At 48.6% G+C, this 56209-nt stretch overlaps 1 protein-coding gene across 9 annotated transcripts; it reads right to left on the bottom strand.

Annotated features, from left to right (window-relative positions):
• Nucleotides 1-3115: 3115 nt before the first annotated feature.
• On the bottom strand, nucleotides 3116-53150 carry SMOX (spermine oxidase). 9 transcript variants are annotated; one of them, XR_009534633.1, is made up of 8 exons: nucleotides 52978-53150; nucleotides 23510-23743; nucleotides 19724-19950; nucleotides 11519-11692; nucleotides 10597-11356; nucleotides 9737-9897; nucleotides 5483-5557; nucleotides 3116-3172 (listed from the first exon to the last, which is right to left on the bottom strand). XR_009534633.1 is itself a non-coding variant. In XM_060120300.1 (8 exons), exons 2-8 carry the CDS (start codon nucleotides 23715-23717, stop codon nucleotides 7217-7219), a joined length of 1758 nt encoding a protein of 585 aa, XP_059976283.1. In that variant the 5' UTR covers nucleotides 23718-23743; nucleotides 52978-53150; the 3' UTR covers nucleotides 6967-7216. The 9 variants fall into 9 exon arrangements, 8 of the variants coding, with proteins under 8 accessions (XP_059976283.1, XP_059976276.1, XP_059976280.1 ...); XM_060120300.1 differs by lacking the exons at nucleotides 3116-3172; nucleotides 5483-5557 and adding exons at nucleotides 6967-7354; nucleotides 7799-7888; XM_060120293.1 differs by lacking the exons at nucleotides 3116-3172; nucleotides 5483-5557 and adding an exon at nucleotides 6967-7354.
• Nucleotides 53151-56209: the final 3059 nt, after the last annotated feature.

Raw genomic sequence — 56209 nt, 5'->3', positions numbered from 1 at the left:
ATATTCTGCTCCCAGAGGAAGAGGAAAGCGATTGAATATTTGCTGAATAATCTTTAATCCATTATAGGGAGCTGGGTTAGGACTTCAACACATGAATTTGAGGGGACATAATTCAGCCAATAACAACCTCTTTAGTGGGAGGAGATGCAAGATCACACAGCAAAGCAGGGAGAAATGAAGAACTGAGGTCATTTTTGCCATTAACAACCACAAGTGGCGACACCAATCTAGCTTTTGCCCCGAGCTAGAACAAGCTCTATTAAAAGGAATCAGGGTTCCCTGGAGAAATGGCTGTTTCAATGGCAGAAGCAGGAAATATACAAGATAAGCCTGGAGCATCTTATAGTGCCAGAAAGTAAGGAAGTGCCCAAAAAAGAAAAAAAACCCACACATTGATGGGGGCATGTCAAAGGGACATAGGAGCCAAATGAAAGAGCTCCCAGTGACCAAAGTGGGAACAATTTAACAACAGTATAAAGTAGTATTAGATTATAATCCAAAGTATAAAATAAATATCCATGAGTCCATTCTGATATAAATAAGTGATTGAATAAGTTAATAAATAGAGAGAGGTAAGGAAAGAGAAGGGACAATTTTCATACGTAGAAGAATTCCAAATAAATTATGTAGATACTCTACTCTAAAGGAGGGGAGCATAACTCCTTAAGTGTGGGCTGCAAAGCAACTTCCTTCCAAAGAGGACAGTGCGATGGTGCGGGGTGGGAGGCAGGTGGTGCAGGGGTGTGGTGGAGATAACTTTACAGTACAGAAACCTGACAAAGTCTATCTCAGCAAAGTGATCAAGGTCATATGATGAGATGAAAATGGCACTTTAACTCTGTGGTTTTCCTCCAGAAACCTATAACCCCAGACTAATCATGAGAAAAACATCAGACAAATTCTAATAGAGGTCCATCCTACAATATACCTGACTATACTCCTCAAAACTGTTAAGATCATCAAAGACAAGGAGGGTCTGAGAAGACATCACAACCAAGAGGACCTTAACGAAACATGATGGCTAAATATAATGTGGCATCCTGGATGGAATTCTGGAACAGAAAAAGACATTAGTTTATTCAATTAACCTGTGGACTTTATTTAGTAATAATATACCAATATTGGTTCATTGATTATAACAAATGCACCATATTAATGTAAGATTTTTTTCTGTAGTTGAATTTTTTTTAATATTTTATCTATCTATCTATCTATCTATTTATTTATTTGGCTGTGCCAGGTCCTAGTTGCAGCACATGGAATCTTCATTGCAGCATGCAGGATCTTTTAGTTGTAGCATGCAAGATCTTTTTCAGTTGTGGCATGGGAATCTTTTAGTTGCAGCACGTGAGATCTTTTTTAGTTGCAGCATGTGGGGTCTTTTAGTTGTGGCATGTGGGATCTTTTAGGTGCAGCATGTGGGATCTTTAGTTGCAGCATGCAGGATCTTTTAGTTGCAGCACGTGAGATCTGTTTTAGTTGCGGCATGCGGGATCTTTTAGTTGCAGCATGCAGAATCTTTATTTGCGGTATGTGGGGTCTTCAGTTGTGGCATGCAAACTCTTAGTTGCAGTATGTGGGATCTAGTTCCCTGACCAGGGATCGATCCTGGGACCCCTGCATTGGGAGCGTGGAGTCTTAGCCACTGGACAACCAGGGAAGTCCTGTAAAATGTTAATAATAGGGAAAATGGAGGTGGGGTCTATATACTCACTTTTTCTGCACATCTAAAACTGTTCTTAAAAAGGTCTATTAACACAAAAAAACCGATAGAGTTGAAAGGATAAAGAAATACACAATTATAATTGGACACTTCAACTATTCTCTCAACAATCAATAGAACTAGACAGAAAATCAGCAAGGATATAGAGGAAATCAACAACACTGTCAGCCAGCAGGATCTGATCAACATCTATAGAACACTCCACCCAACAACAGCACACTACACATCCTTTGCAAGCACCACAGATCATATACCAAGATAGACCATATCCTGGGCCATAAAACAAACCTCAACAAACTTAAAAGAATTGAAATCATACAGTCCAGATTCACTTGGGGAATAAAATAAGTTCATACTTCTTATTTATTTACTTAATAAACTTATTTACTGAAGCATAATTAAACCTTTCTAGCACAGAAGCTGGCACACAAAAGTCTGCTGGATGAACAAAACAGTGAATGAACGAATGAATGAATGAATAAAAAAATATCTTGGGAGCCAACAAGGCCCCTTTTTACAAAAGGTTAAGAATGAAAAATAAACGGTGCTCTAGAATAAGTTGCAATCTTACTTTATTAACTTATTCAGTATTAATTAAAGGTACTTTCTATGATTCATTGAATTTTTTTTTTTATTCAGAAAAGCTCACAGAATCCAGGACACAAATGTTCCCTGTGCAGCAAGAGGGATGCATTCCAAAATGGCCAGCAGATGGCGACAAAGGATGTGGTTCAGCCCATGAGGTTGTGCTTCCACAGACCTAGAGGTCCTCCTCACCTCTCCCAGCCATGGAAAGGAGAGCCAGCCCAGTCCTTCCTGTGTCTCCCTCTGCGGCCTGAGGACCCTCACCAACCACTGCTAGGGTGAGGATAGTAAGGATGCAGAGAGAGCAAGTGTAGGAAATGCTAACGTGATGCTTGGCCGAAAGAGAGGCAAGGAAAAGTGGGAGTAAGATGAGGGCTGGTGATGGGAAAGATGTGAGGACACTGAAATGTGGGTGGCAAGCATGGAGTGGAGAGAATGGGGATAGGAAAGGACAAGCAAAGTCCCTGAGTTTGGGGCATGGGATGCACAAGTGATGGGTCACACACTTCCATCGTGCCTGGGAAAGGTGTAAAACAGCAGTCCCCAACATTTTTGGCACCATGGACCGGTTTCGTGGAAGACAATTTTTCCACAGACCGGGGGAGCAGGGGGATGGTTCAGGCGGTAATGCAAACAACAGGGAGCGATGGGGAGCAGCAGACAAAGCTTCGCTCACTCACCTGCCACTCACCTGCTGTGCAGCCCGGTTCCTAACAGGCCACGGACCGGTACCGGTCCTTGGCCCAGGGGTTGGGGACCCCTGGTCTAAAAGGACAGGTGTGAAGGCTAGCAGTTTGTAGATTTGTCGAGGAAGTTGCCTCCAGGTGGCTTCTATTTTGTCCGTGAAGCAGGAGACCATAGAGCCTGTTGACAGTTGGTGGGGGAGGGGAGGTGTCAGAGTAGAAGGGGAGCTGACAAGGGAAAGCCCACGAGGACTGCTGGCCAGCACCAAGGGTGGGTCTGGGGGATGACACCATTCAGCTCAGTTTCTTCATTCACCTGTTCATTCATTCTGCAAATATTCATTGATAACCCACTATACCAGGCACTATTTTGGACAATGTAACCTACATCCTAGGGAAGGGGTGGTGGGGACAGATGGACAAATAAATAAACAAAAAAAAATATGACATCATGGAAAGAGAAGGGCTATGAAGAAACAGGCAAGGGGAGGGACAAAGAGTGCTGGGAGTGCTGTGAAATGGGGTGCTTAGGGAAGTTTTCCTAGAGAAGTGACAGCTGATTAGAGCACTGAATGCACTGAGGGAAAGAGACTTGCACTACCTGGGGACAAGCATTCCAGATAAAGGGGACAGCTACGGCCAACAGAAGGGGGCCATAGAACAGATCACATAGGACATTGGAAATCATCTTTTATGCTCAGTATGATGGGAATCACTGGAAACCAGGGAAGCACATAACTGGATTCATATAGTTTAAAGGATCACACTGGCTGCTGTGTGGAGAACAGGCTAAAAGGGCCAAGCATGAAAGAAGGGACACCAGCTGGTCATTATGAGAAAACACGGCTCTCATGTGAATATACCATTATGTTTGACAGACCATTAATTAGACAGGCAGTTCTCTAGAACTGAACCAGCAGCCCACCTCACTCTGCACCTTGGGATCACCTGTGGGCTCATCCTGACAGCCCCAAGCAAATGCAGAGTGACTCAAACCAAAGGCACTTCACTCCTACCTTTGTTTGTAGGTAGGGCAGACATTCCAAGTGGCTCCCATGAAGGGGGAGCTAATACTGCTCACCTGTTCCAGTGCAGCAACAGTGGAAAGAGACAGTATTTGCCAAGTAACCCAGGCCCCCTGAAGGAACATTTCTAAGGCTTCCACAAAGCCACAACTGAACACCTTGCCCATGGATTCACTAATGCCCACAGCACAAGAAACCATCCAACAAATTCTACGTAGAATCCAGTGCCAGGAAGGAACTTTCCTCTCAAGTGACCTCCCACAGGTGACAGAAATTGTATAGCAGGCATAGGTACAGGTGTTGGCCTGAGCATGCCATATTAGACACCACTAAGAGTCATTTGAGTTTCAATCAATGCCACGGCTGTTTCAGGAACCTAATCACAGCAAGGAACTCATCCTGTGTCCCTGGTACATCTAGTCTCTGGTACATATTTCTGGTGGGCATATGCACTCATTTCTCTTCGGTATATACCCAGGAGTGGAAATGCTGGCAGGCACATGGCCTGCTTTAGTAGAATATGCCACCACAGTCTCCCAGTGTGGCTGTACCCAGTTCCACTCTGTCTGGTAATGGCCTAAGATTTTTTTTTGATGGCACCAGCCTCTTCTTTTTATCACATAATAACTAGAATAAGCCTGCACTGTAGCACCAAACAGACCTTGGATCAAGTCTCAGCATCACCACCTACCTGAGTGATCTTAGGCACATTACTTGTATTACTTAACTCTCTGGAGGTTTTGCTTCCCTGATGGGATGAATCACCCTCCCCAGCCTGAGCTGGCATCCATGTCAAATTAAGAGACTCTACCTCCAGCACTTACGACTACCCTCCTGACTTGCGCACACCTGAAGCTCCCCAACATGCAATCACCAAATAAACATTTCCAGACCTTCACCTTCATAGAGTTCTTCAAAATTCCTACACCTGTGATCCAGAGACTCTACGTATTACTTTCATCCCCCATACTTATGTGATGGGCCACTTCTGTCACCACTTTCCCCAGCACAGTTGGTGGGGAAAATCCAGGACATGGGGAGGGTCCAAGACTGGATTACTGTCTCCAAAGGTGAAGTTAATAGAAGGTGCTTCCTGCAAAGTAACTCTGGCCAGGAAGGAGACAGACACTCTCTGACCAAAGTAAGATGCAAATTTACATTGTCCATTTAAGTATTGTTATGGAAATAGCTCCAAGATACATTATGTTAACTAAAACAAGCAAAATGCAGAACAGGATGAATACTTTGTCACTTTGGCATAAAAAGGAGAGAGAACAGTATACATTTACAGCGACATATCTAAAAATGGATACACAAGATACTAATAACATGGGGCCACTGGAAGTGGCAATGGTATTGGGGACAGGCGTGGGAGGAGGTTGTTCAGTGTATCCTTTCGTGACTTTAGAGCTTTAACTACATTGATAGATCCTCTATTCAAAGAAACATTTTTAATATATACTTACAGTTTTTCAAGTTATGCATCAGGTGAACATGAATCCCTGACACAAACTCCATGAGGGATGTCTGGTGGGTCAACCCTGGCAAAGCAAGGATGCCTATTAGATATGTCCATGTAGGTGTGTGTGTAGGGGTGTATATGCATGTAGGAGGGTGTGCATGTAGGGATGTGCAGGCAGGTGCAGGGAGGCGTGCAGAGGAATATCTATGTGTTAGACATGTCCATCACAGCCTGCGGTGAAGGGGGAAAGGATGTACAGTCATATCAAGGGCACTGCCCTAAACTTCTGAAGAGTGGACCCAACCTAAGTTCATACAGAGTTAGATCAGGGGGTGCACCTGACTTTTCATCACTTCCTCCACCACCCAACCCCTCAATCCTATAGAATTCAAACTCTGTCACTAGAAATCTGGAGTAAGAAAATGACTAAATGGGGCTTCCCTGGTGGCTCAGTGGTTGAGAATCTGCCTGCCAATGCAGGGGACACGGGTTCGAGCCCTGGTCTGGGAAGATCCCACATGCCACAGAGCAACTAGGCCCGTAAGCCACAACTACTGAGCCTGAGCGTCTGGAGCCTGTGCTCCACAACAAGAGAGGCCGCGACAGTGAGAGGCCCGCGCACCGCGATGAAGAGTGGCCCCCGCTCGCCACAACTGGAGAAAGCCCTCGCACAGAAACGAAGACCCAACACAGCCAAAAATAATTAATTAATTAATTAATTAATTTTTTTAAAAAAGAAAATGACTAAATGTTCTTTAAGGTTTTATGCATGTGTGTAAGTGTTGTTGCGTATAGGTGTAAGGGTGTGGGGTAGTGTATCTGTGTGGGAGTGATGTATGTGTGTGTGGGTATATAAGGGGTGTATATGTGAGTATGTGTGTTTTCACTCAGCAAAAAAAATGGCTGGACTATCCACCTTCCCAGAAGTCAACAGCAGCTAAGCCAAGGGCCAGACCCAGGGCCCTGTGGCCAGGTGACACTGATTAATAATTAACACATCTGAGCTTGGCATGGAGCCACAACAGGTGTCCCCTCCCATAAAACTCACCTTCACTCCATGTGGCCATGTTACCCGATCAGGCTCTGAGAAGTCTGGCAAATGGCCAACAGGCAGACCCAGGCCTGTCCTAAAGGAGCTGAGGCTGGGCAGTGAGGGACCCTTACTCCAGAGGGGTCTCACGGGCAGGAAAGGAAACCACCACAAACAGATTGGGGTGAGGGGATACCCCTTCCACTAAAGGCAGGCACCTTCCTTTCTGGGGGTATAGCCAGACCACAACACCCTCCACCATCCTTTCACTCAAAGAGGATATGACAGATAAACACAGACACACATACACACATGTACACACACACACACACATATACACACAAGGCTAAGAAAAACGGAAGAGAGAAGCTGAGGAGCACAGGAAGGGCAAGCCTCTTTTATTATCCCAAAATGCAGAGTATTGAAGGCACTTACAATAACAAGTTTGGAGATGAGGGGAGGCATGGGGAGGTCAGAGGTCAGAGCACAGAGGTAAATCAACAGACCCCACCCTGGTCACCACCCAGCAAGGAGAAAAGGAAAAGCTACAGGGCCAGGTCTGAAGCCATTTAGATGTCTAGCTCTACAAAAGATACAAATCCATTCTCCAGAGGATTAGGAAATGAGGAGTACACAACAGCAAGGGGCAGGGCTGACAGTCACAAGTTAGTGGTTCTTTAAGGAACACGCTCGGCAGCGAGGAGGCCCTCAGGTCCCTTGCTGGAAGAGGTCTCGGTACATCTCAATGAGACGGGCAGCCTCGCGCTGGCCAGAGAGCAGGGCACCATGGGTGGTGGAATAGTACTTGCGGTGGGTGGCCTCACCTGAGAACAGCACCTGCATGGGCTGGGCAGGGGGACAGGGAAGTGAAGGTGGAGGAGCAAGAAAGGCTACCTGTCTGCCCCAGAACCACCCATCCATACTACAAGTCACAGAGGAATAAGCAGGCATCTGAGATGCAGGTACTGCTATTTCCACAGGATGAGGAGTTGCCCATTCCCCTGTCCATCTTCCCCTGCTTCTTCCCCAAACATCCAGGCCTCAGTCCTTTTTGCTCTGAGGCTTTCACGAGTCCTGTCTCTACAATTTCAGAGACTCACTGTGCCTCTTACTAGTGAACTCAGGGAATGATTTAACCTCCCTAAGCTTTGATTTTCTCATCTCCAAAATGGGTTTATACCCTCTACTTCTGAGAGTGGGTGTAAGAATTAAGTGAAATAATGTATCTAAAGGACTCAGAACCTGAAAGAATATAAGCACTCAATAAAGTTAGGCAGTAATTTAACAAACCTTTATGGAGCCTCTATTAGGTTCCAGGGACTGTTCTGGGCACTTGGAAGATAAAAGGTGACCAGGCAGCTGCTTTGAGGAGCTTCCTTGCTGGTGGGGAAGCCAGACACGAAACCCAATTACTAAATGGCGTCATACGTGACGTGATGGGTGTTTGGGCGAGGTGCTGAGAGCCCAGGAAAGAGGCCCACTGTCAGGGAGATCACACAAAGCTTCCCAGAGGACAGGACCTTTGGGCTTCTTCTCGGAAGATGCTGGATAAATAAACAGGCAAAGGACGTTTCAGGAAGAAGGAAAAATGGGGGCAAAAATGCACCAAAACAGGCCTGGTCTAGGAGACAGTGAGAATTTTGGTATAGCCAGGGCTTAACCTTAAGAAAGGAGGCTGTTTAGGTGGGGTCCAAGCACAGAACTAATGGTTGCATTCCAAGCTTGAGTTTGGATTTTATTCTAGTACATCTCAAACTGAATGTGCAAAGGTACCAGCTGGGGACCCTGGTAGGATGCAGTTTTTAATTCATCTGGTCTGGGGGGGAGCTGAAAGTCTGCACATCTAACATGCTCCCACATGATGCCAGTGCTCTCTGTCCATGGATCACCCACCTTGAGTAGTGAGGTTTTAACCCACCGACAAAGAGCCCACAGAGGTGGTTAAGCTGAAAAGGGGGCACATATTATGGCAGAGGGCGAGCTCCCTACTCCCACATCCATTCTCTTTCTCCTCAGTAACAAAAATCCTGTCTTTTAACTGGGTCCATTGCCATTCAGAAAAAAAAAAAAAAAGATGTATCCCAACCTAGTATCCCACTAGCAGCTGGTGGAGTCATGTGACTAAGCTCTAGCCAATCAACTTCAAGTGCACTGTTGCTTAGAAACACTGACTCAGCCCAGGGGTTCCCTTCTTTTACCCATCAGCCTGTCACAGATATGAGAGCAAGAGCAGCAGCCTCCACAGACCTCTTAGACCACGAGGTGGCCTGGAAGATGGAGCCAGGTGCTACTGATACTGGGCCCTGACACCTACCTCCGGATTTCCTTTTATGTTACCTAAGTTCCATCTTGTTTAAACCACAGTTTGTTTTGTTTTGCTTTTTGTTATATGCACTAGTCCTAACTGATGCAGGTGACAAGAAAAGGTGTGCTTTTCAGGAGGATGGCTGTAGCAGAAGTGAAGGCCTTTTCCTCTCTCCCCCTGAGCCCAGCCAGGGCAGGCACAACACATATTGGTTGACTACAATCTTCTTCACCAATTACACCAAAGAATTATTTTAAATATAATTCTGTTGGGGTTTTAACATTTATTGTATGTGTATGCTTGGTGGGGCAAATTCAAAATTTACTTCATGGGAACAGAAATATATAGAAATAATTTCTTTTCAATTTATTATTTTTCTGTGTATATTATTACATAGTTGATGTAATTTGGGGGAGGGTCAGTATTCTCAATTTTATTTTCTAAAACATATTAGGGAAAATAAACAAAACATACTCGGTCAGTGCTGTCCAAAAGAACTTTCCACGATGACAGAAATGCTCTATAGTGACACACCCTAACATGGTAACCATGAGTGACAGGTGGCTCTCAAACTTGAAAGGTGGCTAGTGCAACTGACAAACAAAATGTTGGATTTATTACTTTAAAGCTAATGGCTACCATATTGGACAGCACAGCATTAAATGGCTCAGTTTTTATAACCTCAAGAAAGAGTTTAACACATCTCAATTTGACTCTGTTCTTCCAGATGTTAAGTGCACATTTTCTGTTTTCTCCTTCATTATGGGAGCTGCTCCAGCTATCTTACCTTGGCACTCCTCAGTGAACACTACCCTCCCACTCCTCCCCTGGACCAAACACACATACAAAATGCCCACCACACCCCTCACAGATCCCTTCACTCTGCAACCCCTCCCTCACATACCCAGCACACCCACACTCACCGCTGTCTTGGAGCTCTCCGTGTATGGCAGGGGCTTGGCCAGCTTCTCCACATCTGCCCCACTCGAGCCCACCTGTGTATACGAATAGGATCCCCGGAAGTAGGGGTTGCTGCCCCAGGCTGAGCGCAGAATTCGCCGAGGCTTTGGAATGTTGGGGTTCCCTGTTGGGGAGAAGAGCCAAGGGTTGGGGGGAGAATATGAAATGGCTGCACAGAGAAGACACCCCTGAGAAGACAACTCCCACTCTACCTCTAGGGCTCCAGGAAGGCCAGGCTGCTACAGATAAACATGGAGGATGGAGGAGGTGGGGATGGAGGCTGGGGTTCAAGCTGTGTACCCCTCAATGCCTCGTTGTGACCCCCAGCAAAATACCTCCTCTCTGTGGGCCTTAATTTTCCTATCTGAAAAACATTCCAGATAATAATGTTCCCCCTTCCAAATTCAGGGGTTCTTGTGAGGCTCTTCTGGGATAGTGGAGGAAAGATGTTCTACTAAAAATCAGACAGAAAAAAACACAAATCCATCTCTTAGCAAGACAACATGAGTAGGAAATCAGCAATCTGAGGTTTTGCGGTGAAATCTGAGTTTTTCACCAACAGCCCTTAGAAACAGAGAAGAAATACAGAGCCTGTGGTTTTGAGTGTCTCAAGTTCCAAACAGGGGGAGAGCCTGCAATTTAGGAGGCCAAGGCCAAGACGCAGTGCCCTACCACATCTCTCCCAGTGGGCACACCACCTCAACGTCAAAACCTAGGCACGAGGATGCTAGCACACAGTTCAGGAGACTCAGAGGGTCTAGCAGAGGAGGGCAGATGCAGCGAGGCTCATGGAGCAGGCAGCGGGGCAGAGACAGAGACGCACCTGTGAACTGCCGCAGCATCTCTGTGCAGATCTCGGCCACTGCCTCGTCATCACACTTCTCCATGACAAGGGCCTCCTCCCCACAGATCCAGCCACTCAGCACGTGGCCGTAGCGCTCAGGCGGGTAGAGGACATCGAAGCCACAGATCTTGCGGTACCAGAGCTCAGGTGGGTAAGTGAGCGTGCGGCTCTCCGCCTCGTCCTCCCACACAAACTGTAGGCTGTTGCACTCGGGGCCCCAGAAGGGCTCCTCGAATTCTAGAAAGATCTTGTCGGTGGTGCCGATGCCCAGTCGGTGGATGGCAGCCACCTTCTCAGCAGGCAGGCCTGGCCGGAAGAAGCTGGCATGCTGCGTCTTGAGCACACCCAGTGACACGGTCACGATCACGTGGTCCGCCGGGATCACCTCACAGTCCTCGCACTCCACCACCACCGGCCACTGCTCATCCTCATCCTGCCTCTCCCCCTGGGGCTCCTCTCCACCCTGACTGCCCTCCCCAGTGTCATGATTATGGTTACCCTCACCCCGGGGCTCAATCTCAGGTCCCCGAGGGCGGGACGAGGCCTGGTCCCAGTGAACACAACGGACGGGTTTCCCCAGCTGGATGATGTGGGCCGGGATGCCCTCAGCCAGCAGCTCCACAACCCGCATGAAGCCCGAGGGGATGATGTGGTGGGCACCGGGAATCTCAGTCCACTCCCCAAAGGCGCTCAGGGACACCTCGTCCATGCTGTGCGAGCTACTCTCACAGCTCTCCACCTGTGGGAAGAGCCAGAGGGGAGCCAGGTGACCGCCAAGGCTGGGCAGGGGTAGGAGCAGGACTTTAGGGCAGTGCCGCCCTCCTCGGACCCAGATTCCCCAGGGTCAGTCTTCCTCACTCTGGCATTTGTACTCAACAGAGGTCCGAGATGGCAAAGATACCTTCAGGTACTGCTGGATCATGGCGAGCTTCAGGCGCTTGGTGGCCTCTGGATCATCAGGGTCGTCCCTAATGCGGTTGCGCACCTCCTCTCGGGTGAACACCCCCACGCTGTTCTGACTCTCAGCATTGACTGGTTTACCGTGCCGGAAGAACTCTTGGGTCAAGTTATAGACCTACAAAGAGACCCCAGGAGACTGAAAACACATTAATTCATCCCACCTCCATCTCAGACCTAAGAGCTCCAATTCAGTAGTCACCACCTCCAAGGTGTTCCCGGATGTGCTAAGCCCACGGGGCCTCTCCTTCGGTAAATCAACGTCATGCTCAGTGCTGCACTGAGGCCGAACCAACAAAATCGAGGTTTGGGGCTGAACCTGGGCAGTCAGCTTCCTTGCCTCCACACACAGGAGGTGGGGTGGGTCCCAGAGGCTCTCTTGCTCAGCCCCTGCTTAGAACAAAGTGAAATGTCTGGTGCCTATACAGTCTGTGGGGAAGGAACCGCTCCTTCATGCGCTCTACATGGCTGAGCATACTGCCCACTGAAGAACCCAGGTCTACACACATTTCCCTTTTCCAAGAACCAAATGCACAAATTCTTCCCCTGACATTCCTGCTCAAGTGTATCTGCTTCACCCTATCCCAGGAGGGCAGTCTGGAGCTCTGGCCTGGCCAGTGTTTTGGGGGAGAGGGAGCAGAAGAGGCCCTGAAATCTGATCTTTCGGGAGACCCTCCCAATCATACTCAGGTCCACACAAAGTGCCCCCTTTACTGCAGGACCCAGACGCATTTAAGGAAGATGGCCATGTTGGGGCAGGGCATGTGGAGAGGAAGGAGGCCCCAGTGCACCAAGGAATGGAAGTACATTTCACAGGCATATTTTGGCAAGAACTCCAGACCACACTTCATCAACAAAAAGCAATGAACAGTCCCTTGGAGTGCGGGCCTATTGCCTCCCCTGCCTGCCTGATACATAACTCTCCCCAAACACTGGGCAGGTCTCCCTGAGGAAAGTAAGCCAGTCCTGGGTCAGGCTGGGATCCCCAAAGGGCAAGGTCTGAGCCCCAACACTCACTCAACAAACATTTACTAGGCTATGTGCCCAACACAAGTTGTAATGTTGAGGGAGACGGACATGGAACCAAGCTCCTGTCCTCACTCAAGCTGGAGAGATATCATAACTGGGCTGTTTCTGTATGATGTGTTGTGACAAGAAAGAACCCAGGGGTTGTGAGATCATCTCAGAAAACCTTGGACAGTCAGGAGATAGCCAAGTAGGCAGTGGAAAAGAGAGGGAAATTATTTCAGGCAGAAGGAACAGCATATTCAAAGACAGGGGAGAGGGACCGTGTAAGATGCAAAGTGGCTCTGTCTTGCAGAAGTGGGCAGTGAAGAGAAAGAGAGTTGCAACAGAAGATTTTGGAAAGGCAGGCAGGGGCGATGGCACGAAGAACTAACAGTCATGTCAAGGACCCTGGACTTTATCTAAGACCCTGGCAGACTTCCCTGGTGGCACAGTGGTTAAGAATCCACCTGCCAATGCAGGGGACATGGGTTCAAGCCCTGGTCCAGGAAGATCCCACATGCAGCGGAGCAATTAAGCCCACGAGCCACAACTACTGAACCCACACGCTGCAACTACTGAAGCCCACGCGCCGCAGCTACTGAAGCCCGCGTGCCTGGAGCCCATCCTCTGCAACAAGAGAAGCCACCACAATGAGAAACCCGCGCACCGCAAGAACAATAGCCCCCGCTCACCGCAACTAGAGAAAAGCCCGTGAGCAGCAACAAAGACCCAATGCAGCCAAAAATAAATAAATGTATTAAAAAAAAAAAAAGACCCTGGCATCACTGAAGGGTTGTGAGCATGATCACATGCCCACTCTCCCTCCTAGGACACTGGCAAGTTTGGGCTCCTTGGCCAAACATCTGTGGCTGATGCTGATTAATGGCATGTTTCCCCTCCTAAAGTGAGTCTGAATTTGGTCAACACACATTCATAGGAATATGTCTGCCCTGCAACCCGGCCCTGGGGCTGCTGAGTAGAGGAAGGAAGGTGGCATGGCCCATCCCCCACCACTCCACTCAAGGGAAAAGCCTCCACATAAGATAGAAATGTGAATTAAACATGTCTCTGAATATAAAATATGAAGAAGAAAATGACTTAAATTATTCCTTTTTCTTCTCCCTACAGTCACAAGATGCTGGGCGTTTGGTCTTAACTGGAGTCCTCAGCAAATTCCTCACCCAGTTCCACTGCCAAGGAGTCAGGCTTTCAACTTGCCTCCTCCCCACCCCGGGTTTTTCCCTTCGGTGATAAGCAACACAGTAGCTAGTCAGCTTATGTTAACTAAAGGCCAAAATGCCCAACTGAGGACAAACAAATTTAGTCCATCTATGTGATTCTTTGTGTCAACCACTGACTAGGACAGCCTTAACTGAACATGCATTTGTCATGTTCAGTCTCCTGTCCTGGGTTAAATGACATCTTCCCAATGTGATGCAAGGGAAATGGGACAGGTCTGTAACAGCTAATAATACTCACCCCAATTCTCATTAAGCACTTTTCATTGGGATCTCATTTAACCATCATGACACTATGAAGTAGGTATAACTGTGTCCATTTTACATGTGAGGAAAGTAAGGCTCAGAGAAGCTCAATAACTTGCTCACGATTATACAGCTAATAAATGATAGAACTGTTATTGGGTTGGCCAAAAAGTACCTTCGGGTTTTTTTGTTTGTTTTTTGTTTTTTTATAAATTTATTTATTTTATTTATTTATCTTTAGCTGCATTGGGTCTTCGTTGCGGTGCGTGGGCTTCTCATTGCAGTAGCCTCTCTTGTTGCAGAGCACAGGCTCTAGGCACACGGGATTCAGTAGTTGTGGCTCGCAGGCTCCAGAGCACAGGCTCAGTAGTTGTGGAGCACGGGCCCGGTTGCTCCAAGGCATGTGGGATCTTCCCGGACCAGGGCTCGAACCCCTGTGCCCTGCACTGGCAGGCGGACTCCCAACCACTGCACCACCAGGGAAGTCCCAGTACCTTCGGTTTTTAAGTAAAAATAAAAGACACATTTTTCAATTTCACCAAGAACTTTATTGAGCAACATATTCACCATCTTGTCCCACTACCTTCTGCCATTTTTCAGGCACCTTCATAATTCCATCTTCCCAAAACTTTTTATCTTTTTGAGCAAAGCACTGTTCCAGGTGTCTTTTACAGTCTTCCAGGGAACTGAAATTTTTTCCATTAAGATAATTTTGTAAAGACCGAAATAAATGGAAATCCAAAGGTGCAATGTCTGGTGAATATGGCGGATGAATCAGAACTTCCCAGCCAAGCTGTAACAGTTTTTGCGTGGTCATTGAAGAAACATGGGGTCCTGCGTTATCCTGATGGAAGATTATGCATTTTCTGTTGACTAATTCCAGACACTTTTCCTCGACTGCTGCTTTCTAATTGGGAGCAGTACTTGTTGGAATTAATCATTTGGTTTTCCAGAAGGAGCTCATAATAGAGGGCTCCCTTCCAATCCCACCATATACACAACATCATCTTCTTTGGATGAAGATTGGCCTTTGGTGTAGTTGGTGGTGGTTCATTTCGCTTGCCCCACAATCTCTTCCATTCCACATTATTGTACAGTATCCACTTTTCATCACCCATCACAATTTATTTTAAAAATGGACCATTTTCATTACGTTAAAGTACAGAATCACATGCAGAAATACAGTCAAGAAGGTTTTTTCACTTAACTTCTGTGGAACCCAAACATCAAAGCAATTCACATAACCAAGCTGGTGCAAACGATTTTCACCACTTGATTTGGATATTTTGAGTATGTCAGCTATCTCCCGTATGGTATAATGTTGATGGTTCTCAATTAATGTCTCGATTTGATCCCTGTCAGCTTCAACTGGTCTACCCGACCATGGAGCATTGTCCAGCAAGAAATCTCCAGCACGAAACTTCACAAACCACTTTTGACACGTTTGATCAGTCACAGCACCTTTTCCATACACTGCACATCTTCTTTTGCATTTCAGTTGCATTTTCACCTTTCTTGAAATAATAAAGCATAATATGCCGAAAATGTTGCTATTTTTCTTCCATCTTCAATATTAAAATGGCTACATAAAAATTCACCAATTTTGATAAGTTTTTTTTAAATGCACGCTGATATGACAGCTGTCACAATACAGTCTAACAAAATTGTTCTGAATGAATTTAAAGACAACAAAGTACTACTAGAGCCATCTTACAGAAAAAAACGAATGAACTGTTTAGCCAACCCAATACTTGAATCAAGGTAATCTTGCTACAGAGATTAAGCTCTATATGATAACTACTGAACAAACTCATTTATTTTTTAACAAATATAATACATTCAAATGAGTAGCCCTTCAAAGTCATCACCTTTGGAGGGAGGCTACATATTTATTATGAAACCACCCTCAGGCAAGGCTTCACATTCTTAGAGCACACCTCTTCAGAATGGCCTCCAGCACTGTCTAACAGCTACATAAGGAAATCTCTCTTTTGACTTCATGGTTAACACCTCTTCCTTCTGACCCAAAGCAGCACCACCCAGAGTGTTAACACACCTTTACCCATCCTACTTTCCATGACTCACACTCTTGGCTTTCAAAAATCAAACCCACAGGCAGAAGTTGATGATGATCTACTTTGAGGGACATTTAAAAGAACAAGTAAGTCATGGGCCCTGAAAGTCATTCTCAAGAGGCATCCATGCTTGAAGCACTCACAATAACATGGGAATCAGGATGTGACTGATTCCCAGTAGACCAAGAAGGTCTACTTTGAAGAATACTAATTCTTACCTGCTTAATAATAATATTAGAAGTGAGAACACACAACACTATAGGATTGTACATAACATACTATGTGGGTGCACACACATAAGATAGTGAGTGTGCCTGCCCTCCATTGAGCAGGGATGACCCCAAAGCAAGAGTCATTTCTCCTTTCCCATGCCCAAAAGACATAGAAAATGTACAAAAGGTGGCTGTTGACCAATTTACTGACCTGAAGTGAAGGGTCATTACACTAAAAATGACAAGCTATCAGAAGGCAAGATCTACATGTTACCTTGCTTGTTCTTTGCAGTTCACAGCACCACTGAAAGTTACTAAAAATATTAACATTCTTTTTTAAAACCTGAATAAGACAAGGATGTGTGCCATTGACATTTCTATCCAACATTGTACTGGAGATTGACAGTGCAGTAAGGCAAGAAAAAAAATTAATAGTTTTGTTTTTGTCGTTTTTTTTTTTTTTTTTGCGGTACACAGGCCTCTCACTGTTGTGGCCTCTCCCGTTGCGGAGCACAGGCTCCGGACGCGCAGGCTCAGCGGCCATGGCTCACGGGCCCAGCCGCTCCGCGGCATGTGGGATCCTCCCGGACTGGAGCATGAACCCGTGTCCCCTGCACCGGCAGGCGGACTCTCAACCACTGCGCCACCAGGGAAGCCCAAAAAATTAATAGTTTTCAGTTATGCTGTCCAATACAATAGCCACTAGATCTCTATAGCAATTTAAAATTAAATTAAGCATTTAGTTTCTCAGTATTACTAGCTACATTTCAAGAGCTCAAAGGCCACATGTGGCTAGTGACTGCCATACTGGATAGATGTCTAAAACATCTCCATTATCGTGGAAAGTTCTATTGGACAACGCTGGTCTGAGGATTAGAAAGGAAAAAGCAAAATTCTCATTCTTTTGGTATAGGATTATATACATAAATTCCAAAATACCATTAGAACATAAATTAATGTGGTATATTAATAGATATAGTATTCGAGTTAAAATAATAATTTAGCAAGGTAGCTAAAATAAATAAATAAAAATCAGTTATAAATACCCATGACATTTTGCACATAACTAGAAAAAATAATCTTAAAATTTATATGGAGGGCTTCCCTGGTGGCGCAGTGGTTGAGAGTCCGCCTGCCGATGCAGAGGATACGGGTTCATGCCCCGGTCCAGGAAGATCCCACATGCCATGGAGCACCTAGGCCCGTGAGCCATGGCCTCTGAGCCTGTGCTTCCAGAGCCTGTGCTCCGCAACGGGAGAGGCCACAACAGTGAGAGGCCCGCGTACCACAAAAAAAAAAAAAAAATTTATATGGAACCACAAAAGATCCCAAATTGTCAATGCAATCTGAGAAAAAAGAACAAAGCTGGAGGTATCACACTCCCTGACTTCAGACTATACTATAAAGCTACAGTAATCAAAACAGCATGGTACTGGCACAAAAAGAGACACATAGATCAATGGAACAGAACAGAGAGCCCAGAAATAAATCCACACACAATTAATCTTTGATAAAGGAGGCAGAAATACATGGAAAAAAGACAGTCTCTTCAGGAAGTGGTGTTGGGAAAACTGAACAGCCACATGTGAAAGAGTGAAATTAGAACACTTTCTCACACCATATACAAAAATAAACTCAAAATGGATTAAAGACCTAAATGTAAAAATGGAAACAATGAAACTCCTAGAAGAGCATAAGCAGAACACTCTTTGATGTAACACTGTAGCAATATTTTTTTTCAATCAGTCTCCTAAGGCAAAAGAAACAAAAGCAAAAACAAATTTAATTTAATTTAACCTAAAAGTTTTTGCACAGCAAAGGAAACCATTAACAAAACAAAAAGCCAGCCTACTGAATGGAAGAAAATATTTGCCAATGATATGACCAATAAGGGGTAAATATCCAAAATATATAAACAGCTCATACAACTCAATATCAAATAAACTATCAACTCGATTAAAAAATGGGCAGAAGATCTGAATACACATTTTTCCAACCAAGATATACAGATGGCCAACAGGCACATGAAAAGATGCTCAACGAGCTAATCATCAGAGAAATGCAAATTAAAATGACAATGAGATATCACCTCACACCTGTCAGAACAACTATCATCAAAAAGAACACAAATAATAAATGTTGGTTAGGATGTGGAGAAAAGGGAACCCTTGTGCACTGTTGCTGGGAATGTAAATTGGTGCAGCCACTGTGGAAAACAGTATGGATGTTCCTCAAAAAATTAAAAATATAACTACCATATAACCCAGCAATTCCATTCCTGGGTATATATCCACAGAAAAAGAAAACACTAATTTGAAGAGATACTTATACCCCAAAGTTCACTGCAACATTGTTTACATTGTTATAGCCAAGCTATGGGGGCAGCCTAAGTGCCCATCAACAGACGAATGGATAAAGAAGATGTTAGATAGATAGGGAGACAGAAATAAAATATATAGTTATATAGTTATATATATTATATATATATATATATATATAATATATATATATACACACACATTGGAATTTTACTCAGCCATAAAAAAGAATGAAAATCTGCCATTTGCAACAACATGAATGGACCTAGAGGTTTAGTGAAATAAGTGAGACAGAGAAAGACAAATACTCTATGTTATCACTTATATGTGGAATCTAGAAAATGAAACGAATGAACGGAACAAAACAGAAATAGACTCAGATATAGAGAACAAACTAGTGGTTACCAGTGGAGAGAAGGAAGGGGGGAGGGGCAAGACAGGGGTATGGGATTAAGAGATACAAACTACTATGTATAAAATAAATAAGCAGCATGGATATATTGCACACAGCAGGGAAATATAACCATTATTTTGTAATAACTTTAAATGGAGTATAATGTATAAAAATGTTGAATCACTATGCTGCACACCTGAAACTAATATAATACTGTAAATCAACTACACTTCAATTTAAAAAAATGCAGTTATAATTCTATACACCAGGAACAATTAGAAAATAAAGTATTTTAAAATTACCATTTAAAATAGTATCCAAGAGCAATAACAACAATAATCATACCCACTTACCTAGTAATAAATCTAATAAAAGATGTTTAAGGACTTTCTGGGGAAATATTTAATCATGGGTATCAATAATCTCTTACCTAGTGCTGCTCCACTCATTGTCTTCATTCTACCCTCAAATTGTCCTGATTTTCCAAATGCAGGGCCCAGAGAATGTGCAGACATGACCAGGATCGCAGCCTCCTCACACCCGACACACACACACACACACACACACACACACACACACACACACACACACACACACACAGCCAAGGCGTTCCCTGCCCCACAAACCCTTGTGCCCAACTATCCCCCTAATACCTCACCTCGTTGTATAAATCACTGAATTCCTCAACCACATCCTTGGGGATCCTGCAGCCATGGTTGGTGAGGTAGCAGGCCACGCCATTCTTGGAGTAGAGGCTGATGCGGCCCACACTGCGCTCCCCATCAGTTGTCTCTTCCAGAAGGCCATTGGCTTCTGCTAGATGATAGATGGGATTCCCATGGGAGCCATGGATCCACGTGGCTCCCAGCTCAAAGGTGGCGTGTCCTGATGGTGACAATAGGCTCTTATAGGGGCAAGGAAGAGAGCCAGAACACTGCCTCACCCTCCTTCCTCCAAGAGGATCCTTCCATCTCCAACAACAGGGGGAAGGAAGGGGATTAGGTACCGCTCTAGCAACGAACCAAAATCTTCAGTGAAAATATCTCAGTAGAAACCACATGTGGCACAAAATGGATTCCACTTTATAGCTAACTTCCACCCTGAATAACTCTATGATTTGACACCAAGTCATCTCACTGGAATAATCAGAAGACTCTCCTAAGATAACACCAGACAACAGACCTCTCCTCCCCCTCAGGAGAACTTCTATGGGTACCAATGGGTATAATGGGCCCAGTGAGGGAAGCAAGGGTACTTGAAATACCCAGGGAGGAGGCCCAGCCTTCCAGACCCAAGGTCCCCCTTTGGCCTTATTCCAGTTCCTCAAAATCCAGTGGCCCAAGAGTCTAAGCTACTCTGCCAGATGGAAAATGGTCACCTCCCAACTCAGTCTGGGGCAGAAGAAAGAGGGCAAACATTCCAGTTTGGAAGACTCCTCCCCAAGGCAGTCTAAAACAGACTTCTGGAGAAAACTAAGCTTTCTCATCCTATGGCACAGGTGGCAGAACCCTAAGAGTCTGACTGGGGCAGAGGGAAACGCCTGGGCCCAAGTTGGGACAGGGCTGGTGGCTCACTTTACCACCCCATCCATAGCCAAGGTATCAAATGCTCTGAGGCAAGCTGTCACTGTGTCTGTGCCTATTTCCTCTTCTGGGCCTCAGTTTCCTTTTCTCATGCTGCATGCTGTGATACATTTGTCTCCTCCCTTGCCTAGCTCCCAGGGAAGCTGAAACAATGAAAGGAAAACAGAAAGGAACATTTTTTGGTGTTTTGTTTTGTTTTTGGAGGCCTGATTCAAGACATCATGTGTGGTAACTTTTTTTGCCAGGATGGTCACAATAATCCCTCCTATCCTTACACACATGGCCCTTTGCAACGTGACTTTGCCAGCCTGCCATCAAGAGATGGAGTCTTTCCACACCCCTTGACTCTGGGCTTGGCTTGTGACTTGCTTTAATAGAATGCAATGAAAGCAATGTTTGTGGTTTCAGAGCCTAGGCCTCAAGACACTTTGTGGCTTCCACTCTCACCCTCTTAGACTGTGACCACCATGAAGAGAAACCCAAATTTCTAGAGCCACAGAATATCAGCAAATAAAATGGTGTTGTTTTAAGCCACTACATTTTAGGGTGGTCTGTTAATGCAGCAATAGTTATCTAATACACTATAACAGACAACACTCACCCCTCACCCCAGGAACTGGGCATTTCTCTTTTTTGTGTCTTCTCTTTCCTGGGCTGCTTCTAATTAAACCATCAGTTACTTTAAAAAAAAAAAAAAAGCCCTGTGTGCATCTATGTGCCAAACACAGAGCAAAAGAAAACACAATCAACCTCAAGCCACAGCCAGCAAGACAGAATTTCCTGATGACTCTGGAATCAGAGGAGGAATGTGTGGGTCCCTTTGTCCAGGGAAAGTGGGCAGACCAGAAGGCACGGAAAGCTAGAAACCCAGTGCCCTTCTTCCTCCACGGGGTTCCTGGTTGGTGGGGGGGGGGGGCACTGGGGACATTTATTACTAATTCTCCTTTAGAGCCTCAGGCTCCCCAAGGTGTTTTGCCTGGTTTGAGCTCCCAATAGGAGCAAAAGGGGCCTGTACCCTCCCCAGGGTACACCAGGGAGCTCCAAGTCATAGTCACTGGGCAGTGACGTCCAGGCATGGGGTATCCAGGCATAAGCAGGAACCAGGTGAGCAGCTCAAGGTCAGCAACAAGGTCAGTGCTCCACTCCATCCCCCAAGCTTTACAAGGAGGTGGGGTGGCCCAGAGTATGCCTCAGTCTGAGGATGTTTCCTGCCCTCTCCCACAGGCCTCTCACCTTTGTCATCCTTGTTACATCCTGCATCCAAAGGGTACCAGGCACCATCTCCACATCTACCTCACGGTGTCCTTGGGGTTTCTGGTCATCGCCGCTGCCCTTACCACCGGGATTCACAGCTAGCATCTCACACTGCTGCAGGTCCAACTGCAGCCTGGGCTTTCAGCCCTGGGTGTCTGCACACACAACACACACACATACGCCCTTGCCTGGATTTGCTCTCCCGTATCCTGGCAGGGTCTGCCTTGATCTGATTCTTCACATATATCATGTGTGCAATTCCATGTGTGCAATTACCCCCTTCCTTCTTTTCACTACCTATCCAACTCCCCTCATCACCTGAGGCCCACCCAAGCTCCCTCCCCTCTGAGGAAGGCTTCCTGCCACGTGCATCCCCTCAGCCTCCTGCAGCCCCATCCCTTCCACCTCCCTCCCTTCTACCATCACTTCCCTGCACAGCACGTCTCGGCTGCCAACTACCACTGAAACTGGGCTGTTTGTCCTCCCGTCTTCGGCTTTTATGTCAGACCCTGAATGTCTTATCAAGATTCAAGAACCACAAATGGAGCCATCCCATCCCTAAGGCTCCTAGTCAGCCAATCAGGTGTTGAGCAAAGAGTCTCAGGGCTTCCCAGCTGGCTGTCCCCAGGTTTGCATATGCCTTGGACTGCACTTTCATCCTCACTGCCGACACATACTCCTGTGTGTGCCAGGGGAAGACAGACATAATTTCACATACACCTTCCAGGAAATACTCTAAGGGAAGACTTTTAATGTGATCAAAGTTTTTGAAAGAAGAGAGAAGGTTGCTCCTCAACCTCTGCTTATTCTAAGTCTGTCCACCTACTTCTCTGAGCCAATTGCCCCATTCATCAAAAGTAAGCACACAGAATCTGCTTGGCCTTGCTGCCCATGTAGCAACAGACACAAAATCCTCTGGGGGGTCAGTGTAGCCCACACACTCCAGGCCACCATGAGTGGTCCTTACTGGGCCATTTTCATGGTCAGACCCCCTGGTTGGGAAACCCCCCTGACTTCTACCTGTACTTCAGGCAATTTCCCACCCTCTAGGACCCCTGGCAAAACCTGCCCACCCCTAGGGTATGTCTCTTATCTGGCTGCTTTCTGCAGAGGCCTTATTTCTCTGCAACCTGGAGAGACCCTCTTCCTAGACAATCCTAAGACCTGTCCATCACTCACAAGGAGGCCCAAAGTCTTCTTCCACCTCCACTGCCCTTAGCTCCTATTGTCCCAGTGCTAGCTCTCAGTCATGATAACACTAATTCATACTCAAAAGTTAACAACTAATAGAAACTTGCAGAATTCCCCTTCTTGTGAAATAGAAACCAGGCTACCCACTGCGAAGTTTGGTTCTGGGTGTCCTTTCCCTCCTAAACACTGTGAACTCTAGATCGTGTTCCAAAGGTAGAGGCCAGAGCCCCATCCTGCCCACCTCAGAAGGGTGCTGAGAGGGGCAAAGGAAGGGAAAATGCCCAGGCAGCATGCATGATAGAACACTAACCCCTGGGAAGAAGATAAAATAACGAGATTTCAGGCTAGGTCAGGGCACTGGGAGATAAGAAATGACCTTAGGAGATGACTGGACTGAGGTGAACTGAGGCACTTACCAAGTTTCACGCTCTGTACGCGGCCTCCAATGCGGCTGGAAGCCTCAAGCACAGTGACATCCGTAAAGCCCTGCTCCAGAAGTGCTTTGGCAGCAGCCAGGCCAGCCAAGCCAGCGCCGATCACCACCACACGAGGCTGTCCCCTTCTCCGCAGGCCACGACTGAGAGGGTCATCCGCACTGTCACCACTGGATTCACAACTTTGCATACCGTCCACACTCGCCTCCTAGGAACCTGCAGGGGGCAGGGGGTCACAGCTCACCTGCTCTGCCTTCACTTCCCACCTGCCCCAAGAGATGCTCACAGGCTCTGCCTTCAAGAGGGTGCCCTGAGCCCTCTCAATCCCTTCCGAGGACCCGGGCAAGAAGAGCCAACTCCAAAGGATGTGGGGAAGGAGGGAGGGAGCCACAGGGAAGGAAACAGGGGATGCACCGTGGGTCCCCATCAGCAAAAAGGAGAGCTGACAGCCCACCCCAAACCCCTGAAATCCATCAATCCCATCTCAAGTCTAGTAGGCACCGCCTCTTCCCCAAGGATGAGACAAGAGTCATCAAGACAAGAGTCTTGGTCTTGTATGACCAAGAAGGTCAAAATCAGGAGAAACTGATCCTGGTGCTGCTAACCCTGGACCAACACAGCCTAGCACAGCCCAGCACAGCCCAGTACCACTGCTGTGGTCCAGCTCACACTGACCTCAGGATGCTCTCATGGACCCCAGGATGCTTGTACAGACTTCAGGGTGCTGGAGCCAACCCCAGGATACTTGCACACACTGCACTAGACCCTCTGCTCTCCCTCCCTTCCCTGGCCCTTCCCTGGCCCTTCCCTGGCACTCACTCTCCCTTGCCCTGTCTTCTCTTCTCCTCTTGCTTTCAGCTAGTCTTTCACAGCCTCAATGAGGTGGCAATTTGGTAGGCAGGACACAGTCCCACCCTCCCCCCAGAAAGTGCCACGAGGCTGGTATCGAATGAACCTCTGCTATTCCGGGTAGGTCTCCAGTTTTTTTTCCCAGGCCACCCAGCCCCTCAGTCACCACAAAGCAGCAAAGAGCCCATGAAACAGTGGACCATGAGGACCTGTGGCACCAGAGGCCAGACATCAAATTGACAGTTACGCTAAGCCAGCTTGCTCAGAGACGCCAGCCTAGGGAGCTGACAGGAGGCCAAGGGGGTCCCTGAATCTGGCCCCAGGGCTGGGAGAGGCTACCCTTCTATTCCTGGAGTGACTACAAGGGTTTGAAGGTATCTGTGGGCCATCCCAAGGGGCCACTCAGATCTGATCCTGTCCCCATTCCTTTCCTGACCCAAGCTGCCTAAGGTTTCAGTGGCAGAAGTTGCATACTGTCCAGTTAGTTATCCATACTATCCATAGCATCCAGGACCTAACAACAGGGGAGTGAATGTGAGTGGAAAGTAGCCGCTGGGCAGTGGACAGGGGGCATATAAAAAGCTGTCACCCATACCTAACAAAGCTAAGTAAAACCCTTCCTATGACACCGCAATCCCACTCCTAGGAATACACCCAAGAGAAACAGGGTATACTCCGCCAAATAGACATAGAATGTTCATAGCAGCTTTATTCATGATAACCAAAAACAAATATCCCAAAGGTCCATCAACAGAAGAATAGATAAATATATTGTGCTATTTGTAGCATATTCATACAAGGGAATATTCTTCAGCAATAAACAGAACTAAACTACTCTCAACAACATTACATTGAACAAAAGAAGCCAGAGACAAAAGAGCATCATACAGTATGACTCCATTTATGTGAAATTCCTGAAGAGGTAAAATGAATCTGTGATGACAGAAGAGAGATTGGGAGGAGGGGAATGAGTGAAAAGGGTCAGAAGGGAACTTTCTGGGGTGGAAGGAATATGTATCTTTATATGAATGATGGTTACACAATGTACATAGTTGTATACTTAGGATTTGTGCCACTCACTACATATATGTATGCATATACATCTCAATAACTATTCAGATATTCATTCCTGGTTCACTATACAAAATAAAATAAAAGCTGTGCGCTAACTTCCTCCTTCACACGCCTCAAGGTCTGACCACTTAGGTTTCCACTCCACCCCTAACATCTTTTTATCACAGATTTAAAAGGGGTCTTTTTCTAAATATTCTCAGTCTGAGAAGCTGCTCCTTGCACCTCCCCTGCCCACTTCACCTGCCGATGCCACACCTGGGCACGCACAGGAATGTCACCCCACTCCTGCCCCCAAACTCCCTCCAAACTACACCCCACCCCCCACCCCCAGGCGGCCGACTCGGTGCGGGACTGGTTCCCTAGAGGGCCGGAAGGTGGCGCCCGAGGCCCAGAGACCCTCAGAGGCAGGGGCTCCCCACACAGCCTGGATCCCTGCCTTCTTCTAGGAGAGCCTGTGTCCCGGCTTTCCCATTCCTCCCTCCTATGTCTTTCTGTCCTTCTGCGGTCCACCTCAACCCCCACCCCCGTCCCAGTGATGTTCTGTTCGGCCTCCTGGGAGCATGGAGGTCAGAGCTGGCTCAAGCCCTTTCCTCCCCTCCCCCTTGCCCTTCCTCCTTTCCCCCTCTGCCACCCGACCTTCCCCTCCCTCCCCCAGGTTCTGGCGGAGGACTAGAGGACTAAAATTAGAGGTGAGGGTGTGGCTGCCTGCACCAGAGGCCAGCAGGGAGGAAGAGTCCGCCCCGCGGCGCAGGCAAGGAGCGTGCTCTGCGTCAGGTTTGTAAACACACAGGGAGCTCAGAGCTGCTGCTATCGGCCTCCACAGCTGGGCACCCTGCTATGCTAAGCCAGAGTGGAGACTGCCCACCTCGCCCCCACGCCCCAGTTCCCCAGGACTGGGGGGCTCTGCCTCTCTAGGCCTCCAGCCCCACCCCCAGCCTGAGGCCGCCCTCCCCAAAACAACCACTTTTACACAGTAAAGGGGTGGGATCGCTACAGTGGTTTTCAGACCTTACTGGTGGAACCCCTTCTCGAAAAGCTCCTGTGGAGACCAGGGTGTAACTGGGTTGAAACTGGAGTTCCCGCTACCTCCTGAGGTCCCTCAGGTCTCATGGCAGAACCTCCCAGCCTCCCTGGAGCACCACCTATGAAAACCCGGGGATTAGGATAAACTGCAGCCTTGGGTAGAGGTAAGGAATGCTTGGGGCAGTAGTGCATTCCCAGGGGGCTACCTGAACTTCCTGGCTTCCCAGCCTCCCTTTCCTTCTCTCTGAAGTGGCCCAGCTTGTCCTAACTGCATTATTGCGACAGTTAAATAAGGCCCTACATGGATGTCAAGAGACTGTCAGCATTTTTAAGAGCCTTGTGCAGGAAAATCATTTGTAAAGTTCTGAAGCTAAATTATGAATACACTGCCTTTGGTACAGGCTTCAGGAATGGATTGTGGGAAATGCAGGCAGGCAGTCTGCCTTTAAGATGAACACAGAAAGGGCTTCCCTGGTGGCGCAGTGGTTGGGAGTCCGCCTGCCGATGCAGGGCACACGGGTTCGTGCCCCGGTCTGGGAAGATCCCACATGCCGCGGAGCGGCTGGGCCCGTGGGCCATGGCCGCTGGGCCTGCGCATCCGGAGCCTGTGCTCCGCAACGGGAGAGACCACAACAGTGAGGGGCCCACATACCGCAAGAAGAAAAAAAAAAAAAAAGATGAACACAGAAAGGACCCCAAGTTCCCAACATATTAGAGACCTTCAACTCAAAGAGACATCACACATATGGTGCCATGGTGGGAGCAAGTAAACAGGGACCACATAGGTCACCTATTCCCTTGGCCCTCACTGCTAACCCCATAGTTCTGTCTCTCCACAGGCCTTGTCCCAGATGAGCCTGTCAACCCCTGGGCTCCCACAAGAAGCCAGAGAAGCCACATGCACAGTCCACAGATGGCAAAAATGAGGCATCTGCCTCATGGTCCCCCATAGTGGCCCATGGAGCCAATGTACCCTGGGGTCCAAAGTGAATGGAAGAGAGAAAACTGTTATGTAGCAACACCTACTGTGTGCTGGGTCCTCAGCTAAATGCTGAACTGGACTTTTGGGCCCTCTTATCTCAGGATGCAGGGGAGCACATTTGTTTTCTGTTGGTTTGTGTCATCTCTTCCTTTGGAATTTTTTTAATCTTACGAGAAAATGCCTAAGAAGAATCACTTAATGCTCCATGGTGCCTCCCTGTCCTTCTCTTGCCTTCAGTAAATAAAAAAAATAAATAACATCCCCCTCCTTGATCTGTATGCACAGGAGAAACAGAACACCCTGTACTTTTTTGAGCAGATAAAGGAGAGAAGAAAAAAGTGTTGGCTCAGCCAGGCAGGGAGGGGGAGTAGGGAGGAGGGAGGCACAGGGCAACAGACACTTGCCTACTTGCTCCTGTTTCCAAGGCAAAATAGGGGTGGGAGGCTGGGGCCGCTGTGTCCCCAGGCAGGCCATGCCTAGTAGCTTCAAGAAATCAGGTCCACCCCCATTCAACATGCCCAAATGCCCCACTACCTCCCACCCTTACCCCACCCCGCTCCACCCCCACCCCCACCCCCACTTCTCTGGCCTGCAGGCCACCACCTCCCCCTGCAGGCCAGAGCCAACACTGCCCTGACTGAACCTGCCCAAGAAGCCAAATTGGAAAGAAGGCAGCAGGGAAAGAAGAGGGAAGAAAGGCCCTGTCCCATGGCAGGGTCACCAGAGAAGGATGGATGAAGACTAGGAGGCCCTGGGAGTGAATCACAAGAAGGGTCAGTGGCCCAGGTTGGTGCAGGACACCCCTTCCTCCTCAGTGTTGGAGTCCACTTCAGCTCATCAGGCAATCAGCAGGTCACTTCCCCCCTTAACAGTGACCACTACAACAAAAACAATGCTACAAGGGGCCCAGCCTCCCAGGTGCCCCACACCCTTCCAGAGTTGCCCCTCAGAAGAAACAAAAGAAGTCTGCCCATCCTTGGCTCCCTTCTGAACACAGCCTACTCCCAAATATGTCTGTCTCCCTGTCCCTTCCTCAAGGTCACTCCAGGATGAATGACCATTTCCCAGAGAAGAGTATGGCCAAGGCATTTAGCCCACCTGGACCTTAGGGTCCAGACTCCAACAGCTGAAGCACTCCAAAATGGGCCCACCCCAGGACTTCCCTAGCGGTCCAGTGGTTAAGACTCTGTGCTTCCAATGCAAGGGGCACGAGTTGGATCCCTGGTCAGTGAACTAATAAAATCCCATATGCCGCATGGTGTGACCAAATAAAATTAATTAATTAAAAAAAAATGGGCCCACCCTTTCCAATAAGCAGGCTTCTCTCCTGTAAGCCACACATTTGCTCATGTGAGCTCTGTCCAGGGCTTTGGGGGCCACCTGCACCTTCGCCGTCAGGGACTTACAAGTGTCACCTCCCAACAGATACTCCTAGTGCCCTAGGGCAGCACCCCAACCTGAGTTTCCCTGAAGAAATCCCTCTCTGCCTCAGGCTTCTAACAGGAGGAAGGGAGGGGTAGGGAAGCTGGGGTACTGGTCCTGAGGAATCTCTCTAGACTGCCTGGCAGTTCGGGGGCGGGGGGGGGGGCTGCGGATTTGGATTCTCGAGGACCCCCCAGACAATGCAATTATTCTTCAAATGTAAAAAACGCCCAGAAATCCCAGACCAGCTGCTTTGCACAGTGGCCCAGACAAAGGGGCTCTGTGTCTGCCCATGAGGCTCCTCCCACCCCTAAAACCCAAGGAGAGACTGAGCCTGAACTCCTCCCAGCCAGACCCTCCCAGTCCTCCTCACCCAGGCCAGCCAGCCAGGAAGTGAAAGAAGTAGGATTTCTGGGCCAGGCCTGGCCAGCCACGGAAGGTAGGCTGGGGTGAATAAACGTGGGGACAGGGCAGGAGCAGCCTGTCAGCCCAGAAGACACAGGGGGAAGGGAGAGAACATTGGCCTGGGAGCCCAGAGACCTGGATTCGGGTCCCAGCTCAGTCTCTCTTGGCAGGTGACCCCAGACCAGTGTCTTCCCTTCTCTGGGCCCCACCTAGCCAATAGCTCTGAACTCACCCCAAGGACACAGCATCTGTACCCCGCCTCCTGGACATAGTTATCTAAGCCCCATCTGATGCTTAACTGCCTGCCTCCTTCAGTCTTTAAACTTTCCCATCTGTAAAATGGGGGTACAGCTACCTGGTGGGACTGCTGGGAGAATTAAATGATAGCACAGGTAAAAGGTGTGGCCACCTGCCAGGGCCACCTCAGAGTGGGAGGGAGAGGGAGGATAATCCCCAAAGAGACTAGTATGGAGGAGGGAGCCACCTCTCCTAGGACCCAGAGCTCCATTTCATGTGTAGAAGAACCCAAATCTTCACCTGAGCTTAGACTCCAGCCTCAACCTTGGCCCCAACCCTAATATCAGAGTGGACCTTGATATCGACATCAGTCAGACTATCCCACAGCCTGTGTTTGACTGACCCCCAACCCTGACTCAGACTGACCATCCCACCAGTCTTGGCCAGGGAAGGGGTGGGGAGTAGGCATCAGATACAGTGGCCGTTAGCCAACCCTAAGCTCAATCAATAAAAGAGACAAGGCACGGGGGCCTCATTCTGCAGAGCCCTCCAGCCAGCAGTGTTCTCTGGCCCTCATAGGCTGACATGAGGAAGGGGCTCTAGGGGCCCCATCTTCCTTCCTGGCACTTAGACTTTTCTCCAAGCACAATGTCTTTATTACCCACACCTCTTCCCTGCAACCAGATGCGTAAAGTCCCTAAAAACACAATTTTAAAAGGCTTTGTAAGCCTTTTTTCAGAAGAGAAGTGGGGAGCCTGTATTGCATGGAAAAAGACAGCCCTAAACTCAGTGTTTGAGGGAGGGGAGGTCAGAGCCAAAGGCATGGCCCACAAAGGCACTGGTGGGCAGGTGGGGAAGGTATTCCTGGAGAGGTGAGTGCTCTGGCTGGCTTCTGTTCCCCTTGATGCTCTGCAAGGTGGGATAGGCCTGAGTGAATTGTTTCAGGACCGCAGCTTATAGATGCCTGCAGAGACAGAAACTGGAGACTACCTGAGTGGGGGTGGAGGAGGGGAAAAAAGCATGGACAGAAGTCAGAGAAAGGGTTGGGTCTTTCTGATGGGCATAAAGCTCAGCTGGCAGTGGAGAGAGAAACAGATGGACCAGGGCAGAGTCCAGGACTGCATTCCTGCCCCCATACTCACACCCAAAGAGCTTTATCCCAAACTCCATCCTAGAGATCCCATCCACCTTCAGCAAAAATGAATGGATCACGCTCTGACAATAGATCAGATCAGGTACTAGTCATCTAAACATCTCCTATGAACCTTTCAAAATCTGGGCCAGCCCCACCAGCTCAGCTTCCATCTCTGATCCATGCATGCCCTGGTTTCCCATCTTTGTGTGTGTCTGCACACAGAGGTCCTAACTGGCCAGGTCACCTCTCTGCAAGCAAGGCCCACATTCTTCCCCTTAGATCCCAGATCTTCCAGAGGCAGGCACAGCCCATGCTCCCTCAGCCCAGAGAGAGGTCAGGGGTCTGACATGATGGCTGCCACTCCTGGAGAAGATGAAATTGCCCAGACAGCAGCTTTTGTCCCTAACCAGCATTCCCTTGGGTGAGTCCATTAGCACCTGAGCTTCAGTCACCCCATCTGTAGAATGGGAACAGTCACCCCTATCTTGAATGAGGCCAGCCCTGACCCCAGACCCTATTAGCTAGTTTCCTTTTCCTCAGCAAAGTCCTAAAGGCACAGGTTTCACTGTGGCTCCCTTTAGCAATCCTTAGGATGAGACCTCATGGCCTGGATTCCCTCCCTCTGAGCAGGATGTGACACCCAAACTCTAAACCCGCCCCCCTAGGAAGTCATCAACCACAGAAATGTAAGAGACCACAGAACTGGTTACTATGCCAGTGACTACATTGGTGCGAGACTGCCCTTGGTGACATCAAATCAGGCCATGAGCAGGGGAGGGCTGATGGGAGATGGCACTCATAGTCACTCACTACCCTGAGAAAGGCTGAATCTGGAGAGAGAAAACCAGCCTCAAGACCATACTAGCCCTGTTCTGAGGCACCCAAGTCACCATGGCCCCTGGGGAACCCCAGGAAGACACCTTTCTTCCTCTCTCTCTCTCTCCCTTTCCCTCTCTCCCCACCTCCCTTTAGTCTTTCTCTCTCTCTCTCTCTCTCACACACACACACACACTCACACACACACACACACACACACACACACACACACTCTTTCCTTATGTTTCCCTTGATGACTCAGCTTGCTAAATAGCCTCCTCCTTTGGGAATACCTTATTGCACCATGGTTTTCATACAGACCCTTGTTTTTGAATACCAGTGGTTTGAGGCTCCACAACTTTTTAGATGAGTGACCTGAGCCTCAGTTTCTTCATCATTAGAATGGGGATAAAGAGTCCCTGCCTCACAGGGTTGAGTGTGACAATGCAGAGTGCTTAGCCCAGAGCCAGGCACGTAGCAGCAATGGTTTTTATATTAGTTTTCCTACAGGCCTAAGTCTGCACACTACTGGGGTCACCACAGGGATGGCTGGGCCAGGACATCAGACATGGGTGGGGATAGGAAATCCAGCCAGTAGAGAGGTCAGAGACCCTCCTGCATGAAGACTCCAAAGCAAGACCTCCAGGCCTCAGAACTACACCACCCCACAGTGGCACTGCTATGGTCTGATGATGGGGAGGAATAGACAAGTAAGAGAGAAGGGCCATACCACTTACTGGGGGCACTTCCTCCACCCAGGCAAGGTCTGTGAGGCTGAAACTGCAAAAACAGGACAATCTGTATGGTCACCAGCCTCCAAGATGGCCCTCAATGATCCTCCCCTCATGGTACTCATGCCCTACAGTCCCCTCCCAAGCTGATCTGTGTAGCCAATAGGACATTGTAGAAATACGAAGTGTGACTTTCAAAACTAGGGCATAATACACACTGTGGCTTCCACCTTGCTCTCTTAGACTGCTTACAAGAGGGGAAGCTAATCACCATGTTGTGAAGAAACCCACATAAGCCCACTGAGAGGCAAGGAACTGAGTCCTACCATCAGCCAAACCATCCTGCTAAGCATGTGACTGAACCACCCTGGAAGCAAATCCACCAGCCCCAGTGAAGCCTTCTGATGACTGCACTCCCAGCCAACCCCTTGACTGCAACCTCCTAAGAGACCTCAAACCACAAACAACTTAACTGCTTCCAAATTCCTGACCCACAGAAACTATGAGGAAAATAACTGTTTATTGCCATTTTAAACTACTAAGTTTTGGGGTAGTTTGTTACACAGCACCAGGTAACTAACAGTCAGCAGTTCTCTCTCCTTGGAGACCCCTCAGAGTAGAGACCCCAAGGTAAACTCCCCATCCTACTCAGGGCCCCAGCTCCCTCTTTTCTAAAACTCAGGGCTGGGGTTGAGTGAGCAGAGAGCCTGGCCCAGGCCCTACAGCATACAAGGCCCAGGAGACAGGAATGCCTTCCCAGCCTGTGCATTAGACTCACCTGGAGATTTTTACAAAAGACCATACCAAGCCCGGAGATTGGGTCATCTAAATCAGACTCTTCCGGGTGGGGTTCAAGCATGGAAATTTTTTTAAGGACTCTACATGATGCTAACATATAGCCAAGGTTAAGAATCACTTCTCTACAGCAGATTCCAAATGCAGATTCCAGGCCAGCCCAGAACATCTGGGATCTGCCTGTACAGGAGTAGAGGAGGCAGAGAGAGCAGAAAGGCCAGGCAGTACCCAAGGTCCACTCCCCACCTTCCAGCTTAGGCTGAGGGTCTCCCACTGTCCTCCCTCCCCAGCTGCTGCCCGACTCCCAAAGCGCTCTGCATTGAACACCTGTGGAAGATTCTGTTTTCTCATCTGCAAAATGGGTATTGCCATCACACCATCTCTGCTCTCTAATGGGTATTAGGCTACCACTCAGAAGTTTTCAGAGAGATTTATGCTTTGTCTCCCTCAAGGCAGCTTCCCGCTCCTTCATAGCAGCATTATTCACAATAGCCAAAAGGTAGAATCCACTCAAGTGTCCATCGATGGATGAATAAACAAAATGTGGTACATGCATATAATGGAGTATTATTCAGCCTTGAAAAGGAAATTCTGACACATGCTACAACATGGATGAACCTTGAAGACATGATGCTAAGTGAAATAAACTAGTCACAAAAGGACAAATACTGTATGATTCCACCTACATGAGGTACCTAGAGTAGTCAAATTCACAGAGACAGAAAGTTGAATGGTGGTTGTCAGGGGCAGGGGAGGGAGGAAATGGGGAGTTAGTGTTGAAAGGATACAGAATTTCAGTTTGGGAAGATGAAAAATAGTTCTGAAGATGGATGGTGGTGATGGTAGCACAACAATGTGAATATATTTAATACCGCTGAGCTCTATACTTAAAAATGATAAATTTTATGTTATGTATATTTTACCACAATAAAAACAACAACAACAACAACAACAACAAAAAGTTGAGTGAGTGCTACTCTGTACCAGGCACTCGAGATACTGAAACAGCCAGATGCCTCCCCTTGGAGGATCAGGGGTGAGAGGTGCCACAAAGCAAAGCAGGAAAGGGGAGAGGCAGCTGCTCTGTGTAGGGAGGTTAGGGAAGCCTCTCTGACAAGGGGACGCCAGAACAGAGGAAGTGACAGGCAGCAGAGGACCAGAGGGCAAAAAGTGCTGTGGTGACCTCCTAGGGACTTGCTGAATGACGAAATATGGGGGTAAAAGCAAGGATGGGGTCAGGATGACTTGGGTGACCAGTCATGACACCAGGACCAACCCTTACAAGTTCTGTGTCAAGTGGTCATCTCCTTTCCCCTTCACAACAAGCCTGTGAGGTAGGAAAGATAAAAAATTGGTGCAAGACCCACAGGTGGGAGGAGGGCCCCGGTGGTCTGACTCCAGAGCCCAGTTCTCTCCTTGGGGCTATCACAAGAGTTGGGAACGCTTCTCCAGGCCGTCTCCCATCGAAGGGCTGAGCCTGCCTCCAAACACACAGCCCAGGGCCCCTCTCCCAGCCCCACTGCATAGGGCATCACATGCAGGCATGGCCCTGACCAGCCCCTGACCTGGGTTAGTGTCCCCACATGGAGATCCACCCATTCAGCAGATGGGGCACTTGAAGCCTGGGAGGTGTGAGTTGGCAGAGAAGAGGTAGCCTCCCGGCAGGCTTCTCCCCTCTCCCTGCCAGGAGCCACAGGCCTCACAGTTCTGGAGGGAAGGAGGACAGCACTGTCAGCACTTTCCCCTGACTCTTTCAAAACCACTGACAAGAACTGAGGCTTGTGAGACAGCTCAGCCGGTGCAGCTCCCCCTTGCCGGCCCCTCGTGACTCTGCACAAAGCCCGTCTGTGCTTCGGCTCCAGCCCCTGGGGGAGGGGGGAGGGAGGGGGGTCTTCTGCAGGCCAATCCTCTCTCCTGAGCCACGGGTGGGTCCCCACTCTGCCCAGCCCAGGACTCGTGCTCCTGGCCCACAGGGCAGACAGCAGCCCTGACAGCAAGGCTGGGCTGTCCAAGGCTTTTGCTGGGTTCAGGCAGTACTTGTGGGAAGAGGGTCCCCTCCACTGTAAACTCTCTTCCTGCAAAGCTCCCTCTTCTATGCTCATTCCCCACCCCCAACCCCCATTCAGCATGGTTTATCACAGAGCAAAGGTGGCATGCATGATCACAACATGGAAAAAAGAAAACATCCCCCAAAACTCCAGCCAACAGATAAACCCCATAGCAAATCTCTATTTATTAAGACCTTCATGCACTTTCCATTCATGGCATCATTTAATCCTCCCAAACACCCTGGTGCCCATTTTATAGATGAGGAAATATCAGAAAGGTTCACAGGTGTGATGGAGGCCACCCAGACAGAGTGGGGGGTAAAGAAGGGCTTGACAATGCTCAGCTCATCTCTCTCTACCCAGCACTTGCCCACCTCTCAGGCCCTCACTCAGCCTCCCGGGGCAGCAGGCCTAAGGACAGCCCTCAGCCTGGCACTTCTGTCCTACCCGTCCCCACACACTGACACTGCACACATTGTGCCAGGCACCCGGGGCTAGCAGGAGGTGTCCCCAAGCCTGGCAGCTTACCCCAGCTACACTGCCAAAACTGGGGCTGCCGCCGGGAGATCACCTGCCTCCTGGCCAGGGCGTTAGTCAGGTGGGCTGCAGGCCAGCCACCCTAGTCTCCCTGCCCCACAGGGACTGGCTTAAGGCTTGCCAGACCACAGACCTTTGCCCTTGATTTTATCCTCCATAAAGAGTGACAAGGATAGTGGTCTAATGGCTTTTGGCAGCACAAAAGAAAATTCTAAGAGCAACTAAATGATAATTCCCTCTAAACAGTCACCTGCTGTTCATCTGGCCCAAGATTTTCCCCTCCTGTTAACTCCAAGGTGGTTTAACTGTGCTCTCCTAACAAGTCCTAGCACAGGATCTCCTGACACAGGATCACCCAATAAAGGGCTCTTCATAAAGTTCAACCCTGAAGCAGAACACCACCCTCCCCCACCCCTGACAACCTCAGAAAGAGCTGGAACTAGGTCTGAAAAGCCAATGGTGTTCATTTCAAAATGCACCCATGGGCCCCATGATTCAATCCATAAAACACCTATGGAGTTAGGACGCTGAGCTTAGACAATAAACATATTCTTCAAGTTCTTTTTTTTTTTTTTATTTTACAAATTTAATCAGTTATACATATACATATGTTCCCATATCCCCTCCCTTTTGCGTCTCCCTCCCACCCTCCCTATCCCACCCCTCCAGGCGGTCACAAAGCACCGAGCTGATCTCCCTGTGCTATGCGGCTGCTTCCCACTAGCTATCTACCTTACGTTTGGTAGTGTATATATGTCCATGCCGCTCTTTCACTTTGTCACAGCTTACCCTTCCCCCTCCCCATATCCTCAAGTCCATGCTCTAGTAGGTCTGTGTCTTTATTCCTGTCTTACCCCTATGTTCTTCATGACATTTTTTTCTTAAATTCCATATATATGTGTCAGCATACAGTATTTGTCTTTCTCTTTCTGACTTACTTCACTCTGTATGACAGACTCTAGGTCCATCCACCTCATTACAAATAGCTCAATTTCATTTCTTTTTATGGCTGAGTAATATTCCATTGTATATATGTGCCACATCTTCTTTATCCATTCATCCGATGATGGACACTTAGGTTGTTTCCATCTCCGGGCTATTGTAAATAGGGCTGCTATGAACATTTTGGTACATGTCTCTTTTTGAATTATGGTTTTCTCAGGGTATATGCCCAGTAGTGGGATTGCTGGGTCATATGGTAGTTCTATTTGTAGTTTTTTAAGGAACCTCCATACCGTTCTCCATAGTGGCTGTACCAATTCACATTCCCACCAGCAGTGCAAGAGTGTTCCTTTTTTTCCACACCCTCTCCAGCATTTATTGTTTCTAGATTTTTTGATGATGACCATTCTGACTGGTGTGAGATGATATCTCATTGTAGTTTTGATTTGCATTTCTCTAATGAGTAAAGATGTTGAGCATCCTTTCATGTGTTTGTTGGCTGTCTGTATATCTTCTGTGGAGAAATGTCTATTTAGGTCTTCTGCCCATTTTTGGATTGGGTTGTTTGTTTTTTTGTTATTGAGCTGCATGAGCTGCTTATAAATTTTGGAGATTAATCCTTTGTCAGTTGCTTCATTGGCAAATATTTTCTCCCATTCTGAGGGTTGTCTTTTCGTCTTGTTTATGGTTTCCTTTGCTGTGCAAAAGCTTTGAAGTTTCATTAGGTCCCATGTGTTTATTTTTGTCTTTATTTCCATTTCTCTAGGAGGTGGGTCAAAAAGGATCTTGCTGTGATTTATGTCATAGAGTGTTCTGCCTATGTTTTCCTCTAGGAGTTTGATAGTGTCTGGCCTTACATTTAGGTCTTTAATCCATTTTGAGCTAATTTTTGTGTATGGTGTTAGGGAGTGATCTAATCTCATACTTTTACATGTCCCTGTCCAGTTTTCCCAGCACCACTTATTGAAGAGACTGTCCTTTCTCCACTGTACATTCCTGCCTCCTTTATCAAAGATAAGGTGACCATATGTCCGTGGGTTTATCTCTGGGCTTTCTATCCTGTTCCATTGATCTATCTTTCTGTTTTTGTGCCAGTACCATACTGTCTTGATTACTGTAGCTTTGTAGTATAGTCTGAAGTCAGGGAGCCTGATTCCTCCAGCTCCGTTTTTCGTTCTCAAGATTGCTTTGGCTATTCGGGGTCTTTTGTGTTTCCATACAAATTGTGAAATTTTTTGTTCTAGTTCTGTGAAAAATGCCATTGGTAGTTTGATAGGTATTGCATTGAATCTGTAGATTGCTTTGGGTAGTAGAGTCATTTTCACAATGTTGATTCTTCCAATCCAAGAACATGGTACATCTCTCCATCTATTTGTATCATCTTTAATTTCTTTCATCAGTGTCTTATAATTTTCTGCATACAGGTCTTTTGTCTCCTTAGGTAGGTTTATTCCTAGATATTTTATTCTTTTTGTTGCAATGGTAAATGGGAGTGTTTCCTTGATTTCACTTTCAGATTTTTCATCATTAGTATATAGGAATGCCAGAGATTTCTGTGCATTAATTTTGTATCCTGCAACTTTACCAAATTCATTGATTAGCTCTAGTAGTTTTCTGGTAGCATCTTTAGGATTCTCTATGTATAGTATCATGTCATCTGCAAACAGTGACAGCTTTACTTCTTCTTTCCCATTTGGATTCCTTTTATTTCCTTTTCTTCTCTGATTGCTGTGGCTAAAACTTCCAAAACTATGTTGAATAAGAGTGGTGAGAGTGGGCAACCTTGTCTTGTTCCTGATCTTAGTGGAAATGGTTTCAGTTTTTCACCATTGAGGACGATGCTGGCTGTGGGTTTGTCATATATGGCCTTTATTATGTTGAGGAAAGTTCCCTCTATGCCTACTTTCTGCAGGGTTTTTATCATAAATGGGTGTTGAATTTTGTCAAAAGCTTTCTCTGCATCTATTGAGATGATCATATGGTTTTTCTCCTTCAGTTTGTTAATATGGTGTATCACATTGATTGATTTGCGTATATTGAAGAATCCTTGCATTCCTGGAATAAACCCCACTTGATCATGGTGTATGATCCTTTTAATGTGCTGTTGGATTCTGTTTGCTAGTATTTTGTTGAGGATTTTTGCATCTATGTTCATCAGTGATATTGGCCTGTAGTTTTCTTTCTTTGTGACATCCTTGTCTGGTTTTGGTATCAAGGTGATGGTGGCCTCGTAGAATGAGTTTGGGAGTGTTCCTCCCTCTGCTATATTTTGGAAGAGTTTGAGAAGGATAGGTGTTAGCTCTTCTCTAAATGCTTGATAGAATTCGCCTGTGAAGCCATCTGGTCCTGGGCTTTTGTTTGTTGGAAGATTTTTAATCACAGTTTCAATTTCAGTGCTTGTGATTGGTCTGTTCATATTTTCTATTTCTTCCTGATTCAGTCTTGGCTGGTTGTGCATTTCTAAGAATTTGTCCATTTCTTCCAGGTTGTCCATTTTATTGGCATAGAGTTGCTTATAGTAATCTCTCATGATCTTTTGTATTTCTGCAGTGTCAGTTGTTACTTCTCCTTTTTCATTTCTAATTCTATTGATTTGAGTCTTCTCCCTTTTTTTCTTGATGAGTCTGGCTAATGGTTTATCAATTTTGTTTATCTTCTCAAAGAACCAGCTTTTAGTTTTATTGATCTTTGCTATCGTTTCCTTCATTTCTTTTTCATTTATTTCTGATCTGATTTTTATGATTTCTTTCCTTCTGCTAACTTTGGGATGTTTTTGTTCTTCTTTCTCTAATTGCTTTAGGTGCAAGGTTAGGTTGTTTATTCGAGATGTTTCCTGTTTCTTAAGGTGGGATTGTATTGCTATAAACTTCCCTCTTAGAACTGCTTTTGCTGCGTCCCATAGGTTTTGGGTCGTCGTGTCTCCATTGTCATTTGTTTCTAGGTATTTTTTAATTTCCTCTTTGATTTCTTCAGTGATTACTTCGTTATTAAGTAGTGTATTGTTTAGCCTCCATGTGTTTGTATGTTTTACAGCTCTTTTCCTGTAATTGATGTCTAGTCTCATAGCATTGTGGTCGGAAAAGATACTTGATACAATTTCAATTTTCTTAAATTTACCAAGGCTTGATTTGTGACCCAAGATATGATCTATCCTGGAGAATGTTCCATGAGCACTTGAGAAAAATGTGTATTCTGTTGTTTTTGGATGGAATGTCCTATTAATATCAATTAAGTCCATCTTGTTTAATGTATCATTTAAAGCTTGTGTTTCCTTATTTATTTTCATTTTGGATGACCTGTCCATTGGTGAAAGTGGGGTGTTAAAGTCCCCTACTATGATTGTGTTACTGTCGATTTCTCCTTTTATGGCTGTTAATATTTCCCTTATGTATTGAGGTGCTCCTATGTTTGGTGCATAAATATTTACAATTGTTATATCTTCTTCTTGGATTGATCCCTTGATCATTATGTAGTGTCCTTCTTTGTCTCTTCTAGTAGTCTTTATTTTAAAGTCTATTTTGTCTGATATGAGAATTGCTACTCCAGCTTTCTTTTGGTTTCCATTTGCATGGAATATCTTTTTCCATCCCCTTACTTTCAGTCTGTATGTGTCTCTAGGTCTGAAGTGGGTCTCTTGTAGACAGCATATATATGGGTCTTGTTTTTGTATCCATTCAGCCAGTCTGTGTCTTTTGGTGGGAGCATTTAGTCCATTTACATTTAAGGTAATTATTGATATGTATGTTCCTATTCCCATTTTCTTAATTGTTTTGGGTTCGTTATTGTAGTTCTTTTCCTTCTGTTGTGTTTCTTGCCTAGAGAAGTTCCTTTAGCATTTGTTGTAAAGCTGGTTTGGTGGTGCTGAACTCTCTCAGCTTTTGCTTGTCTGTAAAGGTTTTAATTTCTCCATCAAATCTGAATGAGATCATTGCTGGGTAGAGTAATCTTGGTTGCAGGTTTTTCTCCTTCATCACTTTAAGTATGTCCTGCCACTCCCTTCTGGCTTGTAGAGTTTCTGCTGAGAGATCAGCTGTTATCCTGATGGGGATTCCCTTGTGTGTTATTTGTTGTTTTTGCCTTGCTGCTTTTAATATGATTTCTTTGTGTTTAATTTTTGACAGTTTGATAAATATGTGTCTTGGTTTATTTCTCCTTGGATTTATTCTGTATGGGACTCTCTGTGCCTCCTGGACTTGATTAACTATTTCCTTTCCCATATTAGGGAAGTTTTCAACTATAATCTCTTCAAATATTTTCTCAGTCCCTTTCTTTTTCTCTTCTTCTTCTGGAACCCCTATAATTCGAATGTTGGTGCGTTTAATGTTGTCCCAGAGGTCTCTGAGACTGTCCTCTGTTCTTTTCATTCTTTTTTCTTTATTTTGCTGTGCAGCAGTTATTTCCACTATTTTATCTTCCACCTCACTTATCCGTTCTTCTGCCTCAGTTATTCTGCTATTGATCCCATCTAGAGTATTTTTTATTTCATTTATTGTGTTTTTAATCGATGCTTGATTCGTCTTTAGTTCTTCTAGGTCCTTGTTAACTGTTTCTTGCATTTTGTCTATTCTATTTCCAAGATTTTGGATCATCTTTACCATCATTATTCTGAATTCTTTTTCAGATAGACTGCCTATTACCTCTTCATTTGTTAGGTCTGGTGGGTTTTTATCTTGCTACTTCTCCTGCTGTGTGTTTTTCTGTCTTCTCATTTTGCTTATGTTACTGTGTTTGGGGTCTCCTTTTTGCAGGCTGCAGGTTCGTAGTTCCCGTTGTTTTTGGTGTCTGTCCCCAGTGGCTAAGGTTGGTTTAGTGGGTTGTGTAGGCTTCTTGGTGGAGGGGACTACTGCCTGTGTTCTGGTGGATGAGGCTGGATCTTGTCTTTCTGGTGGGCAGGTCCACGTCTGGTGGTGTGTTTTGGGGTGTTTGCGGACTTTTTATGATTTGAGGCAGCCTCTCTGCTAATGGGTGGCGTTGTGTTCCTGCCTTGCTAGTTGTTTGGCATAGGGTGTCCAGCACTGTAGCTTGCTGGTCGTTGAGTGAAGCTGGGTGCTGGTGTTGAGATGGAGATCTCTGGAAGATTTTCGCCGTTTGATATTATGTGGAGCTGGGAGGTCTCTTGTGGACCAGTGTCCTGAAGTTCGCTCTCCCACCTCAGAGGCACAGCACTGACTCCTGGCTACTCAATTTGGGATGATTTGTTGTCTATTCATGTATTCCACAGATGCAGGGTACATGGAGTTGATTGTGGAGCTTTAATCCGCTGCTTCTGAGGCTGCTGGGAGAGGTTTCCCTTTCTCTTCTTTGTTCTCACAGCTCCTGGGTCTCAGCTTTGGATTTGGCCCCTCCTCTGCATGTAGGTCGCCGGAGGGCGTCTGTTCTTCGCTCAGACAGGACAGGGTTAAAGGAGCAGCCTCTTCGGGGACTCTGGCTCACTCAGGCCGGGCGGGAGGGAGGGGCACGGAGTGCGGGGCGAGCCTGCAGTGGCAGAGCTCGGCGTGACGTTGCACCAGCCCGAGGCGCGCTGTGCGTTCTCCCAGGGAAGCCGCCCCTGGATCCCGGGACCCCGGCAGTGGCAGGCTGCACAGGCTCCCAGAAGGGCGGTGTGGACAGTGACCTGCGCTCACACACAGGCTTCTTGGCGGCAGCAGCAGCAGCCCCAGCGTCCCACGCCCGTCTCTGGGCTCCGCGCTTTCTGCCGCGACTCGCGCCCGTCTCTGGAGCTCCTTTATGCGGCGCTCTTAATCCCCTCTCCTCGCGCACCAGGAAACCAAGAGGGAAGAAAAAGTCTCCTGCCTCTTCGGCAGCTCCAGAGTTTTCCCGGACTCCCTCCCAGCTAGCTGTGGCACATTAGCCCCCTTCAGGCTGAGTTCTCGCCGCCAGCCCCAGTCCTCTCCCTGCACTCTGACCGAAGCCCGAGCCTCAGCTCCAGTGCCGCCCGCCCCGGCGGTGGAGCAGACAAGCCTCTCGGGCTGGTGAGTGCCGCTCGGCACCGCTCCTCTGTGCGGGAATCTCTCCGCTTTGCCCTACCCAGGTATGTGGGGAGTTTCTTGCCTTTTGGGAGGTCTGGGGTCTTCTGCCAGCGTTCAGTAGGTGTTCTGTAGGAGTTGTTCCACGTGTAGCTGTATTTCTGGTGTATCTGTGGGGAGGAAGGTGATCTCCGCGTCTTACTCTTCCGCCATCTTACCCGGAAGTCTTTCAAGTTCTTTTATTGAGTTCAAAGAGAGACTTAATAACTGAACAGCTTTTGGAATCAAGAAATGTCTGTTCTTATAATTCTATCAACATTGTTACCACTACTTTTCACTGAGTACGTCCAGGGTACAGAGGGCAATGCTAAGCATTTCACGTGGAATATTTCGGTTAATCTTCATGTCACTATCCCCCTTCTACAGAGGAAGAAACTGAGTTTCAGAGAGTTTCCACAACCTGTCATCTAACATAAGGCACTCCAAAATATACTCAGTAAGATACTAAGGCTCAGGCTTTACTCTTTTTTTGAAAACCGAGGAATGAATCAAGTTTATCACCTTTTCTTGAGTTACTTTCTCAGATTAGCTCAAAAGTTTTGCATTAATTGTATATGATTTTTTAATTTTCCAAAATAGAAAAGATAAAAGAGATATGTTTGTTTAACATTTAAAGGCCTCATTTTCAAATCTTTCCTATGAATGTCTGCCCACTGGAGGTCCTGCGTGTCTCCTACTTAGCTGACTCAAGGTCTAGTTATTTGCCAGTCCACTAGGAGCACCCATCAGTGTCTTCTCCCTAGAGTCAGGAGTTTGGGGGAGCTGGGCTGGGCTGGCTTGGGGAATAGGTCTGGTTGTGGGTAGGAAGGCATGGTTGAAGGTTTGGAGACGGGCTCTGAGGGGTCTGTGACTTGAGGAAAGGGCATGAAACCAGATGTCCTAGAACCTGGGCTTGAGACCCAGTCATGCCATTTGCTGGCACTGCCAGTGTTCCCATTTGTGAAATAGCTCATGCCCCGTGGGCCACATGGGGAGGACAGGAATTATGGGTCTACCAGGGCCTGGCACAAGGCTGCAGAGGGTGGCTGGGTTTTGTTCTGTTTCCTAATAAATTACAGCTCATTTCCAAGTGCTGCTTCTCTTGGTCTTAAATCACACCTTCCTTAACACCCTCCCGCAAGAAGCAGCTAGATGATAAAGGAATCTGGACTGAGGGTCAGGGGTACTGGACTTACCCCGCCACACAACAGCCAAGCCACCCTGGTTTGCTTTTCTTCATCCTCCCTCTTACTGACCCCTGATTTAGAGAGAGCAAGAAAAGCCTTGGGCTCCTGCCTATTTGAGGAAGAAAGAGACAGGGCCAAAGGAAGAAGAAAGTGCAGCTGAACTGGGTAAGAAAGCTTGCTGAGCACCCCCTACCAGGGCCTCCCTGAGGGCTGTTGTCACCACGTAGGCCTGTTACCCACATCGCACCATTACAGCAACTTCTGGGTCGCTGTTTGAAATGCTGCACCCCATCACTTCCACCTGAGCTGCTGAACAAAAAGAGTCCTCACACCTCAGAGGATATGAGGTGTGGTGAGGGGCAAGGCAGGGTGGCCTCACTGACCTCTCCCAGCGACAGTGGAGGCAGGATGAGCACGAGCCCAGGGACTCTCCCTGTCCTACACTTTAGACACCCCTTCCAGGAAGGTGACAAGAGTGAGATTCCTAAACTTTTGGGAAAATGACTCAGAGCTCTGATAATCTGAGGGTCATATGAGCAACTCGCCCCTTCCCATGCTTGAAACATGAAAGCACACAGCAATTCTCTGAGGAAGCCCAATGAGGGGGGAGGGGTCCTGTACCCCCAACCCACCATCACACCCTGCCACTTTTCTCACTAAACCACTGATCTGATCAAACCACTGCCCTGCTCAAAAACCTTCAATGGCTCCCAGTGGGCTAATGAATGAAGGCAGGTCCCTGACACCTCCTCCCTGCCCTCAGCCCCCCTGTCTCCTACATACACCCACTGGACCCCAGGACTCCCATACCCAGACTAGGTCCACAGGGCCCAGGGTGGCCTGTGAAATCTCTTCACTCTGCCCAGATATCCCCACCCTGCTAGCCACTCCCCCAGGAAGTCAGTCCTCACTCTTTTCTTGCCATTCTGGAAAATCACCCCTCTGTTCTAATCAAGACCCTATCCTGAGCCTTACATGCTCTCTGCTGACCTTTGTGCCTCCCAAACCCCTGACAAGTGTCCCCTTCCCTGGGTCCTTCCTGGGGACACTGCCTGCAGCCATGTCAATCACATTAAGAGCAGCCAACAAGAATCTGGGTGTCACAACAACCCTATGAGGGAGGTAACATTATCTCCACGGTACAAATGAGGATAGTGAGGCACAGAGAGGTTTTACCTTCTTGCCCAGGGATCACAACCTCACTCTCTGAGATGAGAGGCTGAGAAGGAACTTGCAGGGCAAGAAGACGGGAGGGAAAGATGGGGTAGGAGGCCCTCCCAGAATCCGGAAGACCCAGGCCTGGCTACTATTGGGTCCCTTGCCCACCCACCCAGTGAAGCAAAGCTGCTGCCACTAGAACCCAGGGCTGGTTCTGGGCCCCAGTCCCCTCCAGGCCATCCCTCCCTCTACAGTACCCTTTTCTTCCACTAACTCTCCAAATGTACCCTTTTCTTCCACTAACTCTCCAAATGTACCCATCCCACCAAGTCCACCTCCCCCCAGGAAGCTATTGTTCCATCCTACCTTCCCTCCCTGGCACTTCTGGGCCCACCCATCACCCGCGTTTGTAGTCTCTCAGGGAGCAGCATCCTCCCACATCAGCCCTTCCCACCAGGTGTTCTATTGGTCAGTTGGTCATTATTACGATGTCTTCACAAAAAAAATTGTCTATGGTCAAATCAGTTTAGAAAACACCAGTTTCTTTTCTACAGGACTTGTCAAAGCCTTTAATTCTCTTAAATGCATTCTGAATCTCCCATAGGATAGTGGAGTGGATTTTCCAGTTTCTACCCTTGTTTGTTCCCTGAACGCTTGAGGTTTCTCAGAACAGTCTTTGAGAAATGCCACCTCCTCCCACCCCCTCAGGACAGCCTGGCACAGCTGGGGGCACATGGGTAGGAATCAAGAGGGGGAGTGGGGGGGTTATCCTTTTAGGAGTTATGAGTGACATTTTTTTTTTTTTTTTTTTTTTTGCGGTACGCGGGCCTCTCACTGTTGTGGCCTCTCCCGTTGCGGAGCACAGGCTCCGGACGCGCAGGCTCAGCAGCCATGGCTCACGGGCCCAGCCGCTCCGCAGCATGTGGGATCCTCCCAGACCGGGGCACAAACCCGTGTCCCCTGCATCGGCAGGCGGACTCTCAACCACTGCGCCACCAGGGAAGCCCCATGAGTGACATTTTGAGAGCTTAACCTGAAAGCCCCTCTTGGCACTGCCCAGGGCAACAGAACCTCTGCCTTTAGTGTCTGCCCTTCCCACCTTTCTTTGGGTGAGGTGACTGCCTACCCTCCTGCTAGGGTCTAGAGGGACCTCATCTGACCAGTGGTCTCAGATACCACCCTTCAGGCTCTGCACAGACCAGAGAACAAGGGGTCTTGGGAGATCCCCAAATCAAGCGGGACAGCTCTTCTGGGCAAATTGCTCATTCTACTCCATCATCAGCACACAAGTTTCAATAGTAAACCACAATTAAAATGTATTAAGCTGCCATTCTGGGAAGATGCAGTGCTCTACTCAACAAACCCTGCAACTCTCCCCCCTGCTCCCCAGAGAGGGGACTGAATCCCTCAATTTACAGGAAACTGAGTCCTCAGAGCAGAGCAGACACTTGCCTGTAGGGGAGCCTGTAGGGACACTTGCCAGGGGCAGAGCAGAATGAAGCATCCAGGCCTCCCCACTTCCAGGTGCACTGGGGAGGTGGCCTGAGTGGGATAAGACCCCAACAGCAGCTCATGCAACCATCAGGGCAGCTACAAGGACTCACGCAGGCCAGGCGGGGGTCAGGGATGCTCACTGGGGGTGAGAGCTCAGCAGCTGGGGGAACTTTAAGGGCTTTCAGGGGAAGATGGCATGTCTAAGGCTGGCGTCAGCTGTTTCCCCAATCTCCTTGGCCCAACTCTGGCTGGAGGAAGAGTGCTCACCCCAGATTGGCTAACCACAGGGCCGGGCTTGGCTGTGGGGAAAGATAAGATGCCCTACATGCCGTCTGCATGTCACCCTGCCCTGGGGCAGTCGCCTAAGACACTTTCTCATGGTTTTGGGAGCTCCTCAAAGTCAGGCACCCTAGAAATCAGGCCTGAGCTCCATGCCTGAGATCCAAGTCCCCAGAAGCACCTCACCCAGCCCCACCCCCCCAACAGAGTAGCCTCTGCATCCCATACCCTCCACATGCTCCCCTCTGCCCTGCCCCCATACAAGCAGTCTATACGCCTCCCCCAACACAGTTCACAGGAGCCAGGACAGTCCCCTTTATCTGCTTCGGGTCTCACCTGATCTGTGCCCATCCCTGTACCTGCCTGGCCCAAAGTCCCCAGTCTCAACCCTCACTACACAAAGATAACCCATGGGCCAGCAGCATCACACCACCCAGGAGCTTGTTAGAAACACAGAGTCTCAGGCCCCACCCGACCTGCTGAATTGGAACCTGAATTTTAACAAGCTGTCCACATGTATGCTAGAGTTTGGGAAGAAATTTTATAGACCACTACTCTAATCAACTCCTTGCACCTATGGCCTATAAGCTTCGATGGCTCCCCAGGGCCTAGTGAATCAAGTCTAGACTCAGTGGCTTGACAATCAATGCTTTGACTGACTTGTCCAGGGCTCCCCCTCCACCTCAGGAATGCCATCCCCTCCTGTGTCGGTCAAAGCTACCCAAGACTTCAGGGTGCTCTAAAAGCACCACCTCCTCCAAGAAGCTGGTCTGAACTGCATCTCATTACATCACATCTGGCATGGCTCATTCTTATTTCCTGGTGAGTGGGGACCCTGTCCTGTGTTCCCAGTGGCCCCAAGCACCAGGGTGGGACATAGAAGATGCCAGATGCCAACCACAGGTAACAAGGCCCAGTGTCCAGCTGTTGGAAAGTCCACCCTCAGCTCTAGCCTGCTGGACTCAGGCTCTGCCACAGCCTTCACCTTAACTCAGCAGACAAGGACTCAAGCAGTGTGGACAAGCCTCCTGCATACTCCAGAGAAGGAGCACTCCTCAGAAACATGGGCCTAGTGAGTTTCCAGCAGCAATGTGCTTGCTCTGGGCCTCGGTTTCCCAAAATGCAGAAGAGAATGCCACTGAGTCTGCCTCCCTCTTTTCCTGGGGGGCTGGGAGGATCTGAGATAGATGAGCAGATCCCCTAAACGCTGGGGTCAGAATTTGCAGCAAAGAGACTCCAGCCCTGTGTGGTCAGCAAACTCTTTCTCAGACTATTAGCCAGGCCCCTGGGAGGCCAAGTCACCTGCCCAGAGGTGTCCTCATGACCAAACAGGAAAGCCTCAAAGGACAAGGCTGTCACACCCTCCTCCCCACTCCCTCCTTCCTGGCCCAGTTCCTACAGACGGGCATCCCATGGGAGTCCTCACTCTTTACCCTGGGTCTGCAAGAAGGTACTCAAGCATGTAACCTCAAGGAGTTCCTGGCTTCTACAACCTCTGGGGAGCAAGAAAAAAGAAAAAAAAGTCTCTCTAATCTCATTTTACAGACAGACAAAAAGGGGTAAGGACAGGGCCAATACTGAAGTGGATTAAGCTCTTTGCAGTTCCCATTTCTCTGTTCCCCCAGCTCTGCTCCCACCTTCAGTCCAGCCCTACTCAGACCCCCATCCAGGTTTCCCAAGGCCAAGTCTGAAGCTCCACCTCACCACATCCTAGATGGAATATAAAACAGGCCAGTTTATCTGCAGAGTTCCTACCTGACCTCTCTGGGCTCTCCAGAGGCAGATGAAGAGGGCAGTGTGGCAATGCTGAACCCAGAGAAGTGACACTCCAATGGTGGCATCTCAAGCAGGGAGCTGTTTTTGTACGAGAAGTAGCTGTCCTCCCTAGCTCCGGGAAATCACAGTGTGCGTGACACCCAACTACCTGGCCTGGGCCCAAAGCCCCTCCTGTAAGAAACAGAGAGACTCAGCTGCCCACTCTGAATGAGGACCCCTTCTACCTTACAGGGTGTGACTTCTTTCCTACCTCCCCAACCCCAAGGCCAGGCACCTCTGCGGGTCACGAAAAAACATTTGTTAAGAAGACTTCAGCTGGCACATATCTGAGAGGCATGAAAGAAGTGACAGAGTAGAGTGTCTTAGAGCATTTATTCTGGAGCCAGGCTGCCTAAGTTCAAATCCTTGCTCTGTCACTACCAAGGTGTATGACTGTGCCTCAGTCTTCCAGTCTGTAAAATGGGAATAAGACCTACCTTACAGAGCTGATAAGAGGATTCAAGGAGGACTTCCCTGGTGGCACAGTGTTTAAAAATCCGCCTGCCAATTCAGGGGACACGGGTTTAAGCCCTGGTCCAGGAAAATCCCACATGTCACGGAGCAACTAAGCCTCTAGAGACCACGAGCCACAACTACTGAGCCCACGTGCCACAACTAATGAAGCTCACGCACCTAGAGCCCGTGCTCCACAACAAGAGCAGCCACTACAATGAAGAGTAGCCCCCGCTCACTGCAACTAGAAAAAGTCCATGTGCAGCAACAAAGACCCAATGCAGCCAAAAATAAAAAGATAAATAAATAAATAAATTTATTAAAAACAAAAGAGTATCAAAGGAGCTAATATTTGCAAAGTCCTTAGAACACTGCCCGGCACACAGTGAGTATACCAGGGCCCTGGCCTAGCCTCTTGGCCTCTGCCTGATTTCTCCCACCCCAGATACCCTCCTTTCTTCCATCTATCCTAGCTCAAAGCCTTTCCTAGGCATGCCAGCCCAGCCCTGATCTGAACCCCTATCCCCTAGTTCCAGCGCTCACCTCCCAATGTTACCTTGGTCCATCACCAGTCCCCCTGTCCAGGGCCAAGCTTCCCTCTCCCAGATCTGAGGTCCCTCAGTTCTTAGCCCTCCATTCTGAGAGCACTAGCCAAACAGCTCAATTCTCAGTTGGCTCCTCTGTGCAAAAAGGGGAGCTGTGGGTGGAAAGACAAGGGTCTACAGAGACCCCCAACTCCAGCTTCTTCCTCCCCTTCAACTCCCTGCCCTGAGGGCTAGGCACCCAACAGTCACCCAAGAGATTGGGTAAAATAAAGCCCTGGCTGCCCAGGCCATCCCCACCTCATGAGTTAGAAATCACACACAAGCACATAGGCACACACCCCTCTGTTGACCCAGTCTGGATTTCCACCAAAGAGAGCAAAGGAAACATTTCTCCCCAGCCCACAGCAACCCACATCAACTCCACAGCCCCCCAGACCCACCCAATCTCCCACTAGGCATACAGGCCTGCCTTTGAGCCTTCCCTTTTTCCCACTGACCCCCTCAGATTCTTGCAGTGATTTGCACAACTGCTTTCATGGAAAGAAAACAAAAATCCTTAGGATCACCTGAGGTTTACAAGGGGCTCCTGCACTGCCCTGACCTTTCCACCTGGCTCAAGATTTCCTGAGTATCAGCTACATGCCAGGTACTGTGCTAAATGCTCTAGATTCAGCAGTGGGCCATTCAGTCAAGGTTCCAGCCCTTAGAAAGCCAGAAAAAGTAAACAGACAACTGCAACAAATGGTTATGAACTGTGATGAATATAATGAAGAAAGTAAACCAGGTGCTACAATGAATTACAGGGAATGAGGGGCTTCTACCAAGACTGGGAAGGCATATGAGGAAGGCATATTTAAGCTGAGACCTGAAAAATAAGAAGGAGCATAGCCAGCCCAGTAGAAAACCTTGGAAGAACATTCCAGGCAGAGAAAACAGCACAAGCAAAGGACACAAGGCAGGAAAAAGCTTAGGTGTTCAAGGGGCAGAAGTGATTCAGGTGTGACTGTCAGGAAGATGAAAAGGGGACAGTGTTAGGATAAGGCTGGGGAGCAGTGATCAGACCTTGGAAGATCTGAAAGGCCAGGGGAAAGCTTTGAAATTTCATTCCAAGTGCAACAGGGAGCTATTGAGTGTCTTAGAGGAATGAGACTAAATATTTTTCTAAATTGTTCTTGCTGCTCTGTTAAAATGGATTTGAGGAGGCAATTGCAGACTTAGGGAAAGCAGGCAAAAGCTACTACAATATTCAGGCAAGATATAAAAGGTGGCTTGGCCTGGGGCAGTAGCCTAGGGCAGCAGCAGTGGAGTCAGAGCATGAAGAATAGGCCTGAGATAGATTTGGCAAAAAGAACCAAAAGCAGTTGCTGTAGCACTAGATGTGGAGAGGGAGGAAAAGGGAGGAGATGATGCCACCTGGTTTCCTGTCTTTAATGGTGGGTGGGTTACAAGCCCTTTACTGAGATGGGAAGGCCTGCGGAGAGTCATGCTTGGGGAGCACAGTCAGGGTTCTGTTTCACCCATATTAACTTTTTCATACCTATGACACCATAAGTCATCAGATGGGGGGCTGGATAGAGAGGTTGGGACTGGAGATAAAATTTGCTACTTAAAATCATGAGAATGAAAATGATATACACTTAAGACCTGTGTTTGTAAATAAATGTTTGATTTTAAAAATTATAAGAAAAAATGAGAGCTTGAGGGGTATGTAAATAGAAGGGACTCACGGGAGAGGAGGGGGCTGAGAACAGAGCCTGGGGATCCTCCAACATTCAGAGTGAGTGAAGGAGTTGTCCTTAAAGACAAGTAAGGAAGGGCTTTGGTGGGGGGAAAGGGGGGTTGGTAAGGAAGAAAACCAGGAGAAGCCAAGAAAGGATATGGGAGAGAATGATCAAGACCAAGGGAGGTCAAGGAAGACCTACTTGTGGGGGAGTGTAAATCACAGGAGACCTTTACTTGGGTAGTTTCAGTGAATCGGTGAGACCAAAGCCAGGTCAAGTGAGCTGAAGAACCCAGGGACCACAGGTACACACAGCTCTCTGGAGAAGTTTTGCTGTGAAGGGAAGTGGAGAAGTGTGTCTGTAGCTAGGGGAGAATGAGGGATGAAGGCAAAAAGGGGGGCCATAGGGCTTCCCTGGTGGCGCAGTGGTTGAGAGTCCGCCTGCTGATGCAGGGGACACGGGTTCGTGCCCCGGTCTGGGAGGATCCCACATGCCGCGGAGCGGCTGGGCCTGTGAGCCATGGCCGCTGAGCCTGCGCGTCCGGAGCCTGTGCTCCGCAACGGGAGAGGCCACAACAGTGAGAGGCCCGCGTATCGCAAAAAAAAAAAAAAGGGGGGCCATAAAATGGAGGGGAGGGGTGGCAAAGCATGTTCTTACACTGTTGTGAATGATCCAAGGGGAAAGTAGCCACTTTTAATACTGGAGAGAGGGGAAGTAACTTGAAGAATGGGGGACAGGGAGCAGACCATCTTGGAACCCTAGTTAGGCATTAGCCTGTGGCAAGAGCCCAGCTAACAAGAGGAAAGGGGAGGGGGGCAAAGATGCAAAACGCAGATGTGGGGCCTTCCTACACACACTTTCAGATGCACACCTACCCATTCCAGTGACCCCCCCTAGACACTTGCCGTTTTGCTGCCTGCTCCAAACACGGACAAGTTACCCACCCCCTCCGCGGAATGGCACGGGATGTGCCACCACAGGCAGACTGTTCAACCAACCTGTGGGCACATCTCACCACAGGTGCCAGCCACGGCGCTTCTCTTATCAGGCCATACTCCCCTTCCTAGTGCAAGCTCCGACGGGGTCCCCAGGCCCCTCACTGGCTCTACCAGAGCCCCAGCCCCCACCCCTGGGCAGTGACTTCTCTGAGTCCCTCCCCCAAATTGAGCATTCGACACTGCCTACCCCATTCCGAGCCTGGCTCTCGCCTAGACCAACGCAGCCCGTGAGCACCCAGTTGGCTCTTCGGAGAGAGCTGCTCCCCACATTGTCCGGGGGACACCCCGAGGAGACCACCTGGACGCCCTTTGGGAGGGTGGCCCAGCCCCTCCCCGTGTCCCAGCCGTCGTCCCGGCGCCTCCTCTTCCCTCCCCAGTGCCCATGCTCTGGGCGGCCCAAGCCGTCGCGGGGCGTCCGCGCCCGGCTTTGTCTGCTCCCACGGAGCGCGCCCGCCGGGCGCCGCGGGCGCTCCCCAGCTGCACGCAGCCCCAGGGTCCTGCCTGCCTTCCACCCTCCCACAGCCCCCCGCCTCGGGACCACCGCCACCCTGCCTGACCGCCGCCTCCCACGACGCGAGCGAAGGGGCGCGGCGCCCACCGCCCTCGCCGGCCTCCGGGAATGCCGGGGACCCTGGCCCTCCCGCCCGAGCGCCGCTCCGGCTGCCGGAGCCCCGGGCCGGCCGAGCCCTCGGGGCCGCGGCGGGCCCCTCACCCTCCCGCGGCGGACGCAGCCCCAGCCTGCGCTCGAACGGGGCCGGCGGCCGGGGGTCGGGGAGCCAGGAGCAGACGCGCGTGGTACCTTTCCCTGCTGAGCCGGGGAAGTGAGTTTGCGACCAGCGGCTCTCCACCTCGGCCTCCTCCGCCTTCCCTTCTCTTCAGCCGCCTGGCTTCCTCCTCCAGCCGCCGCCGGGACCGTAGGGGCCCGAGCCAGCCGCCGCGGCCTGTGTGGGGCCCCGCTCCGCCTAGCGTCCCCGGCCCACCCCTCCCAATCTGTTCAGGCCCGGCCCCCTCTCCGCCTCGGGGCGGGGACGCGCCGAGCTCCTCCCCCGACCCGCCCGCCGTGGGTGGGGAGGCTGGAGGCTGCGTTGGCAGGGAACCTCAGTGACCCTCCTTGCGGAGGGACCTGGACCCAGCGCTCCCCACCTGGGTTCCACGGCCCCCTCCTCAAGCTGGGCGCCGAACGTCCCCACCTGTCCCCAAAAGAAAAGCAGGCAGCCCAGCCTTGCGCGCCCTGTGCTTGGGCGTAACGTGGAGCCGAAGCTGCCTGCCAGGCGATGAGCAGAGCAAGGATGCAGGCCTCAGTTTACCCGCAGAACTCGAAACCCTCCTGTTGAAAGGAAGGGGCGCCTCTCTCTCCTCCCGGAGCTGTCTTCACTCTGGCAGACCCTCCACTGGATCTCAGTTGGGGTCAGAGGGCTCGTCCCCAGGGGGCCACCTCCAACCTCATTTTCTCTGCAACACTACTGCCGCACCCAGCCACCACCACCCCCTCCCATACCTCCTCGCATTAATCTCGAACCTTCAAGTGCAAGGGGAAAGGGAGCATTCAAATCGCTGGAGCCTGTCCCTTCACAGCCATGACCTTGAGCGGAGGTGGCCTCTGTAAGAAATATCTTTCACTGGTACCTACTGCCTCGTCCTGAATTTAATAAAACCCGAAGCAACTGTAAGTATGAGGGTCATTTTTTTCCTTAAAAAAACATCAAAGATTTGGAGGTTATTTGTTTATTCTTTTTCTATTTGAGATTCTGCTCCCCAGTAGTCTTTCATTGTTCTACTTTAAGGGGGAGTAGGGGGCAGTGGTCTCTGACTATTTCATTCTGTTTAACCTGTGAGCATCTCCAGGGCCTCCTGGGGCTGATAGAGATCCAGTCCAACGGGGGCAAGCCTTCTGTGGGAGCTGGGTCCCTGCCTGAACTGTCTTTCAGGCTGAGGAGGGTGCCCCACCTAACCTGGACCCCACAGGGAACCCACCAGGCCCCAGTGCAGAGCATAGGTCCACATGGGTCCAGAGGCCAGGAAGACAGAGGTGTTCCTGCAGAAATGGAGTTTGGTGCTCCCATGAAAGAGGGACACTCCTGAGTACAGACTGCAGGCCAGGGACAAGGTGAATTTCGGGTGAGGTTTCTTCTTAGCACAAAGTCTTTGTCATTGCCCAAGCTATTCCCTCCACCTAGAAGCTTTTCTCCCTGCTCCTAACAAACCCCTGTGTCCCCTTGGAGTTAAATGTCAGGTTAAATGTCACACCCTCCTTTGTGAATCCTTCCCTGTCACCAGGGAGAGCAGAATGTTTATAAGTGGGCTCTCAGGATTAGCTTTCTTGGGTTTGGATTCTGCCTCCATGTGGCCTTGAGGAAGTTAATCTGTGTTTCAGTTTTCTCATCCGTAAAATGGTCTCTATTCCAAAGACTTGTATTAAACAAGATTAAGATGGACTTGACGGGGCTTCCCTGGTGGCGCAGTGGTTAAGAATCCGCCTGTTGTGCTCACTTCGGCAGCACATATACTAAAAAAAAAAAGAATCTGCCTGCCCATGCAGGGGACACGGGTTCGAGCCCTGGTCCTGGAAGATCCCACATGCCACGGAGCAACTAAGCCCATGTGCCACAACTACTGAGCCTGCACTCTAGAGCCCATGAGCCGCAACTACTGAAGCTCGCACACCTAGCACCCGTGCTCCACAACAAAAGAAGCCATGGTAATGAGAAGCCCATGCACCGCAACAAAGAGTAGCCCCTGCTCACCACAGCTAGAGAAAAGCCGCACGCAGCAACAAAAGACCCAGCACAGCCAAAATTAAAATAAATAAAATAAATTCATTTAAAAAAATCTTACACTCATTAAAAACAAAAAGAAAAAGGTGGGCTTGACAAACTACAAACGATGGGAGACTATTTAAATTGACTTGTTGTAAGCAAATAGGAAATGTACAGGCTCACATAACAGAAGACTCCAATGGTATGACTGATCCAGTACCAAGAAGCTCAAAAAATATCAAGACTTGGTCTTCCTCTTCTCATCTCTCATCTCTGTTCTTTGCAGCAGCAGGATGGCTGCCAGCAGCTCTAGGCTCCATCCTCACAGCCCAAGTCCTCATTTCTTTCAGCTGTCCCAGCAAAAAGCAAAGGTTACACCAAGTTGGCTCTGACTGGGTCACATGTCATTGTTGGGGCCTGAATCACAAGCCCAACTCTGGGGTTGATCCCATCTAAACCACAGGGATGGAGAGTGAGGAAGAGTGAAGTCAGGGCACTGTTTACCATTAGAAGATGAATGGACCCCAAACTGTGTGCCGAGCACACAGTAGGTTCACGAAAAAATATTGGCCATTATTGAAGACCTTCATTATGTTTCAGGGGTGCCCACTACCTTCTGAACATTCTTCTATGTTTGGGAAGTTTTCCTGCACCACCTACTTTCAAAGCCAGAAACACTCTTTCCCAATCTCCTGGCATCATCCAACTCCTGCCAACCAGATGCACTATTGCAAATTTTCATATGGAAGTGAGCAATGTCTGGAGACAGGCATCACCTAGAATCCATTCAGGAGGAGAATAGTACTGGTGGCACCTGGCTTTAGGAACAACAGTGGCAGAGGTGCTGGAGTACCTGCCAAAAAAATGAAGGTGGGCTTCCCTGGTGGCACAGTGGTTGAGAGTCCGCCTGCCGATGCAGGGGACGCGGGTTCGTGCCCCGGTCCAGGAAGATCCCACATGCCACGGAGCGGCTATGCCCGTGAGCCATGGCCGCTGGGCCTGCACGTCCGGAGCCTGTGCTCCGCAACGGGAGAGGCCACAACAGTGAGAGGCCCGCATACCGCAAAAAAAAAAAAAAAAAAAAAAGGCGCACGTTTCAGTTGTCTATTGCTGTGTAACAAACCACCCCCAAATCTTAGTGGCTTAAAAGAACAACGATTTCTTCCTTACAATTCTTTGGGTGTACTGGGCCTAGCTAGATTGTTCTTCTGCTGCATTCAGTGTTGACTAGGGACATCAACTGGAAGCTTGTCTGGAGCTGGAACAATCCAAATG

The sequence above is a fragment of the Mesoplodon densirostris genome, chromosome 16, assembly GCF_025265405.1.
Source record: "Mesoplodon densirostris isolate mMesDen1 chromosome 16, mMesDen1 primary haplotype, whole genome shotgun sequence".
NCBI lineage: Eukaryota > Metazoa > Chordata > Mammalia > Artiodactyla > Ziphiidae > Mesoplodon > Mesoplodon densirostris.
This window is presented reverse-complemented; position numbering and strand designations above follow the sequence as displayed.

Coding starts and splice junctions, on each gene's coding strand:
- SMOX (XM_060120300.1), bottom strand. CDS start 23,717: ATGCAAAGTTGTGAATCCAGTGGTGACAGTGCGGATGACCCTCTCAGT. Junction 11,357..11,518: donor TGATCCAGCAGTACCTGAAG/GTATCTTTGCCA, acceptor CTCTTCCCACAG/GTGGAGAGCTGTGAGAGTAG. Junction 7,889..9,736: donor CGGAGAGCTCCAAGACAGCG/GTGAGTGTGGGT, acceptor CTTCCCCACCAG/CAAGGAAGCTCCTCAAAGCA.